General features: G+C 37.3%; 2 long non-coding RNA genes across 2 annotated transcripts; both read left to right on the forward strand.

The window, feature by feature from the left end:
- The first annotated feature begins 26,843 nt into the window (after positions 1–26,843).
- On the forward strand, positions 26,844–34,131 carry LOC135279472 (uncharacterized). Its single transcript, XR_010346701.1, has 3 exons — positions 26,844–27,054; positions 29,845–30,019; positions 32,841–34,131. It is a non-coding gene; the product is annotated as an uncharacterized LOC135279472 (long non-coding RNA).
- Positions 34,132–50,275: 16,144 nt separating this feature from the next.
- Positions 50,276–55,515, forward strand: LOC135279358 (uncharacterized). Its single transcript, XR_010346625.1, has 3 exons — positions 50,276–51,198; positions 54,207–54,325; positions 54,722–55,515. It is a non-coding gene; the product is annotated as an uncharacterized LOC135279358 (long non-coding RNA).
- The last annotated feature ends 16,574 nt before the right edge of the window (positions 55,516–72,089 follow it).

The raw sequence follows: 72,089 nt of genomic DNA on the forward strand, positions 1-72,089 counted from the left end.
AATTATGAATACATGTGTTTGGAGAGCTTTGGTAGTAAATTTGGGCTTTGTACATCTACAACAATGCCCAAATCTGACAAACATAATTTATATAATATTAAGCTAATACAGTATTATGAAATTAGCTCACTGTAGTAAAGCTGTAATTTTTAAATGAAAGACAATGCGATGAAAGCAAAATAAACATTAGCATTTTGTGAAAGGTAGAACAAATCTTCCAAAAGTCTGCTTCGTAATTTATTATAATGCTGTGTTTATGACTTTCAGTATATTTAAGACATGGCATCCTTTAACAGTATAGCACAACTACACTGCTGTTCAGAATGATCCCAATCTTTCAACCCCTCTCAGGCAATGCTCTCAATTAATTTAAGAGAGGCTTTTGAATGAATACTGGCTGTGATTAAGCAAGGAGCAGGTTGGAACTCTGGGATCTAGTCCCCATGATGCTCCTAAGGGGTTCAGCACTGCATTTGCTCCATGTGGAAAATTCCAATCAAGTTGATAGGTCTGTAGGAACATAGGCTATTACTCTGTGTGTTAGATAATTCAAGATATGAATTATATTTCACATATCCATAAGAGAGAAAGTGAGAAAAGCATTACATAGGAGCCCCTTAATTTGTAAGAAATGGAATGTGTTAAAACACACAATTTTATTATTTCAAGGGAAAGAGGAGAGCAATTAGCTAAAGCAGGACTCAAAAAGGAAAGTGGGAAGAAGGGGGAGGACATAAATAAATAAATACACAAATAAATGTTTTGAGGTCATACCCCAAAAGACCCTGAAGTGATGCACAATTTCTATTATCAACTTCCTGAAGAAAAACGAAGCACACAGAAAAACATTTATTAGTATTTTAAGACTGCAAAGAATTTGTGTTCTATTCACTCTTTAAAAGATATGATGCCATGTAAGCATTTCTAGCTCACCTCTGGTTGGACAGAATAACAGAAATTGTCATCCAAAACCAAAAGTCCCTTGTCTCAGTCAAGGCTTCATTTCTAATATTTAATTTGTGACATGTGGTTTTGATTTTTTTTTCAAACAGAGAATATGATTTGCAGGATTTCTGAGATTTCACATGTCCTAAAAAGCAAAGCACCCCCTATCAAAAGGAGGATTTTCAGTAGGAGATGACAAACATCATTTGTCCTCAATATCAGGAACCTGAGGCTCCATCAAGTTACAGTAACTAAAATCTAGAGGTTATGGCCCAGAAGAAAACAACTGTAGAATATAGTGACTTCACATATTTGTGAAGTTCATGTCTCAGGCAACGCTGAGACGTCACAGATGAAAATGTATGACCTTTCTTTGTGTAAGTGAAAGCCATGTTATACGCTACTGAATATTGCTACCAACCCAGAGACCCGCTATTGGTATTTATCATTCTGCCACCTTGCTTCATACTCTCTGAAACACGAAGAAAACACTTTTAGCTGAGCAATCAGAGAAAGGTTAGAGTTGCATTAACAGGTTAAATGTGTGAATGAATCATGAAACACGAATTAGCACAAAATGCTAAAATAAAATCCTATGCAAAATGCCTTTATGAAATGCAGATAACATGCATGCCTGTACCCCAGCTACAGCTGCCTTGATCTCTTTCAGTATCTCAAATCCACAAACTATATCATTCCAAATTTTGCATTGGAAAATCCAATGCTGCATATCACGTGTGCTATTGTCAAGTGCCATATCCACCTGCAATTTGCATATCATGAACTACACAACTCCAGCACAAAAGTTGGCACACCTTATTGCTGCAAAAACCTACAGATCTGAACTCTGTGAACAGCCTTAATTTTAGATGCAAACAACCACGGCTTTGCCACTATCATTAGGAAAGTGAAACATGCCAAATAATTAAACTGAGACAGGGCAGATTTCAGAGGTGAGCTCTCTGCTCTGGAGCCCAGAACCAGCCCACAGCTGCTGGGTTAAAGGGGCAGAGTCTATGAGCCTTCGAGCCTGGGGCTCGAGTGACACTGGGGCACCTCTTGGGAAGAGTGAAAAAGTAGAAAATGATTAACTTTTGGGGTCCATTTTTCTACTCCTTAAACTGCAAATCAGAGAACAAAGACCAGAATATGACTTTCACACAGTGAAATACCAAATAAATACCAATTCACAGTGAGGATTAACCCATTCATCTCTTTCCAGCCACACTCAAAACAAGACCGCTGTCAAGTTGGATTTTGTCAGATTGACTCGAGTAGGGTTGATTTTCTGAAGCAAGAATGAGATCCAGAACCAGAAAACAAGATCTTTGTCAGGGAAGCCTAGATCCTTAGGATTCAGTAAGAGCACTATTAAATTTGAAGAGTGGCAGGGGACTTAGGGTGAGAAAGGAGCAGCACAAACACCTTCACAGCAGCAATTCTGTGTGATCACACCCTGCCTGTGCATCTCCACCCTATAACTTCTGAATCTACAGGCTCATTTCAACCAACTTGACAAAAGGGTGAAAAGTTCAAAGGTAATCAAGTTCCTACACATTTTTTGAGCACACCATAACCAAAAAGCAAAGAAAAATCCTTTTACTGACCTTGGGAACACTTTCAGAATGACCTCATACCTTATCAGATATCAAAGAATCTGTAGTGGTATGATTGAAAACACTCCAAATATAGAAAAAATCTAGAGAACAAACAGCTTCTGGACATCAACATCAAGTAATAATAATATATAAATGCATGGTAAACCAGACTTTAACAGTTTCACTGAAACTACACATTTTGACAATTGTAAAAACTACTTAAGAGTAATTTATCTCAAAGCACAGAGGAAAGGAGATGAGAACACAAATATCCCTGATTCAGTTATGCAGGGTATTTGAACATCTACAGTTTCTACAGTTGATAAAGGTTACAAAACTTTATTATGGTCCCAGCATTACTCAGCTCCACCAGCATGAATCTCTATTGTATTCCTGAGCTATCCACGTTAGGCATTCCAAACAGATTTTCCTTGTTTTCAGACTGCCTGCATTCACAATGCAAAATTCTGTGTTAACTTGAAGTATCCTCTCACGCACACATAAATGTATGCATATTTATACCCACATAAAATCTAACTCTGCCACTTTAGTCTGTGACAGACTGTAGAATAATTAGCATTGTCAATTACTAATTATAGCATGGCCACAGATACAGTTATGAAAACGCAGCAGAGTAACAGCTTTGATAACTTCAAAGAATTACACCTTTACTCTGTCACATTTGAATATTTCTACTTTTGTCTATCCTTATAAATGCAGAAAAGCAAGAACAATAGATAACATTTTCAAAGCCAAATTTAAGGACACACTGTTCAGACCCCTTATTGCTCAAATAACATGTCTCCCTCATTCTGTCCTTTTTTAAGATCAGTTAAATATAAACAAATTAACTTCCTATGCATGTTGCTTCTGAGAGAATTACTTTTCATTTTTAGAGTGGTTTTCCATCACTACAAACCTTTTCCTTTCCCTTATGCACCAGCAAACATACTGATACAATTTAAAGGTCATGTTCTTTTCAAACTGACAGGGCCCTCCAAAATTTTGACGAGAGTCCCTCCAAGAATCACACCATACAAACGGAAAGGAATTAAGTAAAGCATCACTTGATGTAGGCTCAATCATGTGAACTGATTAGAAAATGTAACCATGGAGAGAGGTGATTCAAAGTGTGACGGACAACCTTTCAAAGAAAGGAGATGTCATGTTGATAATAATAAGCAAGTACCTGACATTGAAGGAGGGGGTGAACACGGAGGGTCAATAAAGATATAATTGCCTTCAGCTGCTAAAAAAAAAAAAAACAAAACCAAAACCACAAAACAAAACAAACAACAAAAAACCCCACAACAAAACACCAACCAAAAACCCAAATCTCTTTTCTAACTTTGGTTTCTTCACACACCAAGGTAAATATTTAAAATGATCAGAGAATTTTATCTGTGTAGTTCAAGTTAAGTTTTAGCCAAAAAATACTGAAAAATATATTAGTAACATTCCAGTCCCTTAGCTTGCTCTTTCACCCAGTAAAAAGGATACCTTGAAGTTCAAAGCCAAACATACAGAGTTTGTCTTATAAGGTTATATTGGTATATATTGATCTGCATTAAAAGTTAGATCATATTTAAGAAAATAGGACTGGCTTTGGATTGTAATACCCACATCATTCAAAGAAATGCTACAAGCAAAAAGTAAATGTGCTTTTGAAAGATACGGTTCATCAGGAAGATGATACACATTTTAAAGAGAGCAAGTCTAAATCTTTGAAGGAAACACAGTATGAACTGGGTTAGGACAAAAAGATCTCCACAAAACAAAAGCAAAAGTTACCATGTGTTCTCAACTTTAGATGAATCTGGAGCCCAAAAGAATACCCCACCCTCCACCACATTTAATCAATATAAAACTCATTTAAACTCAAGAAACAGGTAAAAAGTAATTGAAAAGTATCACATTCCTGTCCTCTTTTTGACAGTAAACAATATTTAACCTGTTTTCAAAATTATTTAATTCTTTCATAGTTCTATAACTGCTGTTCTTTCCTTTCCCATCAGTTGCTATGATTCATGGCACTCAAAACAGATCCAGCATGTCATGAACTATTATAGTAACAATTTGAAAACATTACATCCAAGATCATTTTAATGATAAGACCTGTCTTCTCTTGTCGATATTAAAATGCATATAATGTATATGAATAAATGGAATCTTAACTGATTTAGATACTATATTCTTATTGATGTCAAAGAGGTCACTGAACACATCTAATGTTTTAGCCAACCATGGATTGAAGATTACAGTTACATAAAAAGTAGACGTGGAGCCTTTCTCCTGTAGCACAAATTCAGCCCAAATTTGCACCAGGTAGGGTAACTTAAATAGTTCAGGCAAAATAATTCAGAGGTACAAGTCAAGTTCTTACTGGACAAATGCCCATTTCATCAAGAAAGTAATAAACCATGGCACCCATGACAAACTCTGATGCTATTTGCTTGACACAGTGCCTGTTCAAGGCTTGTCCATGTGTTGCAGATTGAAAGCTGCAGGACACAACCAAGGTGACACCCCAGCCATACAATCTACTGCCTGTCTTGGAGAGAAACAAGGTTTTACTGCAATCTAGGTCTTTTGCAATTGCTCCCTGGACTGCTGGCTAATGAGGTCAGACAGTACTGTCCATTCTAGACATATTCTTCCCAGGGTATCATCTCTCCAAGAGACATTCCATGAGGACATACCCTTAAATATGCCATCAAAGCAAATTATAATGATAGAATTTATTAACATTTTTTATGAGGCAAAAAGCATACTTCTAAGGCAACATGAAATAAAAATGAGACCAAATAGCAAATGAATTTCTGAAACTATGTAGTGGGTGTTGTTATGCCACTGGAAAGCTTTTGTTACATGCAAGGACAAAAGCTGAGGTTAAGATTTGCAGACACCCCTGACCAGAGATCTTAACCAGACCTCCTTTTTTCAGCCACCAAAAGCCTCCCCACACAATGTGAGTGATCAGATCTCTGCAGTCACATCTGTATGGGACGACTGACTATACTTTTTCTTTTAGTTCCATACCTCTGAACACTTTCTTTCTAAAAAGAAAAGCTGATACTGAGATCATTTAAATCAGTAGATGAATATCACAATTCCTCAAATTGCATGATGGCTGGAGGCCCAGAGGGGCTCAGTTGTCTTTAATGCAATGTACAGTCTGAAAAACAGTGACCATTGGGTTTGTGGCCAACACCGGCCAACTCCAAGCTTGAACAAAAATATAGAGAGACAATCTGCAGCAGCCTCCACTGGGAGAGGTCAGAGGTGAAGTCAGAAAGAACAAAAATAAAAAGGAGCAAGACAATGGAGAAAGGACATGGCATTTAGAATACAAACAAATGAAGAATCAGAAAGAAATTACACAGGAATATTTGGCTGTAGTGTCAGAGAGGCATAACAGGCAAAAGATGTAATAAAGAATTGCTCATCCTCTGTTCAGACACACACCCATGGCACTGGTCATAGGCTGTACCTACACCAGCATCTCAGTCCAGAACAGTGGTACAGCTTTGGGTGAATTTATTCCCTCTTATTGTAGTTGACTTTGTTAATGAAACAGTTTTGATGATCTGATTTCAGATTCCTTTTGTAGGCCAAAAAAAAAAAATCAGAAGCTCTACCAGATGCGTACCAGATGTGCTCCATTAGTCAATGTAAGTAAAAGGTGCAAATCAACAACTGTTTCTCAGTCATCTCCAAATGTATACAGAATGGGGACGTTTGGTTCTGGTGGCCACACTAACCATAGTCTAAAGTAAAAAATCTCAAAACATACTTACTGTAGATATGAGGCCTCAGCACAAGTCAACTTAAATTGATGCATTTATAAGGAGTCTAATTCCTTGACAATGCAGATTGTGTCTTAGAAAACTTAGGTGAAACAGATTTCAACCTCTGTCATAGAAAGGTGACATACATTTGGACATTCTTCCTTGAGCATGTGCCGGATGACAAAACCATTTGGAACATGAGACCTTATTTTCAAATTACATGTTTAATCATCTTCCTCACAGAAGATTAAATTCTGATGGAAAAGGAAGGGGATGGAGCCTTCCCATCACTGCCTGATGTTCCCTGCTAAAAGAGAATGGGAAAGGCATAATGCAAAAAAAGAAGCTAAGCATTTAAGGGAGAAGACATAAAAGCAAAACCCAGGGGTTGCAAAATCCACATGAACTAAACCCATGACTCAAATTAGTATAATTGAAAACCATTAAGCTCAGCTCTGTTCAAGTAAAAATTAACTTTATAGTGACTATCATTATAAACTATTGCTTCATCAGGAAAATACATCATGGTTATATTTTATAATTTTTATCCTCTCTTCCATGTAGCTGCTAGAAGGCAGTTACAATGAGAACTGGCTCTTTCCAAAGTTGTTAACAAGACACATTCCTTTTGGTTCATGGCTAGTATTATGAGAGTTTCTGTCTTATGTCACTATTTCTGACACATGCTGGAGACAGAACATCTTGGCTCAGAAAATACTGGACCATCATTTTATGGGAAGAGACTTTCTAGACCACAGAAGCAGATAGATTTACAACTGACAACACAGAGGTAATGATAACCTACCCTTACACAGCCCAGAGTCTTACATACTGTAAACTCAATTAGCAATTCTTTTATCTTCACCCAGAACAGATATATTGAAAATTGCAGACTGAGGGCCTTTCTCATATAGCTCTGACCACAAGGATAAATACTGCCTTGCTTCAGCAACATAATTCTTAGCCCTCTCATTTTTCATCCAGTTCAAGTTGTTTGATTCTAGGAGTCCATATTCCAGGCAGGCAGAGCACTCATTTATGAACACAACGCAGGCAAACGTGCATTTGTTGGAGATGAAAGGCATGAGAGTTGCCCATAATTTTGCCACAAATAAACTCCTCCTTTGGTTTATGCTACATCATACCCTTCCACGTGAATAGTTTTGATAAAGACCTGTGACTCCCTTCTCTTTCACTATACACAGTGTGGATACATTAGATAAACACTTTTATATGTTCCCGTCAAGGAGAAATATCCCACACAACGAAGCAGACCTTGTGAAATAACATTTCACTTATCTGTTATGTCTTGCTGAACCTTCCCTAAGAACTATAATTCTCTAATCCCAGTATACAGCTGCATATAGGCTTGCTCCAAGAAATTTCTGTTCTCAAAGACCAGCAAACAAATGCAGACATACAGGTGAGGAGGGTTTGAACAGCAATATGCACATTATTCTATAACTTTTTTTTCTTTACAGCTAAAAGACTTATTTTAATAACAGGCAATTTACAACACACACAGAATTTGAAGAGGTCTTCAAAATACTTTGGAGAAATAGATCATATACTCTAAGCCAAAAGTATATATCATTTTTATCTATTAGGGGTTTTTTACATTTTTACTGGGTCTCAGTGATTTACTAGTATAAAATAAAACACAGAGCTATACTCTAGTTACAAAAACACAGCCAATATGAGAACAGAGAGAGCAGTAAAGTTTGAAACTACAGTGAATGCAGGGGATTTGAGCTAACACAGTACAACAATGAAGTTATTTTTCCAAACTTACCAGTATGCTTGCAATATGGTAATCAAGTAAATTAAAAACCTGTTGCATTTACACACTTCTGTCCACACTTGTCAATCATTTTTCAACAGCAAGTATTTCAAGACAGTGGTTATAACCTCTGCTTACAGAAAAGAACAGCCTGTTTTGGTGAAATAAAGTTGGCATTTAATTTACTCTTGTAATTTAAGTTGTTCATTCATTGCTCTTGTATGTTGACAGATAAGATTCCTTTAATGTTCTTGAGCAAAACAATAAATACAGTGTAGTTAAATTTTAGATGTGAAAACATTATGCTTTGTCTTGACAGCACCACAGTTAGGCATAAAGTTATAATGTTCAAATAGTCTCTTCTGGGACTCTCTGTGTCATAAAACATGTAGTCTTTCAAAGTGTATATGGATCTGTCATTTGACTTTTTCTGAAATCAGAAATAGATGGATGCATATCCTGATGCTTCACCTACAGATTTGAATTTCTTTCTCCTTCAGCCCCAGCTCCATGCTATGAATAGACACAGGTCTATCTGATCAAACAGGAAACTTTCCCTAACACAACTTCTGTGATTAGGAGCCAGGCAATAATTCTGCCTGCTCATCCAGGAGCCACTCTGCCAGCCACAGCCCCACCAGCCCAGACTGTCACTGCTGGGAATGAGGGCTCCTCAGGGGTGGCTCCAGCACCCAGCAGGTCCCACTGGGCTCCACACACCCACAAAAAAAAAGGCTTCCTCCTCACCAGCTGGACCCTGAGTTTCCCACAGCAGAGTCTCAGACCTCTGGATCCTTTAAACAATGGATGACAGAGCAGTAACAAGAAACAGCTCAAGCTGGTACCCCTGAGGAGGGACCCCAAAAAAGGAACTGCTGGGCTTTTATCCCCTTGCAGTCTAAAGCTGTAGTCTGGGATCTCCCTGCTCAGCTCTGGTGTCCCTTCCCCAGCTGTGCCAAGGTCCCTGGGTCCTTGGTCACCCCAAGGGGTGGCAGGTCACAGGCTCTTGGTGGGCTCACAGCCAGACTCCGCCTGCAGCTGCCCCCAGCCACCTTCCCAGAATGGATTCCTCAACAGCTGCTGGGCTGGGACTTTTGGGGGAATTTTGTTGTTGTTGCTGTGGTTTTGGTTTTTTTTTAAAAAAAGCATCAGTCCAGCAAACTCGTTTCAAGAAACCTAAATTCAGAGATCACAGGGCAACTTCTCCTTTTAGCCCTACTAACTCTGATGGTATTTCACCCAGTGGTCTAGGAGTTATTTCTCTGATAACAAAGAACCTGATACATCCATCACACGTTGGGTTCATGAAGTGGATCAAGTTCAGCTCCAAAGCTTCATCTACAAATATATCTTTTTTGTGTGTGTGCATTAAAGACCTAATGTATCCATCATTTCTTGTTTAGCCCAAGAGATTAAGATCTTCACATTCCATAATCATTGCAGGTAATCTCTCACATTTCCTACATTCTTGAACAGTAATTGTCTAATATCTACATTTGCAGATTTGTCTTGAAATAAAATTGCATATTTAAAAATGGACTTATATGATGAGAATACATTCAGTGATGTGGAAGTTACAAAGAAAACCCCAGATGGCTCAGACAATAATAAGATATAATATTAAATTTAGACCTTTCATCAAATGTCCTCGAATTCATACTAAGGTCTCTTTTCAGCTTTGTACTTTCCTCTTATTTTAAATGTTAATGGATTATCAAAATCATCAAATTCTGTCATATAATCCAGAACGTCTGCTTTTTTACCCACAGAAAATGAACTGCACAATTTCTGTACAGACAGAACACTATATCAAATTGATCTGCAAAGAAGCAGACACCCTCAGCAACTACTGCACAGGTACATATTAATTTCATGGTGCATTATTAGGACAGATACCTCAGCACGTTCATGATGGCCCTATTACTACATCCTCATTCTCTAAAAGCCATTGTGCTTATATAATCTGTTATTCAAACCTCTGCAGACTTCTGAGCAAAGGAGCAAGGGGTGCTCTCAATCATCACAGCACACACGAGGTGCTCAAACCATCAACATCCAAAGATTAAATCACCGATGCAAGAGCTCACAGAACCCTGCTGCACAATAGAATGAATTTCTTAGTCTCGTATTGGACACTGCCTTTTTCCTCTACAAACACTAGTCAAAAAAAGGTGCCATTGCAAAATGAAAGTGTTCATAACCAGCAGTGCCTTTCTGCTTTAAACACCATGGTTGAAGAGGGCTTCAAGCTCAGTGAGAGCAGAATTACACTTGGAGAAAATCACAGGAAGCAAGCACGAGAGAAGGAGTATGTGATATATCAAAGGAGCTTGTTCCATCCAAATTTAAGGGGAAAACAGACTAAGCATCCTAACATTTCACAGGAAAGAGAAAAAAGGAAAAAGTACCATTCTCTATGGCTCAGATGTTTTGTGTTTTTATGAGACTCCTGGGTTGCAGAATCCATAGTGGTCATCAGGCAGGCACAGCAGTTTCTATGCATTTCCACAGATTAGCACATGGATTGTGCATGAAAAAGGGAAACTTGGCTCATGCTGTGGGTTAACATGGCCTGTTGAACCAGTATTTCAGAGCTATGAACAGACACAAGCAAACTGAACAGGACTGGGTATTCCGCCAGCATTCCTTGCCCTTGAGTTCTTCCTACCAAAACCCATATCCCACACCCAGAAAACAAAAGCAATCAGATGCCCTGCAGCAAAATACTGCCTTCAGAAACTGTGTTTGTGTCTGAAGTCTGAACCAAATTCTGAATGATCCGGAGAGTCTACAAGAACAAGAGGAAGAGCTCAAAAACACATGAACATTTTTTTGTGCAGAAGTCAATGGGTTGGTTAGCTAAAAAAGAAAGCAGCCATCTAAGTTATCCACAGAGCTGCTATAATTCACCTTCAACATCCAGAGAACACTACAAGGCAACTTCCTCCCTCTGTTTAACCAAGACTCCCCTAAAAGATAATATTATTGCTAGTTCAAGATTCCTTAAACATACTTTGTTGCCACTAAAATATTACATAGTAAGAATTACTGCAAAAAATGGTATGTTTTAAATTAGAGCCATAGGATCTCAGGTTCTGAACAGTAATTACTTATAGTTTAGTATAAATCAAAAGAAATAGAAAACAAAGTATTTTTGAATAGAAGAAATCCTCTCTATTTCATCATAAACATTCAGCTTTCTTGGTGAGAGGCAGTATGGCTCTCCCTGAAAGGGAAATTTCCCACTCTGCTACAGGAATATTAGGACACCAAGGACACTTGACCAAATCCTGCTAGTTTCAACAACAGCAAAAATAAACAAATAAATGGATAGATGAAAACGCCAAAGGGAATCTTCCTTGCTCAGCATCTAAAGACTAGACCAAGAGGAAAGCATTAAGACAAAACTTGAAAAGTGGAAAATATGGCAGCTCTGTATCTCTGCATCTGTTTTCTACTAATTAATGCCTCATGAAAAGGCAAGGTTTAAACTGCAAATAGAGACAAAAACTCTGTTCAATAACATTCCCATTTGCATGATCAATATTTCCAGCACAGAACACAGACTCAAAATACAAACTTTCTTGTTGGGCCAGCCCAATGTAAATCATACCTGTTAACCCTTTTAATGCAAACCATGACTGCCAGGAGTGCAGAGACGTGGTTATGAAATTCAGACATACTATCTGGGAAATATCTTTTCCTTCTTTTATCTGCTAAATCTCAATCTCAAAATGCAGCAGTTTCAATTAAAGTGGAATGTAAAGCATATAAAGCATAGGCTAAAGCCCAAATTTGAAATGCAGCATGAGCCCTAAGGCACTGTATCACAATTCAGCCTTGCTATCATTCTGTCTAAATGTGTACTCACCAACAATAAAGGCAGGATCTGCTTTGTCACACAGGTGGAATCCTTGTCTCTCCACTCTCTTTGATTTGGTCTCTCCTACTTCAAAGCTGGCATATTGCAAAACTTTTTTGCAAAGTTTACTCAGACTTGAACTTCATTGCAGCGTGACCTTATAACTACAAGAGCTCTGGGCTCCTTGAGACATTGATCATGTCTACATTGATGTTTGTACAATACCCACTGTAACAGGGCATTGTCTAAGGCTGGGGACTCTGGGCAATATTGTAACATAAATATTAAATAATAATAAAGTTCTGTCAAGTCAGTGATCTGTGAACTACAGCAGGTTCACGTGATCATGTATTATGGCTCAAAGGCAGCCCTCATATAAAATCTCTGTGGTCTAAAAAGTACTTAAACAATGATTTGTCATAAATTAAGTCATAAAATTAATAGGAATTACATATATTCCAAACTTGTACGTACACCAGATTTTATATTTGTGAACTTCAAGGGCTCATTTTTTCTTTGTTCTTACAAAAACTCTTTCTGTTTCAAACTCTGAAAATGCTCAGAGATTCATACATATACTAATAAAATACAAATAAACAAAAGGGTATCAAAACATTGAAATAGGTTTTAATAAATTTTGGAAATACACGCTGCATTAATGGACAAGTATAATTAGAAATTAGTTCAAAGTAGTAAGAGAGTTCCACATGAAGCTTCTCAAAATAGGGCTAAATTGATTTTCCAGTTCACCCATTTCTAGTCAATAATTTTCACCCATGCCATAAGAGCTGTATGGTGTGTTCTAATATTCCTTTCTGGGAAAAATGCAAGTTGAGCTGCCTTACTTGGAAAATTGAGTTCTCACAGAGAGGTAACAAACAGCAAGGGGAAGAAAAAAGAAAATTACAAAGTTGAATTCACAAAAACACTTATTTGGGTTTCTCATTAATGAAAGGGAGAAAAAATAAAAGAAAAAAAAGAGAAAACATAACAGAAGTACACTGCAAAGTGTAAAACAAAATGTAAAACAAAAGCTTAACACATATCTGTCTTTCACTTGGCTACGATGAGCCTTGTATATTTAAATGGAAACAAGACCTACTACAAAGCAAGTGAAAAACCATTGACTAAAACAGCTAAATGTGCCATTAGCCCTTTATAAGACTAAGCCAATTATGGTCAAACCTGCTGTGTTTTTATTTTCACGCTACTTCAGTTAAGCATGGACCATTTAAATGGCTTTGGAATGGGGGGGTTGCATGCTTCACAGTCAACCAAGGTATATCCCACTTTTCCCCCAACATAAACTCCAGGAGTAGGTATTATGCAGTGATTTATACTACTTATATGCAAAAGGACTCATCTATATATAAATAATTTTTAAAAGTCACTTTCAAAAGACTACATAGTTACCTAAGTGATACATATAACCTACTTAAAGGTATACCTAGTTATCAGTAAAAGAAAGAAAATTGACCTGTTTCTAACAGATACCTAACACAGATACACAAGAAACACATGAAACTAGACAGTTAAAAACTGTCTTGTAACTAATTAAAAGACTAAATTAAGCTCTAATTACCTTAAAATCTGAGCAACTCACCTGAGAAAGTTAAAGGCTAAAGGCAAATCTACATTTTTTTAATAGAAGTTTGCTAAAGACCACATATTGAAAGAGAAAAAAAAAGTCAAATATTTTAGATGTTTTATCTGGTGAGGAAAAAAAACCAGCCTCTCTAAAACATGCTCTGAAGAACGCTCTGAAAAAGCAGTAGAAGCTAAATGTATTTAGGGTGAAACAGCTTTTCTATTTCATATGTTTGTTTCTATCATCATTAGGTATTTTTTATTTTTTCCTTATTGCTGAAAATAAAAAGTTACTTCTGCTGACATTAAAAGCTTGATTTTACAAACTATTTAATGCACTCTAAGGATACTGTTAAAAGACAGTGGCATGCTGATGTGAGTTGTACAAAGGTCAGTGATTTGGAGGCTCTTTCAGACAATTTGCCAGGATTTTGGCATTTTGTAAGCACACATAGGACAGCTCTCCAGCAAGCTGACCTTGACAGTGAATTGGATAAATAAACCTTCAATTTACCCCCTCCAGCTCGATGCTAGCCCAGCTGATCCCTCTGGAGCCTTCACCTGTCCATATCGTTCAACTGCCTGCAACTTCCAGCTGACGAACATCCGCGGCTTTACAGGTCCTGTGACAAACACCATCTAAGAGATAAGGCTTCTGAAAAGTCAAAGTCAATAGTGTTTCCATTGAAAATTTAATGCTGCTTCCATCTTTACCCATCATTCTTCCTACTGTTGCATGTATCCCAGGAGGCACTTCAAGCAAAAGCACTACTCCATAACAGGTAATGACGTGGCATTTAATGATACTGTCCAAAGTGATCCAAGCCCATGGAAAGTAATGTGCACTCATGTACCAGATAAGCACAGCTGAATGTACTAGAACAGCAGTATCTCTCACTGCTCTGTCACTAGATACAATGTGACATATGCTCTGCCATTGTACCTGGCTTTTCCTTTTACTTCACCATCAGAGGAAAAGAGCATTTTCAGATACAGAGCACCAAAGTGTTAAGGGAATTCAGTAAAAGGTAGGATGGCAACATATCCGTAATTAAGTATTCACAGCCTCTTTAATACTTCAGTGCTCTTGGATTCGCTACTAAAATCTGTGAATTATACCTCATTGAAGAATGTCCTTAATCGACTCTGACATGTTTTATTGGAGGCAGAAAAAATGTTTCAGTATGATAGATAAGGTTAAAAATGTTACTACTCTGATCATTTACTCTAGTGCCTTGCAAAAAACTCCAAAGCCAAAAACCATTTACATCATTCATCTGATGCAATGGAGAAAAAAAAGCATTATCTGACAGCCCATTTTAGCTGATGGGACAAAGTGCACATTTTCAATTTTCTGACAAAGTTATGTTGTTTATGTAGATAAGAAAAAGAAGAAGAGAGAAAAAAAACCCATGACTGTAACATTTCTACTACATGCCATAAGGATTGGAAATTCGAGTTAAACAGCAAAGTACCTTGAGACCATGCAGAGCAGAGCATGACAAACAAAAATCATCTTTATGGTTTCAAACCAAATAACACATTACATGTTTTCTACTCTAATAGCAGCACAGGGTTCTGAGGCAGCCCCAGAACGTTGCAGCAAAGCTCAGCATGACATCTCTATGCATGTGTGAGAGCACCGCTCTCGCTGCAGCGGGACCACGAGGTAGCTCAATAAAAGCTACTGAAATATTTTTAAGTAAACATTTTAACTGAGCTTTTCTCGTATTAATTTTGATACTCTCCAGATATCAGTGGCTTTTGCTTCCACTACTCACTGCAAAAGGGACGAACAGGAATCTCATACATATTCAATTTCCATTATTAGTTTTAGGAGAGTGATCCATGACTACATGGGAAAGTTAGCAAAGAAAGGAAATTGTTTAAACTCACTGCCAGAGACTTCTCCATGGAGCAACATGACACTGGCAGAAAGAGAAGGCTATGAATTTATATTCCTCAGGACAGGGCACATTAAGTTTTCAAATAAATAACCTTTGCATTTAAAACTTACACAGATAGACTATATAAGAGATGGTATGGTTTAACAGTAGCTGTTTTTCTTTTTCACCACCAAAACATTGCATTCCCTTTTTGGTCATACCAATAAGCAAAATTACAAGAAGTATTTTCACTTACCATGTAACTGACAAGATTATTATTTCAGCACAAATTAGGGAGAAAGACTGTTTACCACAAAAGTAAAGTAATCCCATTCCAGTTCATTTTACTACTCATACCCCTAAAGGTAAGCACACGTTTACAGAACTGGCTCAATTACCTCAGGCTTTGTGGTACACACCTAAATTACTAAGACATCTATGAGCTGTGCCATTACCCATTAGAAACCAAAATGAAAACTTTCAAATAATTGGCTAAGACCCTAATTCTACAGCATGAACAAGGCTTTAAATTAGTACCAGATGCTGGATTTTGTTCTTTAAACAACAGTTCTAAGGACAGAGAAAGATTCATCTTCCAAGACTACTTCTGCCTGCAGACAATATGACCCATCTTAATGAGGCTGCTGAATGCTTTATGAGCAATTTCATCCACTAGTTACTATATTCTGGCACCAAAATTGAAATATTCATTTTAAATCTTGCCATTAGGACAGTATTGCTTTCTGCCAAATTTCCAATGCCAATTCTTACATTCAATTGTGATTGAGTGTTTCTCCAGAACCAAACAGATAACAGCAAGGTCTGCCCACGCATCCTGTGTCACAACCAGCTCATTAAGCTCCCTGTTCCCATAGACACTGTTTGGAAAAGAGACTCTGGGAAAACAGTTTTCCATGACCCACTTACATCCATACTACTCCTATCAGCTACCTATCTCTGCTAATGTATTTAATCATAAAAATCTTCCTGAATAGAACAGTCCCATCTCTGAGACACAGAGAAGGGGATGAGAGAAAAGGAGAATGGAGAACTCGGGGTTTATTCAAAATTTTGAGGAAAAATATAGCTGCATGCCCAGGAAAATGTAAAAAACATATGGTATAAGTACATTTGCATGTCACATTAGGGTTTGTCAGTCACAAACTTGCTTTACTGTAATACCATACACAGACCTGTGACCTGGCAAAAACATCAAAAAAGGCCATTTTTTGAAAACTATGATTTTAAAAGAACCCCCCTAAAAAAGACATTTTTTGAAAACTAAGATTTGAAAAGCACACATGAATTTGAGAAATATGAACAAAGCTTTCCTACTTGAAGTTTTTCTTGAGGTAAGTTTTATAGTACCAGTTGGCACCCATGAGAATGTTGCGTAGATATATTCAGTGCTGAGACTGTGGCCATGGGAGATACCAGGGACCACAGCCAACCAAGAGTTCTACAAATTATCTGTGGAGAGCAAAGCAAGAGGGTCTTCATTTCCTCTCCTCTTCCCTTCCTTGTAAGTAAGGTCAAATAAAAAAAAAAAATCCCAAACACATCCCCATAGTAAAAAAAAATTAGTTGAAGAACATGGAGTCAGAGTCAGAATTCATGATCTGGAGCTACCTAGTAAATCGTATGAAAACATACCACAAAGTTACAATTAACCCCAGAATATCTGACTTGAAACTTATGTTCTTCATGAATGAATCTTTACATATGAATTTTTTTACCACAGAAATTAATGTATCACCTCTGTCCATGCATCACTGCCATGCATGGAGAAGTTCACTCTTCTGTGCTTCAGTTTTTTGAATCCTTTCTTTGCCTTCAAAATTATTTATATTTTTTTTTACTTTATAATAATTGCTTCACTTTTATATATTGTAGGGCTCAGGAGGAAGGAGGGAAGAGAGAAAGAAAGAAAGAAAGAGTACTTTCCTTGCTATTAATTTTCAGACTTCTGTTTTTTTTATTTCAAGTAAGATGTTTTGTTTCCCAGGCAGTATGTACGCCTCGCTCTATGAAGTGCGAGGTGCAATTGCTGCCCTAGCTCTGTGTGTGGCTGTGGCCTTAGAAGTCAAGGATAAAAGAAACAAAACATTTTTTTTTTAATTCTGAAGTGAAAAATCCATTTGATTTCTTTTTGTTTATTGCTGCATTACTTAGGTAATTGCTTGAGTTGAGTCAGACTGACGGCAGGGCTCTGGACCCTCTGACTCCAATTCTTTTGCTTTATTTATTAGTCTCACTTATTAAAAGAATGTCTTGGCTTATATGATGGGTACTATTCAAGCAGAAGTTAAATCACTTATATTTGCAATCTAAGTCACTGACTCACAAAGGCTGAGTATACCATGCTAAGTATTCACAAAAAAAATGCTCTAAACCACGAAAATCATAAGCTCAGCCCTAAAAAATGAGATAGTTCACAAAGGTCTGTGAAGATTCGTGAAACATTTAAGTGAACCAAGCCATAGCAACTTGTACACAAAAGTCATTCCACACAAAAAACCATAGCAGAGACAGATATAAAACCTGCCCATGCTTGAGCAGCTCACATGCAATATAACCTAATTTATACCGTGAAACCTAGGCAAAACTTAGTTTATCCTCTGCCTCCCAGAATGACCCAAACACCTGTTATTTTAAACAGCACTGTTTTTTCAGTATTTTCTAACATTCTTAATAGATATCAAGTTCCTGAGGTCTTCTGTTATGTGGTGATTCTGTGCAAAGCAGAGCTATTTCACTATCTGTTACCTCAAATGGTGCTGATGTCCTCTGCTAAAGCTCAGGATGGCTATCATGGAACATCTTCCATGATAACATTAGATTACAAGATAAATTACAGAAGGAAAGGACTTCAGCCATTTTTTAAATTTTCATTGATGTTTTAACCTGATGGCCCAGGAAAAAACTACACACACAGAGTATTTAAACATTCATATGTGCTAACCTTTAACCTTGTAATAATTTTCCATTCTTTTCATTGCTAACATTCAATATATTGCTTTAAATAAACTATTTGCATCCCCAACAAATTCAAAGAGAAAGAAGTTGCGGTTAGAGCCAGGTAGTGAAAAACAAGACTTCTGGTTGATGTTTCTGAGTTCACATGTCCTTTCTGCCTTTGCCAGATTTCTAGGAATATCTTCCTCACTCCAATTTTTCCCACTTTTAGTGTTAGCTTCTCTTCAGTCCTGTCCTGTAGCTCAGTTACACGTGGCCCTGGCACAAAGTGAGGTGCATTCCTGTAAGCCATTAGGGATATTCTTAGTGCTGGTTTTTTCCAGCCTATTCGTTTTTGTGCTAGTGCTGAGCTGGTTGCCTTTAGCAATGCACTGTTTGGGTGTGTGACTCCTGTATTTGCTTGAGGCCACAGCAGTATCAGTGTTCTGTGTCGTTTCCATTTTGTCTCAGGCAGCCCTTGCACTCACTTGAAATAAGTGTGGCCTTTTGCCACTGACAATTGAGAATGCTAGTCCCTATTATGTGGAAAACATGATCCTCCTAGATGTTTAAAGCCAGTAAACTAAATGTTTATTGGGAAAGCATGAAAGAAGTGAGAGCCTGAGTGAATTTCATGAGCTCTATTATTAAACAGCAATGTAGTTTATCAAGGTGAGTTAATCCAAGACCTTCTCTGTATTTTCACCAGGCTGCCAGGAGAACAGCCTAGAAAATTTTCTACAGCCCTTCTGCTTCATTATGGAAGTGTTCAGTATTATTACACTCTCGATTTCACTTTCATTCTTTGCTAATGACCACCAAACATCTCCCATAAAGCAAGTCTCTCAACTTACACTTCCAAACTTCACAGGATGAATATTTTCCTTTCTCTGGATATTCTTCTGCTATATTTCATTTATTTCTTCTACATTTTAGGATAATCAGAAAGGAGCATCAGCTGCTCACTGTCCAGTAAGCCTGGCTTGTACCCTGAAATTATCTCTACACTGTCCATAATCCAGGCAGAGGCCTCCAGCCCTGACCTACAGCACCTGCTCACCTGCCCACCTGAAGTCAATGATATAAAAGATATGGACAAAACTGGTTCAGTTACAGCCCCAAAGGATTCCTCTGCCTTTCTCAAAATATCTTCATAGTGCAGATCAATGGCCTTACGTGTATACTGAAAATTTCTAAATGTGCTGCCTTCAAACCCTAATTACCATAATTTCATCTCATAATTAATAAAGTAAAAGTAGAAGCAGTAATGCTTCTGATTTACATAATTAGTATAAAACCCATGCATGGTTCAAACAAAATGCTGCAACCAAATTTTGAAACTTGAGAGCATAAACCTAAGATTCTTAATCTATAATTAAATTTAAGATAGATTGATTTTAAGGACATGGAATATTTTCATAACAGGTGTAAAATTTATGTGGACAAAAAATTTATTAAAATACTAAGATACTACTGGAATAGAAACAAAATTTTCCTTAGCCAAGTGTGACCATTTCCATTGGAAATGCACATACAGAGCATTAATTAAATCCTGCTTTAGCACTACAATTCCAAAAAAGAAAGCTTTGAAGAAGGGCTTCACAGGGCTGTCCTGAAAAAGAAAACAGGGGAAATAAAAAGTAAGTATATAAATAAATAAAATCTAAACACACTCTACAAAACTGTAGAAGCCATTTTGACCACCTGGTCTCTAGAATGGATCCCAGGAAAACTGGGTGTGGCCAAATGTTCAATTTATGAAGAACTCTCCAAAAAGCCTTTCAAAGGACACAGCTCAAGTTTTGTGGCCATAGTGTTATGGGTGAAAACCGATCTGAAATCCCTCTTCTTGTCTGTTTAAAACCATCTACAGTTATCCTGCTTTGGAGAGGTGACTGTGGCCTTACTGCTGAAGAGCTTGTGGGTGTTTCTTGCACAATGCAGGATTTTCACAGAGGGCTGTATCACAGTTTTACAAACCTAAAAAGGCAATAGTTCATTCACTAGCAAAAAAGTGAATTTCAATCCTAAGAAAACATTCTTTGAAACAACTAGTCATTATCACATCCAAATATTTTATTTCTATAATAAAGAAATTCTAAAATTGAGTCATTCACTGCTAACTTTCTTCACACTGACAGCACCCAAATTTCTCTTCAAAATTACAGATGCCGAGTTACCACAGAATTCTTATTATGTTAATGTTACAATAACACCGATGATAGTTTTCTTAGCAGAAAGATAAAGAGATTACTGAATTCTAAACCTGAGATGGAAAGAAATTTCTTACTTTAAATAGTGTCACCCTCACTCCACAGAAAGAGTGATTATAATCTGCAAGGGGGGGCAGTAAAACCCTCCAGAAGCAAGCCTTTCATAACTTCACCATTTTTCACAGGCAACTATAATTACAGTTTTGCATAACCATCTAATGAGAGGAAGTCCTTTCTTGCAGTGTTAATAAAGGACCTTGCATAACATGTTAACAAAGCAATGGCACTCTATGTAGGTAATGTCATTGTGTAATTAGCATGCTTATAAGATGACTTAAGATTACAGTTTATCTGAATCTAATAACTGCCTATCAGCTGCTTTACTATTCTGTCTTTTTCAATATATCTTTCCTCATGAATGGTTTGAGTATCCACCCGCTCGGTACAGAAGCACAGAGGGAATAAAACAAGCCAGTAACAAAACAGAAACAAAACAAACAAACAAAAAAAAAAAGAGTTTGAGAGCAATGAAATGAATAAACATGGAAAGAACCCAGCTTTTCCACATACCTAGACATGTATTTTAGGACATGGTATCACAAATATCAGTTTTTGCTATTCATTTCTAGACGGTACAACATTTGAAATTGTATGAGAAATGCCTCTGGAAATTATACTGGTCTCTTCATACATGGCATAAAAGTGAAGAGTGGGAAGAATTGGACAGTTCTCTAAGCCACTTAGGAGGCTGCTTTCACAGGACAACACCCTTAGTTGGAAAACTTAAATTCAGTATTTACCAGCAGCCAGCATCAAGTCCTGGTTGCTTCTCCTCTCCTGTAGCCAGAGGCTCACGGGCAGAGTAAAGCAGAATTCATCAGTCTGGTAGCACAGCTGGACTAGAATCACCCCTCCAGTTTCCTATTCTGCAACTTGGACTTCAGAAAGCAGCAATAAAGAAATAACCAGAAGGGTAAGAACTCAGCTTGGAACAATGTAATGTTGATTCATGGACCCCCACAGCAAAAATCTCTTTCTATCCCTTTTTCTCTGTCAGACTCAAGAAAGAAAGCCAAGGGAAGGAAAAAAGTAGCGGATGACAGAGAATAAGTTTCAGCTTGGCATGTTCTTTATAATGTGTAGGTTTCAGAGCTGGAAGGGAGAGAAGTTACAGTTTTGGGGACCACAAATATTCAAGTTCCTGAGAACAGTGAGGACCTCAAGGAAGACTGAAATTAAGCAAAGAGCACTCTATATTATTCAACTTAAAAACCATTACAAAATAATAAAAAATTACATGTAAAAATTTCCTTTAAAAGAAAAACAAAAAAATGTCTCTCCCTGAAGTAGTAACTGTAAAACAAATTAAGACATTTCCAAGTATTTGCTAACCTACTTACAGGCATCATTGCTCCCTTGGGCCTTTGTAGCCTTACACCTTCCTTAACGGACTAGCTGAATAGGTAAATGGGTTATATCAGGCCAGGAAATCAATGTGTATACTGTGTTCTCAGCCCCAGATGAGCTTGTCGAAGCCATTTTATTATAGCTGGAGGAGCTGTATTGATCCCAGCGTTAACTACTCGGAGGTGGCGAGCAATCCGATGAAGATGCGTCCTGCCGTCCATCCAAATGCTCTCTCCCCTCAATAGTCCTAACAGAGTTAAGTGTGTGCAGATTGAATTAATTTAATGTTTGCTTAATCAAAACTGACTACGCTGGAGCCCAAATTCTATTAATTACTGAAGGAATCGCGCTAATGCTGTAACATGACGTTAGGCTGGAAAGGGCTTTATTTCACTATGACAAGAGGGAGGAAGGGTCATAGGGAAAATTGGGGGGCATAAGTCAGGAGTTATTTCATAAAAATATTTTTTTATTTCACATTCCCCAAACAGAGAGTTCAGGCTCATTTACCTTTTTCTGAAATGGGCTTATTATCAGCCAGCAAAATGTCCCTTTAGTCAATTGACAGGCACAGCAAGTTAACTTCATACTTGATGATGAGGAAGAAAAAAAGTTGCAACATCATTCAGATTTATTTATGCAAAAAAAGTCTTCTCTTGAATGAAACCAGATGCAACTTCTCTAATTTCTTATTTCTATTTAGTCCTAAGGTTAGTATAATGGTTTTCTTAAAGACAGAAGTAATTCCTTCTTCACTGTCTAACATGAAAAAAAAGTTTCCCAGATTTTCCACACAGGAGAGCAATGGGCTACAAGCAAACAGAGAAAGTAAATTAAAACAAGTACTGTTTGACACTACCTTAACTAAAAGATTTTCAACAATATTATCTAGGCATCAGCCAGTGCACGTGCTGGGTTCAAATGCTCATGGAACATTTAGCAGAGAAGCACAGGTAAAATTTCCAGATAACTTTTCCCTAGGAAAAGCTTAAAAAACATGGATAAAGTAAATAGTGTTTTGTTCTATCAGGTGTTTCTGATAATTTAAAAATCCATCGCATCAAGTATTTCACAGAGGGAAGGTCTATCTTTAGTTGGGGGTTTTTTTCCCAAAAGTAGTTATTTCATACCGAACGTCATGGTGCTGCATTTCCTTAAGATAATTTTGATGTTAAATTATCTGTCTTCATTTGCAACAGCAGGTGAGTTTGTTTTCGTCTCCTCTTCCTAAATAGTTTATAGATGAAAAGAGTAAGTTTTGTATGGGAGCAAAATAATGTTGATTTGATTAATACAGCTGTATGCTTACAATACTGTTTGCTAAATAACAAACAGTAGACAACAGATTAGCTACATATGAAGCATATGTCCTGGAACAATGATTTTATTTCCAAGAGAAGAACAGTCTGTGCTCTTTTCTTACACCCCAATTTTCCTTTTCAGTTATGCTATAAAATACGTTCCTCATTGCTATCTTTGTTATGATAAAACTTGAGATTTTTTTTTTCTCACAGACATAGAGAGACATCACTGCAAAATAATTAGAAGAAAAAATATCTCTGCTTCTCATGATCTTCATCACTATTATTTTAACTTAATGTCACTCTTGACTTCAAGAGTTTCTCAGATACATTTTAATCTGAGCAGAGATTTGTTGTGCAATCATATTAAACCAGTGAATTTATTCCATCAAAGATAGAAATATTACTTCAACAAACATTGTTCAGTAAGAAGACCAATGTCCCACTACCTGTAGTGCAAAGCTAAAGCACATCCCAGAAAGGCAGGAACAGTCCTTCAAGAAGAGCATCTTTTTCAACTTAAAAACTATTACCTTATCAAATATCATAAATGAGCTTCAGGAGAAGAAAGCAAACCTTGTGGTTGATACAAGAATGATAACTGATGAGTGCAAATGCTAAAAATGCTAAGAAATATTTTGAGGCTACTGTAAGCATTTATATTGCACTTAAATTTTAGCTCATATAATTATTTAATGCAAACCAAAATTCTCATCTTGTTTCTGAGAAAAGAATATTCCTTTTGTCAAATGATCCTTTTCCATTGAAGTGTAATGTTTGAAATCTGCATTTCATGTCAGAGGTGGCTGATCTACAGAGGGAGCAGTGAAACCCAGTGTAATGAAATATTGGTTTTTTTACAAGCCATACTTTTGCACAGCATCAAGATCATTCTGGGTTAGAACACCAGTAAAATGAAAATTCTCATTACAATTGATTCAAACATGTCAAAATGCATTTTACCTTAATCAAACTACCCTGCCCTTCACTTTTCAAACATTTCCAAAACATAAATTATATCTCACATTACAGAAAGAAACAAAACTGGCTGCTTTAAACCATAATCATTGCAAATTGCAGCATTGACACCTCTGAATTAAAATTGCAGGAGAATTCACATCTAGGTTGTTTGAACCACTATCTACAGTCATTTGACATATTATAAGATCAGAATAATTTTAAGACGAATATAATATTCTTCCCCATGTATTTCATTAGTGAGGATCATTTGGATAAAAACAGAGCTCTATTTTTGAAGTCCACTGACTTGCCAGAGATAACTGTTAAGAGTTCAGTGTTTGTGGAATAACAAGCTCTGAATGACAGTGTTCTCTCCTATTTCTCAAGAGTACAGCTTTGTCATCTACCACTGTGATCCCAACAAAGAAAAATCCAGATGTCTGCAAATTAAAGGAGAGCTGGATGACATTCTGCTGTTAATGCTCAGCATACATAAATCATTGTAATAAGAGAAGATTGTTATATTAACCTTTGTCATGCAATTTTCTTTTTCTCTGTAAGAAATAGGAAAAACAACAAATTAGGTGGCACAATAATTCTATTTTGAAGCAGAATGGTGCAGAGAACTTTCATCCTCTTGCCAGTCACATGATTCCCACTTACCTGGGATTTTATATGTGCCCTATAAGAAGTTAATAGTATGCACAGATACTTCACTTCAACTGATATACTGCTAGAAAGATGGAAAACATCTTACAAATAAATCATCATTTTAAAGGAATAGATACTGGTAGGCAGGAAGCCGTGAAATTTAACCTTTGCCCTACCAAAAATCCATCTTATGGCCACTGAAATGCTTTAGTTCCCTCCGTCACTTATCATATATGGGAAATGGGACATGAAAATTCCCATGTATTAAAAATGAATACCCAATATCTGTGTCAGTGCACCAGCCCAGCTGCTGCAATGTACAAATGTAAGAATATTTTCACAACAGGGAGATGGTAGGATTTGAGCACCCACCTCAGTGGAATCCCAGGGAAGAGTTAATGTGTCCCATTGAAGAGACCCAGTAATATTTTAGGTCTCTGGTGTATAGAACACATATTGAGCTTTCTAAGCTTAAAACATAAGTTCACAATCAAATAACTTCAAAGAATATTCAAACTGGTTTTTGACCATTTCTGCAGTGGACAAGAGGATAATTAGAATACTTACACGCAATAAAACAGGCAAATATAATAATCTGGAATTCTTTTGCATCATTTCAGTACATTCATATTTCAAAAAGTTATTTAAAGTGAAAATAAATATTAAAAAAGTCATAGAACCTAGTCCTTAAACAGAGTACAGATAGACAAAGCTAATATATTACCAACAATCTAAAAAACCCAGAGTATTGTTCTTCCCTAGCTCATGTGACCTAGTTTGAGTCATCTTAATTCCATTTTTTTCATTATTTCAACTGCATATCAAACCTGCCTTCTTATTCTTCATACAGTCACTTAGTCACTTCAAAAGTGTCCCAATACATACCAAAATTAAGATACAAGTAAACATTTAAAAAATGAAAGGGACCCTGGAAAACTCTTCACATTTTTTTGCAACAGAAGCATCTAGGAACCTAAGTACAATTTTAGAAAATTAGACACACGGTTGATGGTTTCAGTATATTTGGAAATAATCTGCACATTCCCAAGGAAATTTAGGCTTTAACTGAGGTCAATATTCTATGCTACTGGGATGTCACACTAATTCCTCTATGGAAAGCATGACAAAAGTATTATGAACACGTTCCCATACTGCAAAGGTTGAAGGATGTCTATATACTACTGCAGTAATATTTCTGGTGTCTTTCCCATATCAAAAACCCCAACTCCTAGGGAATTTGACCAACTCCAAAATCAATAAGCTTCTCTAAAGTCAGAGTTTGCACTCTTAAAGCACTGCCTGAGCTGTTGCTGCATCCAAAGCCAATAAAATTACAGTAATTATAATAGATAATTATAGACCACTTTGATCCACAATTTTAGATTTTTTTTTCTATATTTTTTTCTCTGACAAATAGAAACAAAGGCCGTTATTTCAAGAAAATCAGGGAATATGTTTGAGATCCCACTCAACACCTTTAACTATGGATTCATAGAAAGAAACAACCACAACACCAACAATAGGACAAAGAAGGAGCTGAGATAATATTTTTAAATTTACCTTGATGGCTACTTTCCATATGGATGGTATGACAGCTGCAGTACAACAGCAGCCAGTGACAGTGTGCAAGCTCCCAGTTCTGGCCTTATCTTTGCATAAAGATAAATGTAAACAGGTGGGATACATCTGCTAAACTACACTGGAATTATCCTTTACTTTCTTTTTATTGCATCCATGTTATAAAATAGTACAGTTTTGCATGTATCTTTAAAACTTCCTGACACATTTCCTCCTGAAATGTATTTTTTAAAGTATGAGTTGCAGAAACATTTTCCACTTTTTCCACAGTCTCTTTCTTGTAGGAAGCATAATGTACTGTATTTTCATGATAAGGGAAGTGTAGAGGGGACAAAAGGAAAGAAAATAACAAAAAAAAAATTTTCACATCATCATCCACTACTGCAACTGCTTTCTGCAGTCAGAAATTGCATCAGCAAGCTGGGCTTGCCTCTAAATTGTCCCTCTGGAACCCAGGGGAACCAGCTGGAAAGGAAACAGCAGAAGGAGGAAAGAGCTGTGCAGCAATTCCACAAGAGCAGGACGGCCCAGTGCCACAGAAAGGTGAGTCTGCCACCACCATTAAATCATTCTCACTGAGTTTGGCTTCCCAGGCTAGAGTGGTGCTAAGTATCAAGATTTGATTTACTAAAAACTCTAGATCTTCATCCTTTTCTTTCCATTCCCCAGTTCATACTTCCTCACGATTTCAAACGCAAAAAATCTAAGCTTTTTTATTCACTCAACTGTAGAATCCTTCAGCAGCATCAGGGATGCATTCACCATAAGGCCTTGCACATTGTTAAATTTCAGAATGTAAGAGATTTTTAGCTGCTAAATGATGTTTTCCAACCAGAACAAAAGGCAGAGCTTCAGTTCTAAGCCTGTCACGGTCTCACTGTCTTTGAGGTTCCCAACATTCCAACCCATGTTTTCATCTGCATTCCTGCAACTCCAGAGGTAAAGAGGCACCAATTAAGGAATAACAATGAATCTCGGAAAAAGAGCGTTTTGACTAAGAATTAGCTTGCTCTCTTAGAGTTTGTTATTCTCTTTAGAAATAATTGACAAAAATCAGTTTGCAATTCACAGCTGCATGATTTCAGTTATGATTGTTAACCCAGAGAAGTTTCTCAGCTCTGTGCTGAGCCCCATAAAGAAGTTCATTTAATGTTCTGAACTCAGTTTGCAAAAGATTGGTCCTCTAAAACTGCAGACCAAAACCAGTCATGTTAATGACACAAAAACAGTACATGCAATCTCTCCCATGATTTTGGTTTTGGTAATATTTATATCATTTTCATCACCACAATCTCTTTAAAAAGGAAATATTTCCGTTCTGAAGGAACCCAGTACTAAGTGGAAATGTTTTTCCTGGAAAATTCAATGCAAGTATTGAAGTACAGAAGTACAGAAGTACAATTAATTATTTTTAAATTATGTTTTTCTCAGTCTCCCTCAATTCTTTGCGAAAAAGTCACAAATAACTAAGACAAGTCAGAAAGAAATTTGTACTATTTGAGAAATGCCCAAAAAAAAAAAAAAAAACAAACAAGAGTTTGGGAACACAACCAAAACACCAAAGTCCATTGCAATTGATTGCAGCCACACTCCTTAGTTTACTACAAGGAAGAGGCCAGATGATGCCAATAGAACTGCAGGAGTTTAAATTAATTCAAAAAAATTATAATTTATATATCTGATCCCACCGTTTTAGTCCAGCTGTGCAAAACTGCACATTCTGTCAGTTTGCAGTATACACATTTCTGCACAGTTCCCTACAGGATCAGTAAAGGAGAAACACCCTTGCATCATTTACCATGACCTTCCCCTTAAACATAAAAATTCTCCTTTTTTTCTTCGCTGCATATTAATTTATAATAGCGAGACAACAGTATCAGCTGTCCATTTAAGTTATTTTAGGTTCATTTACAGCCTGCTCCTTGAAACTCTATCTTTTAAATATCTCAAACATGTATATACTGTGTTCTGAAGAGCTTTCATGGAGAATGTTTATTAGTCACTTTGATCTAATTCATCACAAAAGAAACCGTCTTAAAGTACATAATGTTCTCCTAAGTGACACATGCTGAAGCTGTTATCCTACTTTTAACCCGTGCTTTCAAGGATCTGAACCCAGCCTTACGTCGTCTAAAACTTAATTAAAAGAATGCTGTCAATATCAATGTCAAAGTAACTTGTCACCCTATGAATGAGAGCCTCAGTCGATTTTTCAAACTGTGCCAAACTTTCGAAGGGCTCTTTCACTTTATAAATCAACTAGCAGCTTAGAATATCCTGGCAGCACCTTCAAGGAACGAATCAAAATGACAGGAAAAGAGGGGATAACAATCAAAGCTTGACTGAATACAGGTGTTTGAGTTTACAGACGAACCACAAATGCCTGGATCTTTGACAGCTGTTGATGTTATCAGTTATGTGCAGCTATTATTGGCTCCGGTCTTAGGGGCTGTAAGGCCTTTCCCTTAGCAACATCTCTGTGGCTGATAACATTTGGCTGAACTTTCAGATCTTAACCTCCCTTCTGACTCTTTGCAGTCAAACCCGCCTAAACTGATCAGAGGAAGAGACACGCAGTGGGAAGACAAGTAAAATATTATTGACTGGACTGTTTCATGTCTATTAGGAAGAAAGAGCAAGGGAGGGGAGAGCTTTCCAACTTGACAGGCTTCAAGATAATCAGGGAAGGAATCAAGGCAACAGAGTAACCCTTAGAAAAGTAAGAAAGCAATGGCTTATGAGAGGTCATTGTTCTATACAAGGAACAAACACGGGGTGATATTTTATTAGGCTCCAATTTGAGTTCCCCCATTTTAGTACTTGCATTTTTTAGTGCTGCCACTTAATAGGCCTAAAGCAATTTTATGGCACACAATACACTATTAGAGCTACTTAAGTTTTCAGTGTTACTTAAAGCATACACAGATGGGTAAATTGTTGAGATTCTCATCAGATCAAACTGTGCTCCTGAGCATTTTCAGAAGAGTCACATTTTTAAGCAGTTTTTAAATTCTGATTCAGCCCTTGCTGTCAGTGTTTTCTGGGCAAACTGTCCCTTATTCCACTAGCAGAAACCAGGCAAAAGCAAACTTCAGTAAAGAGCATGAACACATTTGTGAAGTTGCTTCACTGGCAATTTCTCTGCAGAGCTAGACAGACTACTCAAAATTCTGTGTTCCTCCCAAGTAAAGCCAGGAAGTTCTCTACACATCTATCTATACATATGCAAATCATCAACCTGATGACCAGATCAAGCTCATCATTTTAAGATCAATAAATTACTAGCCCAATGAATAAGCCATGTAACACATGGGGCTTTCTGATCTCTTCCAGGGATATAGAAGCAGCCCCAGAAACTTGTACAGCATCACACGAAATCGTGGTTTGGACCCGATACCCCAAAAGCTCCTGTTCCTCAGTGGAGCAGCACTCGGGTGTTAACACTGCTCCTGAGCAGGAGCTCCTCATTTGTGCTCCTTACAAAGCCCTTCTCCCTCAGAAATCCCAGGTGGGTGCCACTCATGACACACTGGCTTGGGTTTTTTTTTCAGCATTTTTACATTAAGTCTTTTTCAATAAGTAATCCACCTTTTTAACAGTAAAACTTTTGATCTTTCATTGTGTAATATGCCTACTTTTTGCCAAACACACTGTAAGTCCCAGAGGAAAACCCTGCTGCACACAGTATGTGTTATTGCCATGCCATATCACACAGCACAGATCATTAAGTGACATCCATATGACAGTAACAATAATAATTGAACAATGGGAGGAAAAGACATAACTGAAGACTGTGTAGTAAAAACATAAAAGGATTTGAGAATTATGCTGCAAAATATTTACAAGAATAAAATCCTTTTGATTACTATATTTTGAAACAAAACAGTGCTGTTATACATAAATTTCATCCCCAAATACAAACTCAGAGGTGTCAACTGCATCTATAGATCAGGCCCAGCTACACAGAGATTATCAGAGATACCACGACCTATATTAGCAGACTGACATTACACTTCTTTTATTAATAAAAATCAAGAGATAATAAGTCCAGTTTACCTTTTTAAAGCAATTTAAGAACTTAAATACTATTACAGTTTAAGTTTGTAATTCTATTTTTAAAAATCGTGTTCAGCCATAAAGATGTCACCATTTTAACCATCAAGTAAAGGTCACATCGGCATTCAGGATACAACTTAACTATTCTTTTTCATGCTTTGACTTTGAATCTTTGCATCTGCACTTACATGGAGGTAACTGCTAGAATCATAATCATATATTTAAATTAGTCACTAGGAGAAAATTAGAATGTTTTGGAAGAAAATTAAACCTGAATGTTTCAAGAATTCATAATATTCCTTAGATCTATTTTTTTATATATACATATTCCTTATAATGGCTACATTGAGAAAGGACCAACCCTCAGGAAGACATTCAGGGGTACACATATGAATAAATGCTATAATATTGTCAGAAAGCAAACTGGGAAGAGTGACAAAACACAAAAATTAATTACTGAATTGTGAATACTAAAAAAGCCACACATAAATACTAGCCATAGAGCCTAGAACAATGCTAATTAATGCAATTAGCCCACACATTTATGATTTCACTGAAAATTCAAAAGGAAAAAAATATATTTCTTTAACATCTCTCTATGTATTTCAGAATGTATTCTCAATATTAGACACAATACATTATAACATTATCAGAAAAAAAAATAGGTCAGTAAATCCAAGGAATTTATGACAAACATCATTCACTGGCCCTAATTCCATGTAACACACAATTGAGACAGAACCCTTAACCCACTTTTACATTCTTCCCAGCTCCTGAAATTAGCTGGCACCAGGATTTTCCATGTTACACACCACGTGCAGCAGCCCTGTACGCACCATCACCATGCACCATCCAGACCATGTGCTGCTCAGAGCTCTGCCTGCCCCCAAACCTGCTCTGCATCAGGGTCCCACAGCAGCAGCTCAGACCCAGCCAGGGCTGGAGCAGCAAACTCTAATGGGGGTTGGGTTTGTCAAAAAGTGAAAGGCACATGGTGCACAATCAAACCTATTGCATTTTGTCATCACTTTTGGTACCTTCATTCTAGTGTTTGAAAATTTCAGATTGCAGTTAAACATCTGGTTTGGCTATGAAAAGTAGAATTTGGTAAAAGGGGTTCTATCTCAGGAAACAAATTATAACACTTATCTATGGTTCAGGAGAAATTACAGAACTGTCCCTACTATCATTATGTGATTATTCTGATAAAATTACATGAAAATTTGAGCTCTTGCCTAGGAAACTGATATCAATATATTTTACAGTGTGTCTTTTTTATCAAGAAGCCCTAAAATAACAACTGCCAATGACAAAATTGATGTTCTTTTTAGGCTGGAATAGTGATATTACGAAGCACATACTTTTCTTGTTACTTAAAAAAAAATCATATTTATGTGAGGAGAGTGAAATTTATGATGTTCAGATTCCCAATACACTTTTGTATTACTGATTTTTAGAATGCTGAATTTCTCCTTCACATCTTAAGATAGGATTTATAACCTATCAGAATGCCTAAAACGTCTAAAGAAAACAAGGTTTCCAAGGTAAAGATGCACATACTTCTCCCTAGCTTTCCTTATACTGTTTGGTTTTTTCACCACAGTCTCTAGAAACAACTCTGTACTTTCTGGATGCCTTCAGTCTAAAACCTGCAGCATTTCTGCCCACATCAACAGTTTTACTGATGATCATCCTGTTGGTACCTCAAAATTCATTTGACCATTTTTAATATTTCCTTCCTTAAGCATAAGTCCAAACACATCATGTTTCACATACAGACAATTACCCCAGCCTTTAATACACCAATTAAATTTAAATTTCAGAAGAGGATTCTGGTACAACTTTATCTGCAGAGAGGCTATCCTCCCCTCTTAGTACTTTTATCCTTAAGTCAGCAGCATTTAGGACAGCACTTGTGGTGAGAGCTCATTTGTACACTGCAGCATCCTTATGAAAGCCTTTTATCCTCAATCATTCAACCAATCCAAAAATGGAAGAACCATCTTCAAGAAACAAGCCCTAATAAATCTTTTCCATTTCCTTTTAATTTTAGGCAGATAAATGTTACACATCCTGATTTGAAGGCTCTCTGGACAAGAAATCACTCTGTAAAATCTCAAATAGAATTTAACCCTATTGTAGCTAACTGAGACCTCCTTCTGCATTCAGATGTTGGTTTCAAAAGCTCATGAGCAAAAAATTAAAATACACAGTATAATTAATGACAAAAGGAGCTTGTAATATTTAACAGAATTCATCTCATTCTCTTCTAGCACACATTGGAACAGTCTGACCTCTGACACAAGATCATCTTCCCAGCCATAATTTGCAAAAATCAATGACAAGGTTTGTAGATGTTACATGCTTTTGGAAAGAATCTTGACTAGTGAAGGAAAAGACAAGATTTCCTCCTGAAAAACTAAGATTATCGTGTAATGTCAACACTAATATCCTTCAGCAACTGGGTCTTTGACCAAAAGAGTTTCAGGAGACAGAGTAACCAGAGTAAATGTAACTATTAAAGATGCAATGTGCAGATCAGAGAAAAATGTTTAGTCCTGTCTCATAAAATACAATCATGCAACAGCAAGGTGACAGTGGTCCTAGAGTGAAGCAATTTCCAATTTCATTCACTTTTCAGTGAAAACAGAATAAAGACTGTATTTTTAAAGAATTGAATGAAGGAACGAGGGAAAATATTCTATTTTTATGTTCCATTTTTACTTTAGAATGTGTTGAAAAAGGTTAAACAGTGGAGGACAGCACTATTGAAATCTTACTTTGTTACTCTTCTATGCAATTTACTCTTTCTAATAAAAAGCAGGTAAAAATTGTGATTGAATGTACAACATTCTCACACTATTCAAACTTAAACATTCCACCATTTCACACAGATAACAGACACACCTTTTTTCCTTACAGAAGGTAAGGTGACGAGCTATTGGTGCTGCCTCTGATGGTGTCTGTGATAGTAGACTAATCTCTACCATCAGTTAAAGTGATTGCCATTAAAATCTTTATTAGCAATTAGCATTACTGCTTGAGTTTCAGTTTTGCCTCTACTTACTGAAGAAAGCAAGGAAAGGCAGCAGTCCAGTGAATACCAGTGGATTTAAATGGAATATCAATTAAAGAAAAAGGTAAACACTGTGATGGCCCAGTACTGTACATATGAGCAGCAGCAAGTAAATGGATAGGAAATCTGTAATTGAGAAAAAAATGGCCTATTGTGTTTTAGGGAGGGATTTTTCTTCTACAACACTATTATTCATTTCACTTCTGCAATAGAAATTTTCTCTATTCTTTTTCCCACCTCATGAAAGCTAATGTTGAATTTCCAAGCTATGATCATCAGAAATGCAAAACCCAGCCAAACAAAGTCACCTTGCTACACATACCTACAAAGTCTTATGGTTTAAAATCTTTGCAAAGTACAACTGTAGCCCTTGTATGCATGACTGCAAACTTGATGGAAATTTCTTGTAATAAATACAGAAAAGGTTACATCAGATCTAAAGTGAGTGTCCTCTATTTCCATGGATTAAAAAATCTCATTGCAAGCTATTAGCATGTTGTTTAAAGTTAACTTGGGTCAGTTTTCAATTGCGCTTCATTGCCAAAAATACACATTTCTTGCAAGTAGACCTGCTTTAAAAGAGGAATGTCTTCTTATTTCTATATCCTATCCTTATGCAAGACACAAACACACCCTCAGCAGGATGCACCATGTAGTTATTCCTAATTTCAGAGTCCCAGTTAGTGTTACAACATTGCATACTGCAAATGAAGTCTACAACTCCCAGCTGATTTTATACAGAAATTCTAGCTACAGAATGCAGTGATGGAATGAGGGATAGAAAATAGTGTTCTTAGGATCAACTGCTTTTTCCTACACATACATGGACCTTCCCATGCAAACTGTGACCTCGGAAGTGCCCTGAAGGTCTGCACTCGTGGTCTCCAGGTGTGCCAAAGATCAGGTCATACAACTGCAACTGTACTTCAAAAGGAAATTTTATATACTGCTTTTTTATGTAATTGATAGCAAGTAAACAATTTGGATTTACAAAGGATTATTGTTTATTCAGAAAACATGTTACTTAACATTGCAGTAAAGATCTATTTTGAAGTAATAACAAATTCTACACTTTTCTGTCACCCAAACTTCATGCTTATGTAGATCTTCACACAGTTTTGCAATCCCCTGGCCAACATCAGCCTCTGGATAGTAACAAGGTCCTCTCCAACCCTGTGGCTGCTATCAAGTATGCAGAAGTTAAATGCACAGATGAAAAAAATTTGTCTCAATTTCATATTTCTGCAAAATGGTAATTTTGTACTTAAAATGTACAAGATGGATGTTGAGAAATATAGGCTGAAAGCCTAAATTATACTTGGTCATAATTTATGTAGTACAGTCCCAAAGAGATACAAAAAAGGCAGAGCATAATTTATCTGTTGGAATCAGAGATAGCTTTGCTAAAACTCCCATTTATTCTATCCCCCATAGTCTTAACCAGCCTTTGTCCTTAGGGCGCATTCTATTTAAGCTTTCCATATTGCTGTTTGATCACATATCGTAGCCCATAATTTCTCTATCATCTGGAGCAAATTCAGCTCACAAAAATGATGATCTCCATGATAGCAAACACTGCATTTCTAAGATACAAAGTATTTATAGCAATACAAAACTGTTTGCATGTAAAATGTCTGTCAGGGGAACACACACTTTAATTTTGAGCACAACACTCTTAGAACAAAGGTACCCAATACTTTGAGAGTGGCTTCACTGTGAAGAACCTAAACAGAGAAATAGGATGTGATTAATATATCAAGCACAGTTCTCTCCACAGAAATCTCATGTAATCTCACCAAAGTCAATGGGACTAACCACAGCTCATACCAAACCTGAATTTATGCTCATTTTTTAAAATATTTCATTTATGACAATAAATTTAAAAGCAAGAATTAAATGGAAGTCTGATGTGGCACACGTAGGAAAAGCCTAGAATTATTCTGTCTAGCAATAGTTTTTCCAAATACACTTTGATGTAGCAAATTAGCTCAAAATTCAAATCAGAAACATCCATGACAATTAAGACAAAACACTTTAGCTCTAATACTTCAGTCTTGGTTTTCTTACTCTGTCAGAACTGCTCAGGACCTCTTTGCACAGAGGCAATGTAAAACATCATCTTTTTGCACCAACACAATTTTTTTCACTATCCAGAGATTGTTTTTACCTTGTTTGCATTGAACCAGCAGCTCAGAATGTTAACAATGCTGTTGCTGCAGCTGACAGTGCCAGCCTTGCAATGAGACAAACTGTGGTTGCACTGACTCAGGCTCATTAAATATTTCCATGGTTCTTTTAATCATTAGTATTGCTATCATAAATATTCAGATGTTGACAATGTATTTTTCACAATAAACACTATTCAGCCGTAGATTGGCTGAATTCCAATTAAAGTGCTTCTGTTTTGCCTCCCAAATTTCCCCTGAAGAATATGACACTTCTCTTTTTTCCTTTGCTTGAGAGTCATTTTATCCACTGTTTTATACTGGGTTTACAGTTTACTACAGACGGGTTTGCATTTACATGGTCTTATTTGTCACAGATTAATTTAAAACACAAAAGCTCTGAACTCTGGAAAACTTCTGCAGAGTCACAATGCACATGATGCATGAACCAGCAGCTTACAGGCACCCCTGGGTTCAGCTCAGACACTAAAAAAGACATCTTCACTTAATATTTACAAGACACATTCTGTGCCACATTTGATGGAAAGCATTAGGAATAATGGACAGGTACTTTACAAATTGTTTTGCTTTGCCTAGGGGTGAAGGGGGTTGTTTTTTGATCAAAAAAAAAAAAAAAGTAGTTTAATTTAAACTGAAATTGTGAAATTTCTTCCATTTGGGATGCTTAGGCAAAAGAATGAAAGTAAACAAAGCAATTTCACCTTTGTGGTTAAAAATCGTTGTAAAACACTCAAAATATTTTTCTGGGTCTTTATTCAGCCAAGAATGGGAAGTCAATTATATGTACTGCTCTATTCATAAGTACCTAGCTCTATTCTTGAGTAAAAAGTTGATAATACCACATTTTTTTCCATCATTCCTGGTTAGCTGGGAGTTCCAGCCATATAAATATATAAATAAAGATGAGCTGACCTCAGTTTTCCCCATCTTCCATATTTCTAAACTGAAAAATAGAAGTATGCCTTGTGTGAAATTAACTCTTCAGTGGCTACAAAACCCAAGCTACTGCAAAAAGCTGCAGTGTTTCAATTTGTCGCAGGTATTTGAGGACAAAATAAAATGGACAAAGGCACAGAGTGATCCTTGACTCCCCTGCCCAGGCTCCAGCTGGCAGGGAAGCTTTGCCTTTATAGGGATGTCAAGACTTGAATTTCACAGAATCCATCTAAAACTTGATCTTACTTAGACCAACTAAAACCTGCCACTCCTACACACAAGTTTGTTCAGCTGGTTATTACACCTCAACTAATCCAACCATGTTTCCCTAAAACTTCTTGATATTTCAGCCATACAGCAAATGGGGACAATACACACTGAGCAGCCACTACACTTGAAGATCTTCTGTCCTGAATCTCACTAAAAGCAAAATAAAATTTAAAATCCCAATGACCTGCTGGTAGTTTACTGCAAATAGTTGTCTGACATTTACTCGTGGTGAAGTTGCTGCTTTCAGCAGTCCAGGGCATTTAGAAAAGGAAAGGAAGGATAGGCTGAGGCTCTCCATGTAGAGTCAGGCATTTAGGAGCACTGAAAAAAAATATTACTGCAGCTTTCCTTATATATTTAAAAATTACAGGGTTGTTTACAGATGGTTTCTGAGCATAAAATCCTAAATTTATGGAAAATTCCAATAAAGCAACAAATGTGCAATAAAATGACAATTCATAGGAACAAGACAGGGATTTCAACAATTGTCACATGTGCAGGTGTATGAAGAACAGCAGTATCACTAAGTGATTTGTACAGTAGTTTTGTCTCAAGGTTAAGTATTTTAAATGGAAAAATTCACTGCAAAATAATGTAGCTGTAACCAGAATTACAAATTCGAGGACTGTAACTTATAAAATTAGATTGTGAATCATCTCACTTCCCTTACAAACTGCCTAACACACAAAGGCCATCACTTTCTATACATCAATATCTGAATAGGAGAGGTAAAGGCTGCTTTGGTCTGATAGTTTTACATTCATGTCTGCCAGTGAAATATTGAAGTTCCCTCTGTGTGTGTTACTGGTATTTCTGACACAACCAAAAATGAACAAACACAGAATATAAAGTATTCTGGAGATACTGTTTTCCTGTTGAAGAAACATGGCATGTTTTCCTGTTGAAGAAACATGGGGAAAAAAGTAATTTTCTCTTTTCACGGCAACAGTCTGGGATGTAAAAAGAAGCCAGGTTGTGAGGGCTGTTCTTGGAGTGATCACTCATAAAGGAGTTTGGCCAAACAAAAGCGTATCTGGAAAATTATGGATTTTCAAAGAGCTTCAATGTCACCAACCTGATTTAAGGGAAAAAGCCTTAAGTTTCAAAAGTTTATTTCCTTGGTAATGGAAAACTGTTACACACATTAATTGTCTATTTTAGCAATCAGCAGGAAAAGAAGTCTGGACTTAGGAATTAAGCTTCTGACCCCTGAATTCCAGGTTTCATGACAGAATCAGAAAAAGATAAATGAAAAAAGATCTAGATAGCCTATAATATGAGAATTTTGGTATGTGGAGCATCCTCACAGATCTTCAGAAGTAGAAAAAATTTCAGAAGAAACATCCACACAGAATCACATACATTTCAGATTATGAAATTGTCCCATTTTGAACCACTCAACATAAAGCAGTTTGGGCTACACGAAAGTTCTACCTGCTATATGTGGGACAGTGCTACAACCTTCTCAGCCTGAATGCAAGAATTTACTCCAGTCAGTTCAGCTTTCTGACTCAGCTTCCTCCCTTTATAAATGGGCATTTCATACATCTCCTTGGAATAATATTTCTTTAGCTTTCCCAAACTATGTGAGGCTGATCAGGGAATGGTACAATATTCACCATGATGGGAGAGGAGCCTTCAGTAGAAGAAGTTCTTTCTGCTACAAAAATACAAAAACAGAAGACCAACATAAGGAAGTCATTTCCCAACTCCAAGGCTGAGCTTGTCTTTGAAGTGTAAAATCCTAGACTCACCATCATCCTTCCTGTAAGAACTTCAACAGCTCATTTGTATTTTTTTGGCATTAGACATCACATACGGTTTTGAGTGGATATTTCAAAAATAATTTTATTTGTTTAGCATCAACTTTTCTTCATTTTAAGCTATCTTTATTTGGCATTAAATATTAAATGGAAATGGGAAGGGCTCATCTGGGCAGTGTTATAACTTTGGCTCCTTCACAAACAGTAGAATTCTCAAATTTCCCCAAATAACTTTGGCATACAACCACATCCATTAGGATTCTTAGGGCTTCTTATTTCATGGAGTTGAGGAGGGGGTCTGAGAGAGCTGAGTCTATAAAAACAGTTTCCAGGTCCATTAAGCACCTGCATACTCCATGTCCTTTATTTTTGGAATACAACAAGGGAGTAAGAAGAAATAATATTCATATCGGAAATAAATGTCCAGTGATAAACATTAAAATATTTCTAATTGCTTCCTTATTCTGTTCATTTAGAAAAAAAATAGCTGTGTCATAAAGGTGTTACAAACCAGCTAACTGTTCTTTTTTAATTCAAAAATTATTATGGTAAGTAAATGATTTAGGAATCTTTCATTTCGCTAAGCTATGGACTGGATTTTCACTACTACCAGCAATATGGGTCCTCTGCCTCAGATTTTTACTTTAAATGAATTTTTATTTAAAATTCTCTTGCAAAAACTGCACTTCTGCATTAAAATAGCAGACAAAACATTTCAGATTTCCAGCTCTGATATACCAAGGAAAGAAAACGTTGAGAAGAAAGTTTTTGACACATGGAAAAGGCACCTCTATCAATCCATCAAGCAGACTCAAAAGTATAAAAGTTGCTATGGGGACTGTTCACAACACTGAGACAAAAGGGAAAGCCAAGTCTCAAAATGCAAAACGAGGGGAGTCTTGCAAACTATGCAATTATCCACCAAGCAATCCATGCCCTAGTGAGTAAAATGATGCAAAACATTTTAAACATCCAACTGAGCCCAAATCATAACAGTACAGGAAAAACTCTTTGGAGAAAGGTTCTCACAGAGAACATTCATCTGCTCAGCATTATGCCCCCTTTACAAAGTAGGACTAGGATTTAGATGCAGAAGTAGAGAAGTCTCCAGATTGCATTGTCTAAAACCTGATTTTATTGACCTAAACACCTTTTTATTTTCATACTTAAAAGATATTTTCTAAACATCCCATGGAATTAGCTTCTTTGCCTCAAGAAACAATACAAATAAGTCAACGAGTAAGCTATGTCCACCCTTAAGACCTTCTACTGCTCATTCATTTTAATCAAATTTCCCATATTCTTTGACTTTCTATCCCTCATTGCCTTGAGCTATGCATTGCAGCTACTGATGACATACAAATGTTAATTTTGTTCAAATTCAAACACAATAGAGAAGAGCCCATTTTAAAGGCTGCTTTGCAAACATCACACTTAAAAGAACTGAATTAAACAGAAAGGAAAAAAATAAATTCATTCAAGTGGATCCCTATGTTAGCTCTGTCAAATGATTTTCAGGCTCTTCAAGTCTAAGACACTGATTTCTTTCCTTGAAACTTTAACAGCTGCATATTCTATTAAAACATACATAGAAAGAACTCCTTTAAAAATAAACCAATTGTGAGGCATCCAAAGAACCAATGATAGCAAACTTCATCCATAGTAATTAAGGGTAATCCCCGTGACAGCAGACACACAGCAGCTGTGCAGCAGTTAATGATGCTTTTTGTTCTTCCTTTGTCATTTTTAATATTTATTTTATTCAATTTCCCTTCCATGCTTTTTAAAGAAAAAAAGTTAAGAGTGTAAATTAAAAGTGTAAACAGCTATTTTGTTGGGGAAAAGTAGCAAGCAGTACTGCACTTATGGACTGCATCAGTGCTAAGATAAACTGTGTTCCTCACTGAGTTTGCAATAAAAAGCTCAGGTTTTACTTTCTCTTAGATATGTGACCACCAATACTTCGCAGTCACTAATCCAAATACAGCATCATTGTGGTCATCATTTAACCAGAGATCTCCTGCTGGGTCTTGCTGCTTATGTCAGATTTGCAGCTACATAAAAACTGGAAATCATATGGCAAGAACTTAAAAGAACATAAACAATTTGGTAACTGCAGCAAGGCTTAGCTTCCAGACAGGGTCTCCTCTACCTCACGCCTCAGGATCATTACATTAATTCATAAAGCAAACAAGGTGCAATGCGACCACTTCCATCTGAGATGAAACAAAGTGCCCCCACATCTCATCTCACAAACTGCCATCACTTAATCCGATCAAATAAAATTCTGTATTAAAAAAAACTTAAATTCAAATTCCTTGGATCATTCAACATCACCTCTATGGAATGCTTCCAACACTCACCACAGGCAAGTCTGTTATCCTGAGAAGCCTCTCATCACCTCATGTTTTCTACATTGCTGATTTCACTTATTTACTTTATAACTGATTTAATAAACTTCCTTTGTTTCTTTTTCCTCTCTACTACTCTTCTTTAACTTTTCTAGAAACCATTGCTTTTTCTGACAATGCGATTCCCAAAGAACATACCTATTCTTCCAGAGTACACATGCAGCCCCCCACCAAGTGGGTTTCTAACTAGTAAGAGGGTTCTGCCAGAGAATAAATTTTTCCAAGAGTGCATTACTTTAATATTTGTGCATTCTTGATGCCTCAAGGTGCAAAATCTTCAGCCTTTTTTTTTCAAATAGCAAAGTAACAGCAACTTCTACCAGTGACCACTAAAGTCAATCTATTGTGTTTTACTGTCAGTCCACCTTTTTCTAGCAGGTAAAACAAAGATCAAGTCCTCATAATAATTCATTTCAAACCAACTCTCTAACATTGTCACTGGGCATTGTGGCATTATCAAGAGGAAAAAGCTTTCTTGGAAGTCACAAAGGTACTGTACATTTATTATAACTAGGAATGTGGTCATCATAAATTAAGTATCAGTAATCATGACTTTCTTTTTAATTGGTTTTGACTAATGCCAGTTTCCAAGGCATTCTCCATGCACTTCCAATGGTTGACTGCATTGTTGGATTTACAAGAAGAAAAATCAGAACTATGGTTGCAAGGGGGGAAAAATAACATGAATATTTAGAACAGATCTTGAAACACTGGACCCGTTTCATATGGCTTACACAGCCTATCTTTTAACCCTGAACATGTTAAGTATCAGTTCTTCCTCTGGAGACTTGAAGATCTAGGGTTAACAGCCTTCTGCTTTAAAAATTCATTGAGGTACAAACAAATGGTATTGCTTCCAATGCATATGCATTGCACCAAGCCAAGGGAAAAAAAAACCACGTTACCCCCTACAGGATACTTGGCAATTAACTCCAGCTATGTCAGCAATTTTTTGAAAAATTTCCTAAACATGAGGAAATCTCATCTTCACCTTATGAAAGACAAAGCTACTGCAGTGACTCTTCCATGCATTACAATGTGTGTGTCTTACTTCTTAACCAAGCCGCTAATCACGCAAATTATTGCAACTAATTACATCTGAAGGTCTAATTAATTCTTTCAGTACCACATCATTTAGTACGCATTCACAACACAGCACCTGTTTTGAAAATCCTTGCAGTTAATTTGTTTATAAACAAACACTATTTGCATAAAATGTTTAATGAATGGCTTAACAGTTAGTACAATACTCCAGCTTTGTCTTAGTAGATTTGAGGTCATCGAAGGCCACAATAAATTAATTTTAAACTATACAAATTAATTTAAATAGTATGTGTGAATTTCTCATTAATAAAGAAAACATTTCTAACATGTTAATTAATATCTCTGTAACAGGCCAATTACTGTCTGTACAAGTGCATCCTACAGTCAAACCCAAAAGATTTTATAGGGTTCTACTCTAGTGGACTGAAATATTTCAACTCACACGTACATAGGACACATGTACAAGTCACAGTGGAATTCAGAACTTAACTTTCAGAAGTCAGATAACTTTCTTTTACATAACTCATTAGCCTATTTCAGTATTTTTATTGAGTATTTTAAAAACCACTTGATCACAGTGGTATTCAAAACAAACTTTCAAAATTCAGAGAACTATTTTATGCAAGAAATGAGCATGTTTCTATATTTCTATTAAGTATTTTAAAAAACATAGAAGACTGATAGTATGTATGTCATTTCTATATGGAAGATTTAACTGATTTAACTACACTTTCTCCGTATTATCCCTTTATGCTTGATAATGCTCTTTTCTTGCTTCATAAATAAATAATAACATTTTATGCCATTACATGTTCCTTAATAATAAGCATTCTGATTAAAGGATTAAAACTTTTGTGCAGTGTTCTGACTCAGAAGTATTATAATTCTCCATATACAATAATGTGTCAACCTGCTTCATGTAGAAACTAAAAGAGAACATAATTTCTTACTATCAAACATATTCTTTGCATGAACTATCATTGAAATATGTTTATAGTCCCAAAGTTTGTTTCTGATTTGCAAGCATTTTCACATTTGATAAGCACCTACTGTAAATTTACATTCACTCGTGAACTATTCTTATGCTAGGAAGCTAAGAATTGTAAAATATATTTATATCCTTACCCTTGTGTAGTGTTGCCCCTTAATGCATGTTTTGATGAATTCACGTCATTGTACTACACAGCACTAGGTACAGGAGTATCTGTTTCAATAGGGCAAATAAGGAACAAGGGAACTAAAACCAGTGCTCATTTGCTTTTGAATGTGAAATTTACTGTGACTGTAATCACATACCCACCTCAGCCAGACAGTCAACAGCAAAATCACTCAGGGAGACCAACAGCCTGTGTTTGCTTCCAAAAACACTCTTAAGTATGCATAATCTAATCTTTTTACAGCACCGTTTGCTGTTTCAGAAGGAGGGATTTGCCAAGAAGTTTCAAAAGAAAATACTGGAAGCGTGATCAAGGACATCACACCGAGAAACATCCATGGATACACAATAATCTGAAAACATAAAGACTTATAGTGGGTTACTGACCTAACATTGGTTACTTAAGAATAATTCTAATTCATTTCAAAAGTAGGGGTTTGCTTATTTGTTTTTTAACTGATACTTCCACTTCTTTTATTCTTTAAAAAGTTTCCCAACCTGCAGCTATCACTTGTCGAGTTCTAAAAACATGACTAAGAGACAGAATTTATTCCAATTCCTAAGAAATACAGAATACTCAGTATGTTGACACCAACATCAACCATTATTCACAGACCAAACCATCTTCGCCAGATCAGAATTTTAAGTGATGCAGACTGGTGATGTCAAAGGAGCAAGAATTAGTTATACCAAAAAAAAAGTGGCCTATCTGATTAATGTTCTGCTAAGTGCTCCTCAATCCTATCCATTCTCTCCTCGTGTCTCAGATGGTACAACATATAGCTTGATTCAATTTAGCATGAGTTATTTTTCAGACTTATCAAAGATGCCAAGTGAAAGAACAGTTTTGATGTGTACTGTACTTTGCTGTTACACGTTTCTTTCCCTTTACAGTACACAAGGTGTGGTTCACAGCAGCATTTAAGTATTTTCATAAAAACAGCTTATAAATAATTTTTCTAAGGAAATTCTTAAAGTTTTTAACATCCTTTCCCCCATATGCAAGATTTCTTGCATTTCAGATCTCACTCCTGTAAGAGATGGCCTGTTTTGGTAACACCTGCATAGCAAATAATTAAATCTACATTCTCTATGTCCCATTCCCATAACTCCACATCTGCACAGGACCGAGAAAAACAGCAATACACACACAAGCATTTTCAAAATACTGAAGGAAGATAATCTTGCTGTTTTAAATGAAGAGCTGAAGGGAGTTACTGTTTACTGATGAAGACAAACATTTTTGTCTACACGGCTTGGTTATGTTCTGTTCTACTGTTGTAAGAGTTAAAGAACCTTGAAGATTTGATATAAACAAGACAGAATTTTAAAGTCAAAGATAAGTTACTCAGGCAGCTGCTGAAGAAAACAAGGCCACAGCTAAACTACAGTGTTAGTGCTGTGTCTAACTTAATAAGTTATTTGAAATATCCCATGCACTTATGTCCAAACTATTCCAAACAAACTTCCCTCCTTTTTCTCTTCCCCTAAGCAATGGTTACACTGTTCTCCTGAGATGGCTCTCCTAACATTAAGAATCACTGGTATTTCACAAATAAAGGAGATCACCATGTGAAAAATTATCTTTTAAAATGGAGTTTAATTTGCATATAAGGAACAGGAGATTTATGATGAGCAACACAGCGCAGCACTGCATCTGCCTAGTATCAGTCGTAATTTAGATTGTTTGTGACCGATCTTAAATTCTAAAGCATGGAGAAGATGAAGTGCTCTGTTGCTGTGTTATTGTCAGGAGTCTAAGACTTACCAGAGATTTATTAGTAATCTTATCACAAACATGTCTCAAGTTTTTGCTTTTAATATGTGCCAAGCTCCTCTGAGGAATTTTCCTCACTGCAATTATATTTCTCAATGCATGCATTCTGAAGCTTAGTTGATTTCCTTCCCAAAATAAAGCGACCTATCATTACACTACAGTAGCTCTGCTACATTTTTCCTCTGCTACTTAATAATCAATGTATTCATCATTAAAATCTGAGCCCTGAAGCAATGGTTTTTAGCATATTCTAATGACTAGCGACTTGCAAATTACATTGACCTTTCATGTACATTCTGTAAGCACCTTGTTCTAATGTGTACTGTATTTATAGTTTGCCAATACAAACTAGCCAAAGATTGGATAATTACTGTAATCTATTAGCTCGATTGCTTTCCCTGCTCATTTGTAGCAGGTGCCATGTAGACCATTTTCAAAAGCTGGCCTATCTTTCATCTCCTGCAAGCCCAGAAAGTAACAAATGCTTCATCTTCACAATATATACACTTTCTAATATATGAAGAACACCCCAACTCAATGATATTTCAGGAATAAGGAATCTTCTTTACTGTTAGTGTCATAATGCTATTTGTGACTGACAGAAAACACAGCTCACTGAGTGTAAACTTTGCTTGAAAAATGTCAGGCCAAGTTCCATTTTCTGCCCCTTGCTCTGACTTCCAAATAGCATTTAATAGGAACTGCTTACTCCTTTTCTTAGAAGGATAAAATGATACTTTTCTTAAAGTACAGAACTTTTTTTTTTAAGCTGTAAGTAAATATTTCAAAGAAAATTTTAAATGTTTTTTATAAAGGCACACAGTCGCAACTTAAGAAACACTACATGGAAGTATTAAGTCTCTTTCTGTTCTCTCTGTTGACAGTCTATTTCAAGACAGTTATGGATAGATAACATTACAGACACTGGTAATTAAAACAACACTAATTTTGTCTCAGTGGCTGCGCTTTGTTGTTTGAAATCATCTATCATGGCCTTCATGCTTCACACAATGAGAAGACATTTGTCTCGTCACATTCTGCATGGTCAACACTTTTGCTAATATCCCAGCATACCTGGGTGCTGCTGCACTGTTTGAGAGGGAGTGGGGCTTTTTCCCACCCAAAAAAGAACCCATTAAATAAACTGCTTTGAATGTGTACTTTGAGAAATTCATTATTTTGGTTTACTATTTTTCAGAAATTTTATTAATGCTATTTCTTTAAAATGGTTTAAAGCATTACCTCTCTTCCTTGCCTATTAAATGAGACTGCATCAGTTTAGCACACAAACCTCTAATGCAGCACAGGAAAAAAGAGATACACTGAATTATAAATATATACTCAGGAAAAAAAAATAAATCCTTGAAATGCCTGGCCCCATATACTACTGATTATTTTGTATGCATTAGTTTAATTGATTTATGGACACTAAATTTTTCCTCCATGTACTTCTTAATATTCTTAAACATCATTTATTTAAGTATTACGAGAATTACAGCACACAGATGCTTTATATTTTGACCATTAAAAAAAAGGCAAAGAAAACTCATAACTCATTAGGGAGGATGAAGGACTCGGACATTATTTTGAGATTAAACTTGAACACGGTAACAAAGTAAACCAAAGCAGTTAAGACAGATTTCAAAGGGTTGTTACTGAATGACACAAGACAAACAGGCAAGATATTTAACATGAAACTGAATTCAGCAAGGCCACAAAACAAAGAACTGTTGTGTTGCAGAAGAGGCCTGATGTTACAGAACTCGAGATGCAAAGAGGAGCCCCATCCTGCAAACCCCTGCATGGATTAATCAGTGCCCAGCTCTGGGTGCTTCTGCCTCAGCTGTGCCTGCAGCCACCACTGCCTAACTGCAGAAAAACACAGCAGGAATTGAATATTCTAAAAGTTAATCCTCTGTAAACTCAATATTTTTTACCTTTTAAAGGTTTTCCTTTAATTAAGAGGAATTTTACAGTGGCCCAGTTAAAACATCGAGGTGAAATCACAGGAGCTGGCTGTTGTAGCTGCTCTCCCCAGGAGGGTGTGAAAAGTAGAGACACAGGCAGCCCTCAACTTTACACAGAAAGGAACCTTACTCCAATACTTGAAAGGTGGCACAACCAATTAATAAAAAAAAATTATCATCGTTTGATATACATAAAATATTTGTTTTTTTTTAAAAAGCCACTAATTTACAATTTATAGCCTTTACAATTTAGCCTAAAACAGAAAAAATTTGACAACTCTTCCATCTGCGACAAAATTTAAATGTTCACAGCCTAAAACTTTTTAAATTCCTGTCCAAAAGTTACACAAGCACTGCATGAAGACAGAAACTACACAAGCATTTGAAAAAAAAAACAAGATAACAAATAAGTTAGATAGCATTAGCAAAATAAAGATTTATTTTTACATCATAATGACAATCCCTCAGATTTAACAGAGCTCAAACTACCTACCCACAGGGAATGAGCAGGAATCCCTCAGGATTTAAGTTTCTACAGCTTTACAAAAAGATTTTGCTGGCAACAAGTGGTTTTCCAGGTGGCAGAGGCAGAGCTGTCAGTCTGCAGGTTGGTCTGCTGGCACATGCAGGTTGTTCCCCTGCATGCCTGAAGGCAGGAGAAGCCCTGGGCTCCTGGCCCCACGAGGTACAGTGGGTCAGCTCAGCATAACTTCACTGCTCTTTACACTGGGAATTCTTCAACAGGATCAGCATTACCCTTTTATTGAATGTGACTGGATTTTAATTGCAGTGTTTCATACAGCATGGCTGCAAAAAGCCAATGGCATACAAAGTACTATGAACTAGGAAGTGTCCCACTACCTCAGTAATATGAAGTTTCTCCTTTATTCTGATTTTCAGATGTCAGCAAAGCAACAGGAACAAGCTGTATCAACAATATTTCAAAGGCATAAGTGAAAAAAATGAAATTACTGAAAGCAAGCTACATAGAGCATGCATTCTTTCTGTGTGTCCTTTTATAAACCCTCTAAAGATTAGTATTCAAAATATAACTTATCAATGGACACTTGCATGAGACACAGTAAGCACAGGGTCCACAGAAGGAAAATGCCTGTTCCCAATAACTATCCTTGCAATGAATGAAGCAGCACAATTGTTTTCCCTTTCCATAACTCATTTGCATGAATTTACTTTTTTGCCTTAAGAGGTTGTTGTAATGTGTGTTAAAACACACAGTGCAATTTTAACTCCATAATATCACGAAAGAAATACAGTGTTAGTATAAAGTGTAAAAATATGAGTGCTGTTAAATTCTTTGAACAGAAACAACTGCACAGCACTGCTCAAAAGCACCACCCAAAGGTAGAAGGGATGTAAAGACATTTACAGAATTGTCCCTTTTTTCTAATTTCAGCAAAACCTGAATGTAAAAAATGACAGTGCAGTGAAACTTGACAGAGGCTTTTGATTGAAGTCACTGATTTCCACAGCTGCACCTGTAGGAAATTGATGATAATGCTGTTTAAACCATTCATTATGATTTGGAACTTTACTCAAATGAGCACTGGATTTATAAATTTGCTAGACATGTGTTGTAGATAATATGACAAAGTACTGTTTTCAATTGAAAATTCCTTTGACCTAATTTTATAAAAATCATGCAAAACTGGGGAAGAGAATTTATTTCTAAAGCATTCTGAAACAGCTGAAGCTGTGTTTTTGGAACAGCCTGCATGGAAGTGAAATATATTCACAGGAGAAATTCAGCTATCAATTGTACACCTTCATTAGAATTATGAAGAAATAGGATAAGACTTTTTCATATTGCCAAAAATCAGTTGCTTCTTAGAAAGAAATATATTAATCTGTCTGCTAATCATACTTGCAGTATTTCCAAGGCTGAAATAAGCAATAACACAGCATTTAAAAATATATATGGGCATAAATTTTGAGTATAAAACATGGGATGCTAATCACGAACTGTTAACTGGGCATGTATTTTGATGGAATAATCATTTCAACAGCCTATTAGCCAGATACTTTAAATGTGACGAATTTGATACATTCTTGTTCTTGTACACTGCATTACAGTAATATAAAGCAAATTAACATGTTTTTTTAAGATTTGCAAAAATATTCCAGACGTAAGGAATCACAATGCTGTCATAGACTGGATTTAACTAGGGTAATTTGCTGGGGGATAGTTTTGCCCTTTTTACTGACATTCATTGCTCACAAAGAAAAGTTGAGAAACAGTGAAGTGAGAGGTGCACTGAAACCCCAGCTCACTGGAGCACAGATCAAGGATCTGATCACAGGACAAGAGAACACTTGGCACAGAATGCAGATCTCTCACCTGCAGTCACAGCTAGGCAAACACCTTCCACAGGAACATTTTCCCTACTAAAGTTGCCTTTGTCTGCATAAGTGATTAGAGCCAAAAACATGCAGAATGATTATTTATTAATGCAGGAAGGATGCAGGGTAGAGCTCTCTGCATGCGTCTGTTGCAAGAATACAAAAATGAGCTAATTTACAAAACTCCCTCATCAAAGGAACAAGACTTGTAGTAATTCTGCTCTTGTAAGTATGCCTACACTGTGATTTTACCACCAACTGGATAATTTCTTCCTGGTTTTTATTTCTCTTTGTTGAGGAAGCCAGTGAAATAACTAGTTATTAGGATAAACACAACGCTGAATAGCGAAATTGGGTTTTCACAAATGTATTGTAACATAAAATCACATTTCTGCCTGAAAAATGTAGTGAGGTTTGTTAAATCCACAAAGGACTCTTCAGCATGTTCTCTTTTTCTTTAAGCCTTGATACATTTCTGCAAAGCAAACTTAAAGGTTTTTAAGAATATTTGCATAGTGTGATATAAATTCATCGTACGACAGATTTTACAGACTCTTCAAAATGGGAAGAGACTTCCTTTTGTCTAAGGAACTTAGTGTTTTTAAGCGAAAATCCCCTGTAAGGCAGGACATCTCCTGCAGGCTGAAGAAAGCTCAGGGCCCAGGACTGCACCTGTAAGGATGCTAAAGGCTCAGGCAGGACCTGCAGGAGGTCAGAAGACCCTGAGCCTTTCCCCTCAAGAAGTTCTCCTCCTCTCCATTAGACTGACCTTAGCAGTTTATTGAAGGATCAGGGTTCCCCTCAGGCAGCCAGCAGACACCTCTCACTGCAAAGCATATGCTCACTTTTCCTCAATTGTTACCTAATTTTTGTACCAAAATCCCTTTTATATGGTATCGTTAAGGAAATTCACAGGACAGTGACCCTGTAAGAGTATATACCAATTTCAGCCATTAGAAAAACAGTAATTAAATTAGCTGCAATTTTCGGCTTTCTCACCCTTTGAAGGGCAATATGTAGTTACAAAATGAAACAGTTCATACAGAGATTTCTGCCAAACCTCAAGCCTGCTTGGAATTGTTACATGGTGGCCAGTCTTTTGTAATAAAGAGTTCAAATTCCCTGTTAGAATTACCCAAGAAGTCACATTCCCATAGGATTTCAAGGAGATATTCACTTCAGTTCACTCATTTACAAAGTGTCATTCAGAAAAGCCTGTTTTGCCACTATTAATAGAATTGTTCAATATCACACTACCTAATAATCCGAGGTCCCTTGCAACATATTTATTAAAAGTTAGCTTAAAATTTACTGGATTTGCTACTTTCAGTGTTCCTGAGCCTGCTTCCTCTTACCTGCCCTTTCCCTTTCTGGATGACTCTTTTTAATTCATAAGCTTTCCATTAGAAGTCGGCCCAAACAGGAGCCATGCATCCAACTTGATGATGCTGATTCAAACCTACTTTGATTCCAGACTTCCATGAGGAATGCTTTCAGTACTCCTACAGGATTTGACTAACAACTTCTGACAAACTCAAAGATTCAGCATCTGGGAGTTCATTATCTCCACCAACACACAAGCTGGAGCTCAGTGTAACACCCTTGTCTTCAGCTCTGAAAGAACACTCAGGCATGTCTAGCAGAAATAATTGAGACAGGAGATCACAGTACCAGCACATATAAGCAGGTGAGTTAAAAAGATCATCAGGGCTCCCTCATGACTCCCTCTGTGATGGACCTTAGTGGGGAGAACATCCTGTTCCTTAGTACAGGACAAGTGTCTCAGCTGGCATCTCAGTCTTTGCCTTTTCAAATGCATCAGTGTTGGCACTTGACACTGGTACAGGTCGTGTGGTGTTCAACTTGGGGATCAGTGATTATTGCTCAGATCTCCTGTAAGTCACTCATTTGTTCTTAACAAGTTTGTGAATTGAGGATACCCTAGGCAGAACCATCCACACTAATTACAGGTAGGTATGAAAAGTTATGAGACGCTTGGTGAGAATTACTGCAGGTAATAGAGGCAGCAGATACATTTTAAGTAAGAAAATGACAGGAACAAAACATTTTCAACTCCTGAAATAATAGAAGATTTAAATCTTTACTCTCCAACTGGGACATTGTACTCTTATTAAATAAAATTAGATGAGGCTGGGCATCAGTCTTCAGCCAGAGCATATGTTCATCAGCAATGGTCAACACCTAAATCTCATGGAACACACTGCTGGGAGAAAATTGCATCAGCAGCCCTCCAACAGGTGAGGAAAGTAGGATGAACACCTGTGGCTGTGCATTCATTCATTCCTTTCATACACCTGTAAGAAAGCAGGTAAAAAGGAAAACCTCTAAAGGGGTTTTTAATGCTGAAACTCCACTAAGGGCCCCCCAAGACTCTGTTCCAATGGCTCCACCAGCTCTATTAACCTTAGAATTAACTGACTTACACTGAGGATTAATCAAGAAAAGAAACATGCGTAAAATGCAAAAGGTAAAGAGACAAAAAGAACAAGAGGAGGGCTCAAAAAAAGAGAAAAGCTATTTCAGGGGAAGAGATGCCCAACCTATCAAGGACCAAGTACCCAGAGATAAGAAAGAAAAAAAAATTCCACCCAACTGAGTCCAAAAGAATTCATGAGTCTGAGTTCAGGCACTGAAAAGCAAAAAAACAATACCTACAAATTGATCGAGATTTCTCTCACTTTTCATTCAAGCATTTTATATTTATCACTGTTTCAGAATTATTTTTGTGAATTGCTTTTGAAAACTGGTGATATTCCAGCTCACAAAGTAAATTTTACAAAATAAGATTATTATGTATTTTAAATATTTTTTTTAATTCTTAACTCATTTGCACTGATTTTTTTCAAAATACAATTAAAGTATGTGTTTGACCAAATGGACATAATGTTTTTTCTTCTTGAGTTCTGTAAACATGACAAAAAAATAAATATGAGGCTAAGAATGTCTTCTTTATTAGTAATTAAGTAGTAAACTCCTTTTGCATAAATTAAAAATTGCAAAATCTAAAATCTCATTAAACAGATAAAAATTGCAGTGGCTTTATAAGCCAATAAATAAGATCAGAATGGGGTGATTTTTTTATTATACGCATCTTCTGTTCCCAGCGTTTCACATGTTCACAATATTTTCCCCAATGTATTGACATGAAATCACTCTGGCAGGGGGAGTGGAAGAGGTGTGAAGATTATTGCTACCATGTGTATGTGAGGGGGTAGCAACACACAAACAGTTTCCAGTCATCCAAGAGGACCAACACTTAGCACCATTTCTAAAATTACTATAAATAAATATCCTGCGATGGATCGCACACCACATACCCACAGCTCCTGCTTTACTGGGGAAAACACAGCACACACTGCTGCACGACAAAAACAACACAGTTCTTTGAGACCCACCACTCCTGCAGCGTAGAGAAAGGACTTGAGATTTCTGATTTATTTAAAACTGTAACTTGCAAAATCCATTGGCTCTCCTTGTACTAAAAGCTATGGATCTGCCCTTTTCTCCTCTGTACTTTTAACATAATAGGTATTATTACCCATAACTTTTTATTTTAAAAGAATTGTGCAGCCTGGAAAATGAATGAATTTAATTATCAATGCAGTGTGAAAAAAATCATTAGAGCAAGAGCCTGGAACACTACGTATTAAAAATAAACAAAGGCTATTAAAAACAGTTTTTAACTGTGTCATTCTTTCTTCAATTCTTAAAATGTAAGTAATACAAACACAGAAACAACAGAATCCTATGTAAACAACTCTAGTTACTGGAAAAAGATGGCCTAGGAAAATGCTAAATGACTGACTGGATCATTTAACTTTAAATCTATACTTTATGTGGCAATATGGAGAGGTCATTTGATTGCTATGCATAAAAAATTTAGAATTCTAATATGATCTAAAAGTTTCACCTTCATAAGACAAAATTTTCACTGTAAAATTGTATTTAGTGGCATTCATACATATCTGTCACCTCAGCTTTATAGTATTATATTTCTATGGGCTGTCAGCTGGGCATTACAGAAGCCACTATTTAAAAACAGTAAAACTTTCTTCCTTTGTACTTCACAAATTCTCTGTTTTGCTTCACAGCTGTAAATATGCAGGCTCAAACATGAGCTGGAGGTTGTTGCACAGAATTCTTTCACCACCTAAAAATCAGCATTATCACCTGTATTTTTTTCATCAAAAACGTGTTCTCAGCAACACACTTTAGGTTTCATTCACTGCAAGTGGACATCTATACTGAGTCATTATTCAGCTTTTGAGGATTTGGAAAGAGATTTTCATATTTTCACTTATGATTTCACATCATGAATAATCAATTTGTTTCCTCTCCAGCAGCATGAAAAGCCTCCTCTATACTCAGGAGAAAAATTTAAACCAAAATTTGTGGCCTCTGAAAATTTGTCATTAGAAGAAGCACATTGCCTGTGTACTCTTGCTGTGGAAAAGCAGGTCAGACTCAACTCCAGAGATATGGGAGCAGTTTCTACCAAAATTTACAAATGTGCTTCCAGACATAATTTGGCCTTGCTAATTAAGCTGTAATCTACTGAAGTCCTGACTCAGAGATGCTTTTCAAAATACTCTTATTTACTTCAATATTTGGTTAAAACTGTATACTTTTCAAATACTTCTTTTCTACATATTTAATTTTTTTTTTTTAATCCAGAAGAATACTAGTAGATATCACAGCTACACACTCACCAGAACAGCTGGTTGCCAACAGGGTTGGGAGAGAATGAGGTAAAACCAAAGGATGGGAAGTAGCCATGGAAGATTATAAGTGAGGTAAGTGAGGGCAGAGAACATTGCATAGAATATGTCAAAGATCAGACTTGATTTTCTAATGTGCTCTTGAAACAAGCACTATTTCAAAGTTGAAATATTTAAGCTGAGATTTTAACAAAGCCCCTGTAGGTACTTTAAATAATGACAACTAGAAAATCCAATAGTTTCCAAAATTATTTACTGTCTCACTCTCTGAACACAACCTCATTAGTTGTTACTTAAGATGGGGTTTCTTTCTTTCTTTTTTTTTTTTTTTTTTTTTTTTTTTGTGGTGATGCACTTTGTAATGAAGTCATACAACATTCTGTAGTGTTTCCCAGCCTTAGGCTTTATTGTGTAAGACATTTCAGACTCTTTAACTTTTACTACTGGGAATGTTCCCTATTGATTTCAAAGGGATTACTTGCTGAAGTAACTACAAGCAGAAGGATTTGCAGAAGTGGAATCCCAGACATGCTTTTCCACCCTTTTCCACTGGAGACATCAGAAAGGAATCTAGAGTTTAAGAAACATCATGCAAGAGGGCTAAGATGTTACAGTGAATTTTAAGACAACCGTACTGCATGCCAAGGAGTGTTCCCAAGTGCAGGGCTAGAAATTACAGAGTTTACCAAGGAATAATGAGACAGCAAACAGATAAGAAAGACACAGCTCAGTGGAAACTAAATGTGAACCAGATTTACCCATAATGTTTAGCAGTCAAACTACTGAAGGATTTCATTTAACAGCATTACTGATATTCCTGATAATCGAAACTCACACATCTCTTTGGGCTGATTGCACAGGTTTCCTTTGCAAAGGGGTAAATTTTCCTCCTGAGAGAACAATTATGAGTTTAGAGGTTGGTAATGGGGTTACTCCAGACAGATGTCACAGCAGAGCCTTCCCATCCCCAGACTCTCAAAGAAACCCAGGAAACTCCCATGTTTTAGCCTAGAGAAGTCAGCAATATCCTGCAGGACCACCTCTGCCCTGTCTACTCCCGCCTGCAATTTAACAAATATTAAACTTGCCTGTGGCACCTCTCTGGAGAACCTGCTGGAGCCCCCATCGTGGCAGTCCATGGCCAGTTCTGTGACCAATGCACAGAGTGGCCTGTTCAGGTTACCAGGAATGCAATGGAGACCAGGCTAAACCACGTCCACCACAACATCTCCTGCCTGTGTTATTTTCCCACTTAATCACTCAATCAAAAGGACACAAGATATTTGGTTGGTTTCAGACTGTCAAGTATTGAATTTTATATAAATTTTGCTTAAAATAAATTTCAGTTCTCTAAAGTGGGTGGGGCCCAGGGGTCAGGTTCTGTAGGTTCTATTTGCATTCCTGTGCAGGCTCACTGGCAGTCCTCAGCATGGAGCAGATTTCCAGGAGATGTGTCCTCCTCCCTCTCCTAATCAACAATGCCACACAAAGCCATCTTGCAAAGTATTTCAGGCCCTTGGATGAAGGTCATTTATCAAAGTTTTTTTCTCATATTAACTGTGAGAAAATTAGCAGAATAAAGATGGTCCTTTTTCTTGCCCACTTACAGCAGCGATTACAGAAAAAATGCACTTCATATGTCACAGCTTGAATCCATAGTGGGGCAGTGACAAAGAACCAACACCAAAGAAAATATTTTGGAGGAACATTCGTTTTCATGATTTTATACATGATGCAACCAATTCATAGTTCAATCTTATTTGCAAGGGAATAACCGCTATGTAAAAGTACAATTCATATGTGAGCTGAAAAGAAAATGTCTTTCTTCAGCATTCCTACTATTAGGCAAGCAGATGGCTCAATCTAAATGACCATGTGAAAGAAAGAAAAAAAAGACCAGCACAGATCAATATCCTCACCATGATTCCTGCATTCCAATAAATACCAAACCATCAAGAGCAACAGCAGAGAAAAAGAGCATCAAAATATCATTTTAGGAAAAACAGTAAATAACTGAAACAAATCTGAAAACAAACAGCCAATAGATTTAATAAGAAGAATGTAAACAAAAAACAAACAAGCTTCACTCTTAACATTACTGCCTGCAGTTATCCTGAATGTAAGCTACAAAATAAACCACCCCAAACCTCAGTGTATCACAGACACACACCACAGGGAGAAATATATCAAAAAGAAAGAAAAAATATTACTTCTATATAAACAAGTCACTGTATTTCTGTGTTTGGGTAGTTGTTTAGATTTTTTGTGGGATTTTGGTTTTGTTTGGTTGGTCTTGTTGGTTTGGGGTTTTTAATTGCAGACAATATACAAGAATTTCTTGTTTTTCCAAGGGGCAAAACATACCCTTTTAGGAACACCATGATGACACCAAACAAAGAAATGCCAGATACTAAACAGATTAGAGCTAGCTCGGAAATGGGAGAAACACACCAGGCCAAGAGCTTTCAAAAACTCAGGGGCAAAGTTCCTTGCTGCACAGACCCCTCTCCTGACCTCATGGCCCTGGACCATACAGCTCCCTCCATGGGTGGCACCAGGGAGCAGACCCAGAGATTTACTAGGATTTCTTGCTCTGAGGCACAGCCATTACCTGTGTGTGTGTTCAGTGCATTAAACACCATGAAACCTCCTTCTGTCCAAACCTAGGCCTGAACTCACACGAGGGAAAGAACCAATTCTCCCAAGCCAGGTGAGTCACACCTGCAGGCTGCACCTCCTGCAGCCACAGTCACATCTGCAGGCTGCACCTTCACCAGACCCACAGTACACCTACAGAATGCACCTCCTGCAGCCACAGTCACACCTGCAGGCTGTACCTCCTGCAGAGCCACACTCGCACCTGCAGGCTGCACCTTCTCCAGAGTCACAGTCACACCTGCAGGCTGCACCTTCTCCAGAGCCACCTGCAGGCTGCACCTCCTGCAGCCACAGTCACACCTGCAGGCTGCACCTTCTCCAGAGCCACAGTCACACCTGCAGGCTGCACCTCCTGCAGCCACAGTCACACCTGCAGGCTGCACCTCCTGCAGAGCCACACTCGCACCTGCAGGCTGCACCTTCTCCAGAGTCACAGTCGCACCTGCAGGCTGCACCTCCTGCAGCCACAGTCACACCTGCAGGCTGCACCTCCTGCAGCCACAGTCACACCTGCAGGCTGCACCTCCTGCAGCCACAGTCACACCTGCAGGCTGCACCTCCTGCAGCCACAGTCACACCTGCAGGCTGCACCTCCTGCAGCCACAGTCACACCTGCAGGCTGCACCTCCTACAGCCACAGTCACACCTGCAGGCTGCACCTCCTGCAGTCACAGTCACACCTGCAGGCTGCACCTCCTGCAGTCACAGTCACACCTGCAGGCTGCACCTCCTGCAGTCACAGTCACACCTGCAGGCTGCACCTCCTGCAGTCACAGTCACACCTGCAGAATGCACCTCCTGCAGGAAGCCAGCTACTCTCCTGCAGCAGGTTCTGTCAGGTTCAGCTGATCTCTGCAGGTCTACTCATTCTCTTTCCCAGTGTAGCTGGTTAAAACAAAACAAAACCAGGCAAGTATCCAGCTCAAGTAAACAGCAGGAACCTGAGAGCTGCAAAACTATTTATTCCTGCACAATATCTACAAGTATTAGTACCTGCACCCAGAGTATAAGCACTGTATGTTAAGTACCTGTCTTACAATGAAAACCAAGATCATCTCACCTTCCTCAGCCTCTCCTCATGCAAGCTAAAGCCATGGAGTTGCACAACAGTGCTCTTTGGAACTACTGATGAGGGTCAGAAACGCAGGACATGCATCTGCTGCACAGATTGAGTGTAGTCTAAGATATAACCCAGAGACTTAATTAAGCACATAAGTCATCCTTACGGGTAAACTTCACCTGACAAAGCATGCAGCTATGGAGGAAAAGGGAAGATGAAAAGATTAATTTTAAAAGAGATTCCAAAGTATTTTACATTGATATTTTGGGCCTGGGTATGTCCACTTGTCACTGTCCAGCACTCAGTAAAGAAATTTCAATGTCTTGTACTAAAAATGTTTTTCTTCCCACAGCAGTTAAGTGAAATTCTGCCAAAGAAAGCTGAATTAGAGACTCCTTAAAATATTCCAAAGACAATTCTTTGCTGATCAAGTTATTAAAGGTTGAATTGATCTGGGCAATCAAACAAGCCAGTAGAAAGCATCTTAACTACTGGCAGTGCAAATTCCCCAAGTTCTCAAGCAGAATGTCAGATACCTGGCTTGAGAAGCAACAGCCCAAGAGGAACATCCAGAGACCACCCAAAAGCTCTGTGTAACCCTGACAGAGCTGTCCTAGGCTGTACAGCGTTTGAAACTAGAGCTTGCACACAAAATAACCACTACAATAAGGTTGTCTGTACTTTGACACAGAACATGAGGGAAACTCTGTTGCTGAAAATCAGTGGGTTTTGGAATAGATACTTGATTAACCATTTCCATTTATTTTAATAAAATAAAACATTCTTTAAGAAATTTAAATTCTTATATTGCAACTTTCATTCTTGTTTATTTGACCACTTTCTACTAGGAACTTATATCTAACTAGACGGCATTGTCATTCAGAAATCTGAGTGAACCAGGAATTCAGAGTTCAGTCTAACCCCAGAATGATCAGTATACCAAGATGACACTTCTCCATAGAGATGCCTATGGATAGAAGTGTGAGCTGGATGATGAACACACTTGATTTTTCAATTTTCAAAAACAGAACACATTAGCTGCATGAATTACATTATATTATAAAGAAATATGAGTAATTTTAAAAGCAGGTCAAGTATATACTATTCATAATTTCAGTCATTTAAACAAAGTTATCCTTTAAGACATATTTAGTTTCCTACTTAAAAAACAAGCCTTCCAGCACACATTTCCATATCTCAAACTCTATTATTATTTTTTAAAAAAATCCCAAAAGCCTCCATTAATAAAGCTAAGAAACAGAATTCCATCATGAAGCCCAAATGTAAAAATATCAGCCTACTGACTGTTCCAATCACAGCTGAATATTTGAATACTTTCTAGGACAGATTTGGCCATTAAAATTTTGGGATCGTATCTTGCCATTTAAAACAAGGACAGTTTGTAAAACATGAAAAAACCACAACAGACAGTATTACTAAACAAACACTTTGAAAAGCTCTTAGCATAAAACATCCTGCAAATCCCACACACCCCAACACAAACATCTGAAAATAGCCCTGGCTCAAGATCCTCTAAATCTTTTCTAACCCATGGTTTTATAACCCTGTAAATTTTGCATTTTATTTTAGGACATCAGACAAATGCATTGTATGTCTACTGTTATTTGCATTAAAAAAAAAATGGGCAAAAGAGTAAAAAGTATAAATTATGCCAAAAGTATAGAATTTACCAAATATAAATTTTAACACTGCTAAAAAACCAACAGTAAATTCCATTTTATAAACATAAAAATGGAACATAGAGTAAATTAGGGTGGATTAACCTGGTTTTTTGAATTGAAACAGCTTTGGAGTTCACCAAACCCCTCTTATATGCAGTCTCTTTGGCTGCATTTAATCTGAAATACAGAGACTTTAAAAGGCCTCAGAAGCTGACTTAAATAAACTGACTTCTTTAAGTCTGAGAAGAACTTAAAGCCGAACTATATTTGCTAGACAAAAAAAAAATCTCATGTTTCTAATTTTGTGCCAGCAGTTCATACACTATGTATAATATTTAAACATGCTCTAATTCTTATGTGTCAAAACAATCACGTTCATTAATATTTCCATTGCGCCTGCACTACTTTCGATGTATAATTTTATAAGAACCATTCCCCAGCTGCTTAGTTCTCGTCAAGCAACTCAAAAGAAATGGGAATCAAAATTTGCAACCACCGTATCCGAATTACATATTGATATAAGCAGTGATTAACTAAACCTGTTCAGAGACTTGAGGTAGACAAAAAAAAAGGAGTAGATAGAAAAGGGAAAATTCCCAATTTATATAGACAGGGATATTAATATAATTTTATATATATAATTTTTATATTTACGAATATATATCTATATATTTAGCTATATACTCTGTATATAACTAATATATAATTTTATTTTTATATTATATATTTGTATAATTTTATATATGTATAATTTATATGTATATAAAATACTTCACATTCTTTTTATGTATATAAGAAGTGTGTGAAATATTGCTAATATTTTTTTCCAGCATAGAGAGAATCCATTTGCCATAAGCCTTCTTTTTCCCTCTCAGAAATAAAAACCCCACCCCAGTGGTGTGTGGCCTGTCCCATGGCCCTCCCTGTCCCACGGTCTAATGTAGTTCTAACTATTTCAAGAAAGGAATAAAGAGCCATTGACTTGTATGAAATCTTACTCTCTGTTCTCACCAGTTACGTCGAATTAGAGATATTCCAGTTGTAAAGCCAATACAGTAACTCTGAGAATTTTTTTTTAAAAAAAGAAAAAAGCACCTAAACATTTGGCAAAGTACTAAACAGCTATTTTCTAAGGAATTCCCCAGACTTATTAAAAACTTTTTAAGTTAGTCAATGCCAGATATCTTGAAACTCACTGCATTTTACCTGAAAGGTGTTTACTATTCTTCACCTTTGCATCATCAAAATAAATATTAAGATTAGGGGAGCTACAGAAAATTTGAATAAAATTTGTGCCTTTTCAGATAGATTTGTGAACAGACATTAGAGCCAACTCACCAATACAGGAAGCAAGTGAAAAGATTTTACCTAAACCAGAGGCAGTGTAAACCTGACCTGTACATTTTGCATGTCCCAAGGAAAAGAAACTCAGACAGTATGCAAAGTACCTTGGCACTCACAGAGCAAAATCTCAGGAGCTCTGTGGTGGTTTTTCACTGAGGAAATACATGGATTTACACACTCAACCAGCAATGCAACAGCAGCTTATGAGAGAGACTGAAAGGTGCAGAGCTACAGAACACAGTTGGGGATTTTTAGGGGAGCACTGTTAATGATTCTGGAACTCTACTGGAAACATCTCTACAGACTAGAAAAAATATGCACTCTAGAAAAGATATGTGGCTTAGATAAATTCCACTGAAATACTGAATGACTTTAGGGTTTGGATTTCCCCCCACACACCCTAGATCTTCCAGCTGGTTGTCAATACCTGTGGAGTGAAGCATTAACCACCCTCTTTCCTGCCCCTGATGTTTGAACAGTCAAGCTGAAAATGAACTGGTTTTGGCTGGGACAGAGTTAATTCTCTTCATAGCTGCTGTGGGGCTGTGGTTTATATTTGTGCTGAAAACAGTGTTGAAAATACAGAGATGATTTCATTATTGCTGGGCAGGGCTCTCACAGCGGCAAGGCCATTTCTGCCTCTCCCAGCACCCGAGCAGTGACTGCACTGGGACACAGCTGGGACAGCTGACCCCAACTGACCCACGGTGTATTTCACACCACACCAAATAATTTAGGTTGGAAAAGACCTCTAAGATCACTGAGTCCCACCTCCATTCTGGAAACGTGGAGGGAGCAGGTGACAGAGGGAGGGCAGGATGGCAAGGATTGTGTTTGCCTTCCCAAGTCCCTGCTGTGTGGGATGGAGCCCAGATTTCCTGGAGAAGGCTGAACACCTGCCTGCTGCCCATGGCACCCAGAGCATGAAATCCTTGCTTTGCTTGTATGGCTTTTACTTTACACTGTCTTTACCTCAGCCCAGGAGCTCTCTCAGTTTTCCTGCTCTGCTCCTCTCCCTGTCCCATAGCTCTGCAGGGAGTGAGCAGTTGGTGGTGCTGAGCTGGGGTTAAACACTGACAGACACAACTGCTGAGAAATGGTTTACACTACAAGGTGAAACACACTGGAACTTCTCAGTCCTGACCTGTCAGATTCCAAAATTTAAAAAAAAAAATTAAAAAAAATTTAAAAAAAGACAAAAAAACCCCAAAATTGAGACAAGTGAGATTTGATTCCCCACCTCTGTCCCACAGTGGGCAGTAGTCCAGGCACTCAGAAACAGACTTCTGAGACAGCTTAAGAAGGAAGATTACCGGAGCTTTTGCTGTTTCTAGAAGTTTTATACTTATTCTCTCTCTCTCTGGAGGTTTTCAATTGTTCATTCTTTAATCTGAAGATGAAAATCATCCAGATTTAGAGCATATTTTTTTCTGTGGATAGGAAAACAACAGAGGCACGACCTTTGCTTGGGGGGCTCACTACACACATTCCAGGCAGCTCTGATCATATTTCACAACCCTGGAAGTGATTGTGATGTGCAGAACACTGAATTATGTCATTAATTAAGGAATCGGGCAGGAGGTAGCTGATTATAAGGGAGAGAGAATCTGTACTTACACAAAACTATTTTCATAATCAGTGATGATAGAAAGGGAAATAAAGAAAAATTACCTTGTGCCTAATACAAGTGTCCTGGTATATTGTTTTAGAAGATTGTTCTGTGTGTAGAGGTTGCTGTTTAGCTCAGTGGTTAGCCAAAAGCAAAGTGAAGATTTTACTAATCTTGTTTTAGCACAGAAAAAAAGAAAAATATACAACATCATTTTTGCTTTGGATAGCAAACTTCCTAATATCTCTCAAAGGACATATAAGAAAAAGGAAGGATAAGGCCCATGATCCATTTAATTTTTTTTTAATGTTGATTTTACCTGAGTCAAAATGTGCAGTATCCAAATGCAAGAATACCATTTATTAGAGTATCAGAGATTAGTTCATTAATGGGTTCAAGGAACTGGCCATGCATCAGCATAACATTAGAGGCTAACTGATTTTCCTCTGTAAGCCACTTACACAACTGAGCATTTGCAAATCATCTCAAGATGCATGTCAGAGACAGAGATGACAGTGTTAAAGAAATACATTTTTCATTTTATTCTATTAGTAATACACACTACTGAATGTTATAGTGCAGACAACGAGAGACTTTTTAAGCAGCTTGGCAAGCCAGGACACACATTACCTATGAGGTGTCTTTTTGCTGTAAGACATGGCTCAAACAAGAGCTGAGCAATAATAACTGAGCAATAACAGGATTTGGTGAAATGATGGTTTCGCCAAATTTCCTACAGACTTATATTTAGATTTTTAGAGGCTTCTGATTTCTTAGCTGTGCAAAAAAAAACAAACAAAAAAAATTCACTGATGTGAAGCAAAACAGCCATAAGTGAGCATGCGCCTAAATACTTGACCAAGTCAGAGCCTTAAAATAAGAAAATTATGGATATTGCACAAAACAATCACTGCTGTGCCTCTCCACACAAATGTCAGAGCACTCACTGTGTAATGTACACAGACACCTGGTAGGATTTTAAGTTCTCTCAGGTAAGAATCACAAGGTTGCAAAACAATCATGATTTCTAAAACCAGAGAAGTAAACAGGCTACAGATAAGCAGAGTTTTCTGTCTCTCCCAGTATTTTTGCTTGCATCAGACACAGGAAAAATACACATGAGATTGCTGCAGCAACTTTTCATTCCCAGATGAATGAAAATATCCCTTACCAGCCACCTTTCAGAGAGCTGAATTCCAAAGTGACCCTAAAGACAGCACTGACTGGCACTTTATCACTTATTCATAGAAAAAGAATCTTGTGAGAGAGTCTTCACAAGGTGAAGATGGGCGACAGCAAGACCCACCAGGAACAAGTGTCTAAAACTACAGATACTCAATTATTCCTCTGCAAGAGCCAAACTGACAAAACTGGAAGCACATTAACTCTCAGACAACACCAGAGACTACACCACATCCTCTAGCACATAATGGGAGTGTGTAAAGGCTCTGAATGATATATTTTAAAAGAATTTAAAAACCAATGTCAGCACTTATTACAGCAAAAATTAAGTGGTCAGTTAGTGTCTGTGTAAGTCTTAATTAAGAGGTACTTCTCACAATTTTTAAGGAATATGCACAAATGTATACCTTCCTACAGGGTGCCCAAATAATCAGTGGAATAGATGGGGTACAAAGGGTTAGGAGCATTCCTCTGGAGGAGGAGGTTGTGAGTGTTCTTCACAATTTCTCCTTTTCTAGAAGTGAAAGGAATGAAAAGTTTTATATTTCATAATATGGTAACTGAAAAGGTCTTCCATTAATAGGAAGCATGACATTACATTTCCAAGGAAAGTTTGCAAGTGAAAAAAAGCTAGAAATCTGCATTTTAAAAATCAAAGTCCAAATTCTCTTTTACAAGCACTTCAGATGCCAACTTGATGCCGAGAAAAGAACATCTCACATACCCACATTATCAATATTGAACAACTTCTCTGCTGGATTTCAGCATTTATCGTTTGGGGTCTTTTGCTTTAGTCCACCTCAAAAAAACTCTTCCACTTTTGTTGTTGTTGTTGTTGTTTTACTTGAAAGCCATAATGCTCTAGAGAGGGAGACTGACTGGAAAGTCTTTGATATCATTGTGCTATCACCTGCAGTAAGCAGCAGCAGGGAGTGAGAGCACATGGCAGTGTGAGAGCCAGCCTGCAGCTCTGAGAAGCCCCTGCCAAATCCCCGCACGGCGCGGCTTTGGCTCCAGCGCAGTTGTTGGAGCTCTGCTGAGGCAAAGATGCTGATGCTCCCCAGCCCTCAGGTGGAGGAGATCCCAGCTGACAGACCCTCCTCTCCTTCCCTCTGCACTGACTGCTGTCACTCTTCTGGTGTCTGTTTTTATATTTAAACTCCTATGGCTGTTCTTCAGCTGTATTGCTCTGGCATGAGACAAACCCACACTGAACCATTAAACATTTTCATAGCTTTGTTTTCAGTTAAACTTCTTTTCTCTTTTCATTCCAAGACCATTTTGCCTCAGGAATTTTTCCTTCCATCTATGTTCTCAAGCAACTAAGCCTATTTCTGTAAGGCTAAAAAGTAATATTTATCCATTTTTAAATACTGACTTATTGACTATGGATTTAGGGTGTTTTCATTCCTTCTAGCCCTCCACTACCACAGCTATAACCTAAGCAGCTGCAGATGAATTAAAAAATAATTAAATTGTTTTTTATAGGAAGGAGAGAGTAGGATAGTAAAGACAACTTTCTATTCCTCCCTTTAGCATCACTACTTGTCAATATGCAGCTGCTCCCTCATGTAAAGAAATGAAAAGTTAAACTTAAAAAGTAACTGATGGCAGTTAAAAGTACACCCTGAAGAAATTTAATACACAAGACATATTTAAAGCATTTTTCCATGTATATCCACAACAAAGCACTGGATTGTGTTTACTAATTTAAGAACAATTGTACACATTGACAAAAAGAACTATGATTGCTAAATTGCTAAATCCCACATAGCAGAACATGCAAGCATACTTGCAGAAGAGAAATACACCATTTTTCCTCATATTACAGCAAGCTCTTCAAGGACTTCACTGGGAATCATGACACACTTCTTGTAGTATTTATTCTTAATGAGATTACACTAATCAAGCTTAAATTAACATTTATTCTGCATATACATGCAGGATTAGTGTGCACGTACACATATGCAGGCTGGGGAAAGTCTTCCTGATCCAAGGAATAATGTGCATGTAGTGAACAGCTATTACCATTAAGAAAACTGGTATCAAGAATTCTGCAAATATGCCAGGAGATGAAAGTCACCGTATTACTGCAGTCTGTTTCAGGGACAAATAAACTATGCTATTATCTCATGTACTATGGAATACACAGAACCACAAACAGAAGTGTTTCAACTCAACGCAGTACAAAAAATTCAAAATAAAATTTAAAATGTCTGAAAACAAACCCACTAAATTACACAGCAGAGTTGTTAATGACGATTATTTATGATCATTCAGAACTGTCATCACTGTTCCCTTTCCAAATTTCTCTACAACATCCCTCCATAATCACTCAAGGATCTATATGGATGACTTACCAGCAGTTTAGGGCTCTAAAAGGTGTCTGACCCAAGCCTGATGTTGCTACTCCTATAAACAGGAGTGCAATACTTAATCAAAAATTTAAAGCAGGCGATTTGTGCAGGGCATCTCTTGTGGAGAGCCATCAGGGCAGCAAAGAGCCCTCACAAGCCCAGGACACCTCTCCACTGCAAGCAATCCCCAAACTCATGAGCGCAACCCATTCAGCCCACTGCTACCTGCTACGCTGAATATTTCATCAGGAATGACAAGATTTTTTTTTCCTTCTCCCTCCCTCCCGACCCCGCTTTCATATTTGCTCGCTTGACAACTTGTCACTGCCACATCACTGCCACGCTGGCTGTCCTTGAATCCTGACCTCTGCAGCTTTTTGCGCCCAGTGGTCGTGCCGTCCCTGTCTCACTCCAACCATTTCTGACAGGAGACATGCTGATCTCAACAGCAAGTCCTGGCACCTGAGACACACTGGGATTACACAGGTAAATCAGGGTATTCCGTGTTGTCTCCCAGCTAACAACAGAGGGAAAAACATGACATCTTGAACAACAGATCTTACATTCGCATATTCAAAAGATTCATCATGCTTTTACAAGTAGATGGGCAAGATTGTTTCCCCTTGCTCTGAGAGGGCAAATCACACATAAAATAAAATAAAGCAGGGGAGAAAAAAAGGGAGATGCTATCTTGGTTTTAATTTAAACAGAATTAAAGGGTAGGTTACTGAGGATGATGCTAGATAAAACAATGAAATAAAAATCAAGAAGGTGAACAGCAAGTCTTGTTCGCCAATCTAAAACTGTTTCAATTACAACTTTTATTAGAAGCATCTCAGTTTATTTACCCTCCATGTTAATCCTCTGTTCCTAATAAGGTCTGTGATTTCATTCCACAATGGCACAATCTACTGAAAAGCAAGTATAACTGCAAAGAAAGGTAAGGCTTCCCTTTAAAATGGCATGTTTTTAACTTTTCTTGAAATGTCTGTGTAGAGAAGAACGTGAAGTATTTTGACTGAAATAAATGCTTTCATGGAAAACAGTGAGCCCTGGAGATTATGCCGATTCTTGAAGAACTTCATACTGTTTTAAGCAGGTGACAGTAATGTCATCGCCTCAGCTTTTTGCCTTCCACACTTGCACAACAACAAAAAAAACCAACCAAAAAAAAAACCAGCAAGCTACCCATGCAGACAGCACCTTAGCAGAAGCTACAATTAACTTACACCAAGACCAGGTGCACTACAGTTACCTCCTGGCCAATACTGCCTTTTGCTGAGGAAAAACCCAGTGAACACCAAGCCTAAAATGAGAAACAGTCTGCATTTAACACATTTCCTATGCAAGGACTATAAACATCTTGCACAGCCTACATCAGCCATGCTGGACCAGGTAATTTGGTTATTCCCTGCACATCAGCACTGTTAATTATCCCTCAGGATAACATACATTGCCTGTGATACTGTAAGACCAAATTTAAGAGAAAGAAGATGTCCATGAGGATTGTATTTGAACACATTTTCTGCATATTTACAGTTTTCTATCTCTCAGTTATCTTTTGTCATCAGTAAATAGCTATGGAAAGCCCCTGGATTCATTCTTAAAACTATTCCTGCCCTAAGTAATATAACATTATGCTTGGCAATGTTGCAAATGTTAATAGCAATTATCTGACCACACTTTAGTTTCAAAATTATTTTTAAAAGTAATTCCAAAGCATACAAATGCTTTTTATTTTTCCAAATCTCTACTATGCGACAAATCACGGTCATAATCATGCACTTTACATTTGAAAATGACTTTAAAGGAGTACAGGCTACAGAGCATTTCTTCCCCATGTCTCATACCAACTTTAGTGTTCAATCATAAATTTGGGGGCCTAGTCAAATTAAAGTATCTCATATTATCTCCTTTGGAAGTTGCACACATTCAAGAGAGAATAGTCTATTTAGGCACTGTTCACTGAGGAAACAAATGGAGAATGATCACAAGAAGCATCTAATCTGGCTGTTTAACCTGTGTGTGCTTCAGGTAAAGCAAAGTGAAATAATTCCCATTTTCACTTGTCACAGCTCAGTTGTCTGATTCACAACATTCCCTGGGTGTCACTTGGTTTAGGTGGGCTATCCTACATTCCCATCAAACCAACTCTAGAAACACATTAAACACTCCTAGTCAGATGGAGAAAATAGTTTTCATTTTGAAAAGTCAATGCACTCCTCAGTCTGAATAGGAAGATCCATCACATCACCACAAGTCTACAGGCTCGGGGGTGAACAAATATCCAAACAGTTCCAGATGGGAACCCTACTTTAAACACAAGCAGAGTGAGCACACACAGCTGCAGCTGCACAATCCCAAGCCTTCATTCAGGAGTGGTAGCCAGCAGAAGCCTTGGGCAAGTTCAGCCAGCCTGAGTAACTTTCCACCTGATCCTTCCTGAGGGAAAATTCATCTTAGGACAGCTCCACTGTTTGCTCTCCTGTCACATTGCAGGAGGCAGCACTTGGTCAGGCAGTTTGAGTTCAAGAGAGATTCAGTCGTTAACATTTGAGGTTATGAAATGGGAGAAGATAACACAAGAGAGGTGTTTCCTAGTGTTTTTTTTCTTTTGAACAAGGTCTCCTCTAATAAAGGAGGGGATCCTAACAAAGGAAACCCAGAGCAAATACAATAGAGTAGGCAAGATTCTTTCAGTATATTTTAGGATGCTTTCTGGGAACAGTCAGAAGAGAAGTGATCAACTTCCTGAGCTAGGAGAAGTTCATAGCAAGTGAGAACAGGGCCTGTTTATACTTGTGCTCAGAAAAACCTTTTCAAAATAGACAACACTCACAGCAATCTGCTCCAAATGAAAACTAAAAAAAGCCAAACACACCAAACAAAACAAGACAACCTGTATTCTTTCAGAGTGTAATTATCTGTCCAGTGTAGGGCCACTTGAGCAATCTTGCTTTGTCTGCATCCACTGAGTGCAAATCAGTTGAAAAAACTCAGAGTAACAGAATTCTTGTAGAATTTAACCCTTGCTTGAAAGCCCCAAGGTGCAACTGAATTATCAGTGCGATGTAACTTAGCAACACTTAAGACAGTCATGCTTGAAAACATATGTAAGCAAGTAGCAGAAATGATAGCACTTTTCTTTAAGAGAAATTTATGACATTTGTCACTTCTGTTCTCAAAGCCCATCTGTCTATCAGTGTGCTCTCTGAGCAAATGCAGCTGAATGCTGTCTTCACAGCGTGTCGTGTTGTGCAGATTTAGGAAAACATACATGCACTTTTAAAGTTCCTGTGCTTTTCTCTACTCAAGCAGAATTTGGAGCCACTCATTTCATGTGCCACACTGTGTTATATGAATGAGGGTGCAAATTTTAAGCTTCTTTGTCCAGCAAAAAGAGCACCTTTATTACCATTTGAATCTGCAAATTGCATGCATAATGTTGGGTAAATAAAAGCTAAGGAGACTAAAGGTTCTGAATAAAATAAAATAAAAAATCAGTCCTTCAGACCGAAGAACATATATTGTTTAAAATGTTAAAATTCCCAAAGTCACAGACAAAAAAAGCCCCAAGTATATCTTATGCCTCAAAATATGATAACAAAAAGGATGTGGCTAAAATCGAAGTCCTCAATACAGCACAGCCTCTGCCAAAGCAGCTGTAGTGAATTTTATCTAGCAGGAACTAGAACACAAATAAAATTAAAAAAAAAAAAAATTAAAAAACCTCCCAAAAACACAACAAAAAACCAACAAACAAACAAACAAATCCCAAAAAAAATAAAAATAACAAAGAAAAACAGGGGGGCTGGAGGGAAACAACTAACACCTACCCCTTAAAGGAAAAAAAAAACCAACCAAAAAAAAGTATCAGGCTATATGTTCAGCCATTAAAGCACTAAAGAAATCTTATTCATTAAAGCTAAAAATGCAAAGCAGTACCATTAGGCTTCATAGTTTCAAATCTTTCTTGTGCTTCAGGAATATGTGTCAACATAAATTCAATAGTAAATGGAGTTTAGATTTTCCAAACAGGACTTAAAATAAAGAAAAAATGCCAGAGAACTTTTAGCCAATGTATTTTGGAAGGTGATGATAAGATTGTCAAAGCAGGGTTCCTGATTATCTCAGAAACTTCAGTTCCAGCAGACTTTGTTGTGTGTTTCTCTTTGTTTCCACAACAAACTTGCATTTCTTCAGCTTTAACTAATGTTTGACATAGTGAGTGCTGATCCCAGATCCTGCCTTTTCCATACCTTTACAATGCTCGTGCCTTTTGCAGCAGATCATAAAGTTCAAGGGCATGAGTAGATGTTCTGTAATTCAGCCATATGATTCATATGAATTCTGCTTTGCTCAACATACTCAGGAGGCCCTCCCTCCCCCAGGAGAAAAAGAGTTCAATTCATAAAATACTAATAGGTTCATTATGCTCAGAGGCTGAGCTACACTGTGGAATTGAGAATGGCAGAACTGGATCTGGCTAAAAACAGTCACGTTTGAAAGTCCAGCTTTGGAAATACTGTGACATGACAGCCATCACCTCCATTGAAAAAATATAGATACCTGTATAGTTCTCTCATTTTTCAATGAATGTGTAACAGAGGTGCACTACCACATGAGCCTGCATGCATAAAGTCTTAAAAATATAATTTTAATAGCTGTGAACTTACTTTAGAAGCCTTCTGCCCAGAGGTCCCACCATAGCAACTGCACAGGCAGGTCTTAATAGCCACATTAAGCAAAAGTAATTGCAGAAAGTCTGAGCTACTCACCTCAGTTTTGTGGTATCAAGTTGAGCCACAACACCCAGATACCTTTGCAGCAAAGAGACAAGCTAAACAGTTTAGTGCTGGTTAGCCAGACTCACACTCATACAACCACCATTCTACAGCTCTCTGTGCAGAAATTGCACACTGGTTTCTGTATTACCATTCCACAAGTCAAAATCTATGCAAGTATGCACTTGGGCAAAGATTACTCCCTTACCAAAATGCTGGCCCTCAGCTTCACAGAACAGGTAATTCCAGTCTGCAATTTTTAATGCAGTGGCAAGAAGGCAATGCAGGTACCAAACATCCATTGCTCTGCTTGGCAAGCTTTTGGTCCCACTCCTGCCTCTGCTTTCCTCCTCAGTTTCTTCCCTGTTCCTTGGGGAAAAGGGGAAAGTGTTTGGTGCTCAAGCCCCTTTCTTTGATCTTATAGTTCATTATTCTCACTGTGTCCATTGGTAGGAGCCTAGAGGTGGGAGTTGGAGACCTCAGGACCAGACCAAATCAGACTCCCACAGGACACAACCTCGGATGCTTTGTCTGCCCTCACACTGGGGAATAAAGGTGTGGAAAGTCAGGACAATTTTCACACACTGCACCCACTCTTAGGAGTATGAACATTTTAGGAAGTAAAAAATATTCTCCACAGTACTGCTGGCTTAAACTAGAACCAGACTTCTCATTGAAGAAAGAATATATTCTTGGACACAATCCAAAGCACACCTAAGTCAATGGAAAAGGTGCACATAAACAGAAACCAATAATATTTCAGAGAAGTCTATTTGCCAAAAGGTTGAAAATATTTCTTCAAAGCAAAATTTACACTTACAGACCAACTTCTTCCATCAGTTTCAAGCATATTGATGAGAGGATATTGTTTACCACCAGGAATTACAGAAACACTCACATTTAAGGTCACATCCCACTAACTTTAAAAAAGTATACTTTAGCTGATTTATGTTCCTGTAGTCAAAGTTCATTCCATATGTTTAGAAACTGAAAAGAAACAAATTTAACTGTGGATTACCTGCACATAAAATTTTTACATTGCATAAAATACAAAGAAATTAACAAAAATGTATGCAGCAATTCATTTCTTGCACTCCTTGCCCATAAGTGAATTATTTTTAATAGATGAACAACCATGCCAGGTTTTTAAAGATACTAAATTT

The sequence above is a fragment of the Passer domesticus genome, chromosome 12 (genome assembly GCF_036417665.1).
Source record: "Passer domesticus isolate bPasDom1 chromosome 12, bPasDom1.hap1, whole genome shotgun sequence".
Lineage (NCBI taxonomy): Eukaryota > Metazoa > Chordata > Aves > Passeriformes > Passeridae > Passer > Passer domesticus.